Genomic DNA, 72,089 nt, shown 5'->3' with positions numbered 1-72,089 from the left:
CTCTACTCTACTGTACTCTACTTTACTCTACTCTACTCTACTCTACTCTACTCTACTCTACTGTATTCTAACTCTACTCTACTCTACTTTACTCTACTCTACTCTAACTCTACTCTACTCTACTCTACTCTACTCTAACTCTACTCTACTCTACTCTACTCTACTCTAACTCTAACTCTACTCTACTGTATTCTAACTCTACTCTACTCTACTGTATTCTAACTCTACTCTACTGTATTCTAACTCTACTCTACTCTACTGTACTCTACTTTACTCTACTCTACTCTACTCTACTCTACTCTACTCTACTCTACTCTACTGTATTCTAACTCTACTCTACTCTACTTTACTCTACTGTACTCTACTCTACTCTACTCTACTCTAACTCTACTCTACTTTACTCTACTCTAACTCTACTCTATTCTACTCTACTCTACTCTACTGTACTGTACTGTACTGTACTGTACTGTACTGTACTCTACTCTACTCTACTCTACTTTACTCTACTCTACTCTACTCTACTCTACTCTACTCTACTCTACTCTAATTCTACTCTACTCTAACTCTACTCTACTCTATTCTACTCTACTCTACTCTACTCTACTACACTCTACTCTACTCTAACTCTACTCAACTCAACTCTACTCTACTCTAACTCTACCCTACTCTAACTTTACTCTACTCTACTCTAACTCTACTCTACTCTACTCTACTCTAACTCTACTCATCCCTTCTCTAACTCTACTCTAACTCTAACTCTACTCTACTCTATTCTACTCCTCTACTCTACTGCACTCTACTCTACTCTAACTACTCTAACTCTGCTTACTCTACTCTATCCTTATCTATTCGGCTTTACTCTGCCCAGCTCAACTGTACTTTGTTATACTTTTACTTTACCCATTACTTTACTGTACTCCACTGTACTCCATTTGAATTACTCTACCTACTCTCCTCTACTTGACTTTACTCTACCCACTCTACTCTACCCTGCCCTACTCAACTTAACTTTATGTCTCTACTTTATGTACTATATACTTGACTTTACACTACTCTATTCAGCTTGACTCATCTCTGCCCTTCTTTACTTAACTAAACTAAACTAAACTCTCCTGTACTCCATGAACCTGACCTCTACCTCACAAAGTTCCCTCATTTATGCTTCACTGTGTTTCTCCGTGTTCTGCTCACTTTCTGTAGTCTGAGTCTGGCTGTTGGTTTTGATCACAGCCATAACTGCAAACAAGTACCAGGTGCAGTGATGCCATTATAGCCCGAGTTGCCTGTGATTTCACAGTTTGTTGTGATTAGGTGTGTGGGATGAAATCCAAGGAAATGCACTTGTGCATTTAATACACTGTACATCTCCGGCTTATAGTCTCGTAAAAACAGACCGATTCAACAGGAAGGTCAAAGAGTCAGATGCAGAGTAGAATACGGACTGAGTTTCTTGGCCTCCTGATTTTCTGCTCGTAGAACTTTACAGCAAATCACAGTGAGACGGTAAATGTCAGATATGAACCCCATTGGATTTTCTGCTTCACTACATCAGTTTGTCAGATTACAGAGATCAGGTGCTCCTCTCGTCTCACTATTCACAACGAATACCGTCCAATTTTAATCAGCGTCCGAGCGGGGGAAGTTGGGGCGACATCCCAAAGGTCTGCGTTGTACACGAAGTCCTGATTTCGCCTAAGGTTCTTCCCTAGATAGGACTAGTTCCAACTTTTTTTTTTTTCCCCCCTCCTTTACGTCTTTTTTTCATTACAACTAGTCTTGGACCTCATTTTAGCTGTAGGGTCCAACAAGGCTCCAATTAGACGGACGACGGAATTAATGAAGTCTGTCTCTCTCTCACACACTCTTCATCTCCTCCTCCTCCTCCTCCTCCTCCTCCTCCTCGTCTTCCCTTGCTCTATTTATCCCATTGCTCTGGGGGACACTCGGTCTGGATTCAGTCAGTGTGGCGGCGTTTCTCCTCTTACTAAATTAAATATGTGTAATTGATGGTTTCATAAACAGAGATAACCTTGCCGGCGGCGATCTGGATCGGCCGCCGAGAGAAAAAAGAAAATCGGCAAAACTACGCCTCCCCGAGTCCTCGGGTTCCTCGCTCCGAGAGCGGGAGATGCACACAGCGAGGATATTGACTTTTTCCTCGCCGTCTACAGGCATAACACATGACATAACGTCTCTCGCAGACGGATTCGACAGCGACGTTCTTGGCTAAACTCTCACTTACAGGATGTTCTCTTTCTCGCTCTCTCTCACACTGTGTCTGTTCCACGCTCATTGTGGTCTCAGTGTCTTGCATTTCACTGCGCTGTGTGAGAGAGAGAGAGAGATGAAAGACGGTTTGAATTACACAGACAGTGAGAGATAAAGGCCGTTCAACATAAACATCAGGTATACGGTAAATTACGGTGTGAAGAAGGCGCTGGGAAAACACAGTGTCTGATGATGTGTGAGGCTGTGTCACTGTGGCACTGGTTTAAGGTCACTTCCGAACTTGTTTGCTGACCTGAATTGCACAAAAAAAAAAAAGTTGTTTCATTTGCATGGTGCAATGTGACTTTGCTAAATACAGACCTGCGTTTATTCATTTTATGGCTTCTTGGGGCCTGAAAACCACACAATTGACATAAAAAGTTGCATATAACTAGTGCTGGGCACGTTAGCACGTTAATGCGTTAGCGGCAGTTAGCGGCGCTAACGGCGTCAACGTTAATGCACATTAGCGCATGACGCGCTTTCCATGACAACTGACCGGGAAAAGACGCCCGTGACATCAAGTCTACGTGCCAAAGCACACGTTTACCAGTTAGCTTCATTAGCTCCTTTAGCACCGTTAGCGAACTTACAGTCGAACTGGATCGGTCTGTTTATTAATGTTTACGTGACTCCCGATTGTTAAAATGAGTCTCTAAAGTAACGCTAAACTTTAAAAAACAGAGGCACAACTACACACGCTCTTTTCAGTTAATAAACGAACCGCTCCAGTTCGACTGTAGGCGCGCTAACGGCGCGAAATGAGCTAAAGGAGCTAACGTAGCTAATAACTGGTAAACGGTGCCTTGACTCCGGTGCCGCCGCACGTAAACATGATGTCACTTGCGTCCTTTTCGGGACAGTCATCATGGAAACGCGTCAATGTACGCTAACGTTGACACAACGCTAACCGCCATTAACACGCTAACGTGCCCAGCACTAATTTTATGGCTTCTTGGGGCCTGAAATACCCCAAAATTTACCGAAAAAGTTGCATTTAACTGATTTTAACATCACATTCTGCTTCATTCACAGTTAAAAACCAAATCCATGACTAAATAAAGCACTTTGAATTTTCTCTTTTTAGCAGCTCGTGTGGCGTCGATGTACAAATTGAGGCTGTGACACCTTGGAACCTTATGTGTATATATCTTATTCACCTTGTGTACGAAGAAGACTTCCTGACCGACCTGAAACTACGTCTCAGGGTCTGAAAGTGTCGCATACGTCTGTGTTTGAGGCTATTATTTCTCAGAAGTATCTAACACAGAGCGGCGTCAACGCGGATCAGATTCCAGAATATTACGCCATGTTTGCTTCAACACACACACACACTAAAAATCCACGCACAAGGGCAATGAGACATCACCCTATGTGGCAGCAACATAATGAATGCATAAAAAAGGCTTATACACATTTTTTTTCCCCTCCTTTCCTGCAGTCCTACTATCAATAACACAGACATATCCATTAGTGCGAGAGAGGCTAGTATGGGGTAAACTCTCCCTCTAGCATTTAAACAAACCTCCACTGGGACCCATTCTCCCAGACTCCCCAGGGGGGGGCGGGCGGGCGGCGGGGGGCGGGGGGGGGGGGGGGCACGCCGACGACGACGGGCCGGTACTGTATTGCTGGGATCTGTCTCCTTCACGCCTCCAGTGCTCCCAGCAGCACAGAGACAGAAGAGCAAAGACAGAAACAACACACATCAGGGAGCACGCGCTCGTTTCCGCCGCCGCCGCTGTTGTGTTTGTCTAGAATCACTCAGCTGGGGTCGGTATATTCAAATTAATGAACGAGAGTGAGGAAAGTGAAAGATGAAAAATGTGCTCGGAGAGCCTCTGACTTTGAGTAATGCTGGTAATTGGAGGGAAACATATAGAAATGCAGTGGGCATGTATTAGCAAATGAATGTGCAGGAGGAGGGAGGGGGGTGCAGGGGGGGTTAGGGGGGTGCGTGTCTCATTACTTATTGCATCTTTGTAGTCCGGGACGGAGAAAGTTGCAGTGCAAACACAAAAAGAAAAAAAAAAAAAAAAAAAAAAAATTGTCCCCACAATCCGACGCTTTTGGAATTGGGAAAGGAGCCAGCTGCTTATGCCGCCGCTGCTGAATTGTCAATTTATCAAGTGTGTTAAAGCTGCAGTGCAGCTGATATCTTCTGTTAGTGTGTTACGATCTCATAGCCCCGTCTGATTTATCTGCTGTCTGGTTTCCAGCACTCTCCTGTGTGTTAAGGTGCTAATTAGAGTACAACGCAAACACACACACACACAGACAGACACACACAGGAAGGGAAACACACACACACACAGAGAGAGAGAGAGACGATATAGGCCCATGGGTGATATAGACTGTGTTTTATCACAAGAGAAAAGTGGGTGTTGCACCAAAGAGGGCCTTAAATTACTGGTGACATCTGAAATAAGGCTCACCCACACACACACACACACACACACTCATGTAACCACACACACACACAGGGGTGCCTATAGAATACTGTATACACACACACACACACACACAAATAACAAACAATATTCATTTTTCTCTCTTTTTTTTTTTGGAAACCCCACTCCCATCCTCCATCTGTCTTTTCATCCAACACTCCCTTCCCTTCCCTTCCCTTCCTTCAATCTTTCAGCTGCCCCCTCCTGGTGCCCTCCATACACCCCCCCCCACCCCTCCAAACCTCCCCTGCTCACCACACAGCTCAGCATGTGCAGTAATCTCGGATGCCTCGGAGGGAGAGCTGCACCGAATCACTCCATAAATGTATGAGTGTCCAAAATGAAGAGGAGCTGAGAAATGTGTGGGCAGTGGGCTGGGAAGCATGTCCAAGCTTACTAACAGGATGGAGGGGGCCACGGTGTGGGTGGGTGTTGTGGGGACAAAGGGAAATGGAAAGGGGCCGGAGCCTTGAGTATGAAATGTCTATCGACAGAGGATTCTTCCTTGCAGTATTTATTTTTGAGAAGTCGACCTTTGGCCTTCGCCCATATCTTTCTTTTTGTTCCCCTCCTCTTTCTAATTGTATTGGTATAAGCTCTGCACCATATTGTCCTTCAGCAGTGAGCTTCACGCTGTAATTAAGGTGCCCTCCGCTAACATTCAACACTTTAAATGTCAGATTTGTACAATATATTTAGCAGCATTACCTGCAGGGGAAATGTGTAGCATACAGAACTCTTAACTCTTCTTCTGTGGTTGTGATCTCCTGCTCACTTTGACTTATTTTTAATTTGAAAGGAGAGTAGAGGTTCTTTAGTGTCCTTTTACAACTGAAATCACACTTTTCTTTGGAGCAGAACAAGTGTGTGGACAGTTTCTGTTTCTTTTCAGCATTTATCTGATCTAGTGTTTAATTAATGTGCATATACACATGCCTTTAGACACTTTTAAGGTTTGGGAAACATCATGGCAGCGGTTGTGACAAAGATCCTCTAGATCCTCCTCGAGATCCTCCTCTAGACCTCCTTGATCCTCCACTGTGTCCTCTTCAAGATCCTCTTCTCGATCATCTTTTGGATCCTCCTCAAGAACCTCCTCTGGATCATTCTCTAGATCATCATCTGGATCCTCCTCTGTGCCCTCCTCCAGATCCTCCTCTCGATCATCTTCAAAATCCTCTTCTGGGTCCTTCTATACATCATCATCTGGATCCTCCACTGGATCCTCCACTAGATCCTTCTCTGGATCCTCTTCTGGGTCCTCCTCAAGATCCTCCTCTGGGTCCTCCTAAAGATCCTCCTCTAGACCCTCCTCTGTGTCCTCCTCCAGATCCTCCTCTCGATCCTCTTCTGGATCCTCCTCTGGATCCTTTTCTAGATGATCATCTGGATCCTCCACTAGATCCTTCTCATGATCCTCCTCTGCATCCTCTTCTGGATCCTCCTCCAGATCCTCCCCTGGGTCCTCCTCAAAATCCTTCTCTAGATCCTCCTCCAGATCCTCCTCAAAATCCTTCTCTAGATCCTCCTCTGCATCCTCTTCTGGATCCTCCATTAGATCCTACTCTGGATCCCACTCAAGATCCAGAAGAATTATAGATGTAGGGGGTTGTTGTTGTTTATGGTGGTCAACATTTAGCAATGCCAACCTGTTGCCAGATCTCACCTTAAAAACTGACAGAAATGAGAAAAATGAGTGCCAACTTTATTCACATTTTCCTCCAGTGCCTCGAAGTATCTTCCCCTGCTGGTTGCTGTATGTGTGAGGCTGGTGAAGAAGCCGGCACCATGACTTATTTACCTCCAACAACAACCATCATTTCCATATTTCGTCCAGGGATTTGACCCCGGACAACCTCCATCCACTTCTTTGCTTCCACTTTCCACATTTCAGCAGATGAGGTAAATGAGTCGGGTTCACTTGTTCCTATTGAGTTGAGTCTGAATCGATACATATTAATGATAATAGCGCATGTGGGAAATTAGATGAGAACATCTAGAATTTGCAGATCAATAGAGTGTACAGTGCACTGTGAGAAGAGGAGACTTGTAGAGTTACACTTTAATGCCAAATTCTTGAATTATAGAGGGTCAAGCCGAGCAAGAAGGAGAGTCTGAGGACTGTTATATGGAAGGCTTGTGCATTTCCTCCTCACTTGGCATTTCTCTCTCCCACACACACTCTCTCTCTCTCGGCCACTATACTTCTTCTCTCTGTTCATCCCAACCTCTGCCTCTCTCTCCCATTTGGACTGATGCACATGTATTTACTCTGTCACTTTTCTGCCACTCTTCCCTCATTTATTCTCTTCCATAGCCCCCAGACTCCCTCTCGCTCCCTCTCCCTTCCACCTTCTTCTCACTCCCTCGATGACTTTAAATGACTACAGGGAAAGTTATTTGGAGTTCAGGTAGAGTTCAGGCACAGACCTGGTAGCCCCCTCTCTGTTCTCCCTGCCTATAAGATGACATGCCACAGTCTCCTCGGGCTTCCTCTTGACACAGGATCAGCCGCAGAGCTCAAAGCCCCTGAAATGACATCTGTGTTCAGTCTCCTGTGGCTCAGGCTGTTTGATCAAACAAGCTCCAGCACCGATGATTCAGAGTGGGCACACTTTTGGTTTAGTTTGGTTAGTTTAGTTTAGTTGTTTATTAGCATCCCCTTTAGCCACTTTAGCCCATTTGATGGACATCTATCTATCTATCTATCTATCTATCTATCTATCTATCTATCTATCTATCTATCTATCTATCTATCTATCTATCTATCTATCTATCTATCTATCTATCTATCTATCTAGGTAGTGTGCTACCTACCTACCTAGCTATCAACCTACGTAGGAAGTTTTCTACCTATGTACCTACCTACCTAGTGAGCTAGCTATTTACCTACTTAGTTAGTGTGCTACCTACCTAGCTAGCAACCTACTTAGATAGTTTGCTACCTATCTACCTAGTGAGCTAGCTATCTACCTACTTAGCTTGTTCACTACCTACCTACCTACCTACCTACCTACATAGCTATTTACCTACTTAGGTAGTGTGCTACCTACCTACCTACCTGTCTACCTACCTATCAATCTACTTAGAAAGTTCGCTGCCTACCTACCTAGTGAGCTAGCTATCTACCTATCTACCTAGTGAGCTAGCTATCTACCTACTTAGCTTGTTCACTACCTACCTACCTACCTACCTACATAGCTATTTACCTACTTAGGTAGTGTGCTACCTACCTACCTACCTGTCTACCTACCTATCAATCTACTTAGAAAGTTCGCTGCCTACCTACCTAGTGAGCTAGCTATCTACCTAGTGAGCTAGCTATCTACCTACTTAGCTTGTTCACTACCTACCTACCTACCTACCTACCTACCTACCTACCTACCTACCTACCTACCTACCTACCTACCTACCTACCTAGTGAGCTAGCTATCTACCTACTTAGGTAGTGTGCTACCTACCTAGCTACCTAGCTATCAACCTACTTAGATAGTTTGCTACCTACCTACCTAGTGAGCGAGCTATCTACCTACTTAGTTAGTGTGCTACCTACCCACCTACCTATCAACCTACTTGGATAGTTTGCTACCTACCTACCTAGTGAGCTAGCTATCTACCTACTTAGCTTGTTCACTACCTACCTACCTACCTACCTACCTACCTAGTGACCTACCTAGTGCACTACCTACCTACCTAGTGACCTACCTATCTACCTAGGGTTCACAAGCTTAATTTTTTGATGTTTCTTCTGGTGAATTTAGCTTTTAATTTGATTTGAGCTACAATCCTCTTGTTAATGTTACTCACACACACACACAGAGAGAGAGCACACAGACACAGACAGCAGGTCCCAGAGCAGTCGTTCACCACAGTCAGACCCACAGATTGATAGAGATGACCACAAACACTGCAGCCATTTTGTGCCACCTTGGAGTTGTGCTTCGCGTCTTTATGGTCATTCTGTGTCTTGTTGCAGTCGAGGTCTCTGTGTTGTCTTTTGTGTCCCCATACGGTTGTTGTTTTTTAAGTTTTTCTGTTGTTGTTTGTGCTCCTTTTTTAATGGTCATTTAGCATATAATTGTAATCTATGCTCCGTCTCATTTTGCATGTTCCACGGTCGCGTTGCGTGTTTTGTAAGTGACACTGAGCTGCAGGTGATGAGCACAACTCACAGGTGCTGCTGGCATTTTGAAGAATTGCAGCTGCACTTCATTATTTAGTTCACTCTGGAGACCAAAGGCAAGGCTGTCTGACTCCTGTCCAGAGCCTCCTGCTGCAGCACGTCCTCACTACACATATCACACTCTACACACCGTCATAGAAGAGCGTGAATGAAAGCCTTATGCTGCTGTATTTGAATTTATTGTCGTTTTAATTAAACAACATGAGAATCATTCACTCATTTTATGCGGCTGTTTCACTCTGTGCGTTTGTAGCTGTGTACTGACCCCAGGCTCAGTCCACTCAGTCGTATTTTCCTGCCCTCGCTGACTCTAGGACTGCGCTGTTGATGCCGAAATGAAGCCGAGTACAGAGTAGAGAGGTGGGAGTCGCACACAGCTGTTTTCTAAGTGCCTCCCCCTGCTGATTTTGGAGTGCTGTGCTACATTTATGTGCTTATCTGTAAACTAGACTCCGTTTAATGTGCATTTCGCTTTGAAGTAGGAGTCGTCCTACTTGGCCTTTCTGAAGCTATTCCAGGGTTAAATCAATTCATTTTGTTCACTTAAAAAAAAAAAAAAAAGTCCTGGCACATGTTATTTAAAATCCCCTCAATCACTTCATCCTGGTCGAGTCTAAGTCATTATAAGTCACGACATACTTTTACATGACATTATAATCAAGCGGCAACTTTGACCCCCATGACCCCTGTGCGCTACCGGGGTCATTTTCATCGGAAAGAACATAACTCACAGAATTCACATTAGCAGTTAACTTTATTAGAGCAGCGGTGCTTAAAAAACAAGAGCAAATATACATTAAGTTTGCACAACATGATCTGTTGCTCAATATAACATCATGGCAATGTGATAAGTCATGTGTGTAATTGAAGATCTCACATTTTCAAGCCTGTGCTCAAACTCTCTCTCTGTGGCTCTCTGTGTGGTTGATGTCTGACAAAGCTCGCCCTTGCCTCCTAGTGGCCACGGGGGGCGACTGCACTCTCTTGTAGTGAAAGTGAGTTGCTGTCTGTGTGTCAGTGTGTGTGGGTGTGTCACTGCCAAGGGTCTGTCAGTGGAGTCTACAGGGCGTCCTGTAATCTGCCTGACATGTGCAGCCCCCCCCCCCCCCCCAGTGACTCTCTGTTATTAGGCCCATTAGACAGCCTGGGATGAGGCTGAATTTTCATTAGCTGGAGAGAACGTGCGCGCACACACTCCGCACGTGTGTGTGTGTGTGTGTGTGTGTGATGAGTATGTAATCCGTGTGACACCAGCCAGCCAAAGAGCCAGAGACACTCGAGGGCTGATGGGTAATAATAAGTCGGCGTTCGCGGGACAGAAGGAGCTCCTGGAGTGATTGGGGCGGGCAGCGCCGCTCCGCACTTAACTTGCAGGTAAATTGCAAGCGTCGATTGGCGAACGACTGTGAGGCTCGACCTGCGACCGAGGGTTTCCCCGGAACTCTAAAAGCTGCGCAACCCCCCGTTATTTCCTATTCAAGTCAGGCCCCCTAATTCCACCGCGTTCAGCCATATCGTCCCATTCCACACTCATTTGCCGCTCCCCTCTATCATATCACAGTGCATTTCCCAGCCAATAAGCGGAGGCACTCTTCTGTAGAAATGTATTTATCTTTCACATGAACTCCATTCCCGGCTCCGCTGGTCTCTCTCCAGTAGCTCTCGCTGGCACTTAATTTCTATTAATGGTTCTGCAAACCGGCGCTTGCATCCAATCCAGCGGTAGTCAGGGGGAGCAGGGAGCACACATGAGGAAATATGCATAGGCAATTATCCTCTGTAATGTGCGTGGCCCCCGACCACTAAAGCATCTGTGCACACGTGGGTGTGTGTGTGTGTGTGTGTGTGTGGGTGTTGCAGGAAATCGGTGTCTGCGTACGTACGCACACACGTCGTAATGATTGTAATGCAGGAGGCAGGATGTGATGGGTGAGAAGTAGCTCCGTGAGTACGATATTTGTCAGGTCGCATTAGCGTTAGCGCGTGTCGTCGTTTTTCTGCACAGATAAACACAAGGAACAAGGAAGTGTACGTAAACACACACACACACACACACACACACACACACACACACACACACACACACACACACACACACACACACCTGGTATCTGTCAGCAAGTGGCAGCAGCAAATCAGCCCGTGATACAAAGTCATCATCAGCTCTGTCCGCTGAGGAAAACACCTTTGTTGTGGGGACATTTTTTTTCTTGTGGGGACATTGTGTCTGTGTGGGTATAATTGTAATGTAGAGGCCGATGTGATGGGTGAGAAGTAGCTTCATGAGTACGACAATATTTGTCAGGCCACATTAGCGTTAGCGCGTGTAGTCGTTTTCTGCACAGACAAACACAAGAAACCATTGTAGGTAAACACACACCTGGTGTCTGTCTGTGTGTGTGTGTGTGTGTGCTCTTGTTTTTGTAGACTTGTATGGACCCCTTGTGGGGACATTGTGTCTGTGTGTGTATAATTTAGTGCTGGGCGCGTTAATGCGTTAACGACGGTTAATGGCATCAACGTCAACGCACGGAAAAAGACGCACGTGACGTTGTGTTTACGTGACTCCCCGATTGTTAAAATGAGTCTCTAAAGTAACGCTAAACTTTAAAAACAGAGGCACACACTGTATCCACTGTAGGCGTGCTAACGGTGCTAAGCGAGCTAATGCAGCTAACCGGTAAGTGGTGCCTGGACTCTGGTGTCGCAACACGTAAACATGGACGTCGCGCGCGTCTTTTTTCCGGTCATTCGTCATGGAAACGCGCCAATGCGCTAGCGTGCGTTGACCTAGCGCCCAGAACTAGTATAATTGTAACGCACACACCGGTGTGATGGGTGAGAAGTAGCTTCATGAGTATGACAATATTTGTCAGGCCACGTTAGCGTTAGCGCGTGCAGTCATTTTCTGCACAGACAAACACAAGAAACCATTATAGGTAAACACACACCTGGTGTCTGTCTGTGTGTGTGTGTTCTTGTTTTTGTAGACTTGTGTGGACCCCCCCCCCCCCCCCCCCCCCGGCAAAACACCTTTTTTGTGGGGACATTTTTCCTTGTGAGGACATTGTGTCTGTGTATGTATAATTTAGTGCTGGGCGCGTTAATGGCATCAACGTTAACGCACGCCGCGTTTCCATGACGACTGACCGGAAAAATACGCACGTGACTCCCGATTGTTAAAAATGAGTGTCTAAAGTGACGCTAAACTTTATAAACAGAACGCTCTAGTTCCACTGTAGGCGTGCTAACAGCGCTAAACAACAAGCTCATGAAGCTAACAGAGCTAACTGGTAAACGGTGCCTGGACTCCGGTGTCGCGGCACGTAAACATGGACGTTGCGCGCGTCTTTTTTCCGGTCATTCGTCATGGAAACGCGCCAATACGCTAGCGTGCGTTGACCTAGCGCCCAGCACTTGTATAATTGTAACGCAGACACGGGTGTGATGGGTGAGAAGAAGCTTCGTGAGTATGATCACATTAGCATCTGGTCACATTAGCGTTATCGCGTGTAGTCATTTTCTGCACAGACAAACACAAGTAACCATTATAGGTAAACACACACCTGGTGTCTGTCTGTGTGTGTGAGCTCTTAGCTCTAAAGTAACGCTAAACTTTAAAAACAGTGGCACACATATGCAGTACACAGGTACGCTGGTTATTTGTAGCGCTGCTCTTTTCCGTTTAATAAACAGACCGCTCCAGTTCCACTGTAGGCGCGCTAACGGCGCTAAACGAGCTAATGAAGCTAACAGAGCTAACTGGTAAACGGTGCCTGGACTCCGGTGTCGCGGCACGTAAACATTAGCGTTAGCGTGCGTTGACCTAGCGCCCAGCACTAGTAGAATTGTAACGCAGACACGGGTGTGACGGGTGAGAAGTAGCTTCATGAGTACGATATATTTGTCAGGTCGCATTAGCGTTAGCGCGTGTAGTCGTTTTCTGCACAGACAAACACAAGAAACCATTGTAGGTAAACACACACACACACACACACACACACACACCTGGTATATATCAGCGCAGCGCAGCAGCCCATGATACAAAGTCATCATCAGCTTCGTGCGCTGAGTAGCTTGTAAACCCGCCGCCGCCGCCGTCGCCTGATAGCAACAGTGTTTTTTCCCCCCTCTCGCTGTTCCATTGTTGCCGGAGAGTCCGTCTAATATCTGCTCAGCTGTCAGCTGGTTATAGATTTAACACAGCTCACTGGGACAGTGACAGGGGCCAATAACAGAGCTCCTGGGCTTGTAAAGCCTCCATCTGCAGAGGAAACACAGCGCAAATAAACCCAGAGGAGCCGACACACACACACACACACACTCACAACCCTATTAGAGCTGCTGTAATGACACTGTGGAGTGTGTTCACGCACACAAAGGTGTGTTAAAGTTTTATAGCGGGAGGTCAGTGATGAGGTGGACTCAGATCTGATGGGATGAGGCCTAATAGGGTGTTTTATACGTGTGTGTGTGTGTGTGTGTGTGTGTGTGTGTGTGTGTGTCCTCAGTATACTGTAATACCTTGCTGTCATGCTTATCAGCCACCTTCAGATCTCTGCTGTTCACTTACATGTCAAATGTTATGGATGGAGGGCAACCTCCCGCATCACACGCGCCCTCCTCCTCCTCCTGAATATGCTGCCGACAACAACAACAACAACACACACACTCAAACACACACACACTGTACCAAACCCCCTGACACTGTCTGATACGAAGCTTTGCCCGAACTCATCTACCTTGAAAGATGCATTCCTGCCGCACTTCCTTTGCACGATCGCCTTGTGTTTCTGTCATAGCAGACAGTCCGTCGACACCCGGAGAGCCTTTTTTAAAAACACACAACAACTCTCCGTCGCTCTTCACTTTGCAAAGGGAAAAGTGCACCGAGACACAACCGTCAGTCGTTGCCAAAGGCAGACGCAGCCTTCACACAAGGGCACCGAGGGTCGACTTATCTGACAAGCGGACGCCGATGAGAAAGAGAACGAGGCGTCTTTGCTTTTGGTGGAGAGCGACAACAAGTCAGCGTTGTTTGCCGCAGAGGAGTTGTTGGTAAACACTAGGGCTGTAACGATATGCGGGGGTCGTGTCTATGTTCCCCGGGTCCTATGTTCCCCGGGTCCTATGTTCCCCGACATCGGACCTTTTTTTAAAAAAAAAGGGTCCTATGTTCCCCACTTTGTGGAAGCCTGGGTGTGGAGCTCCAGGGTAAGGGTTAGGGTTAGGGTAAGGGTAAGGGTAAGGGGTAGGGTCCTATGTTCCCCGTTCCTTTTGGGTGAACAGCGGGGGAACATAGAACCCTTTTTTATAGAAAGGGTCCTATGTTGCCCGATCGGGGAGCATCCAAACTTTTTTTTAAAAAAAGGGTTAGGGTTAGGGTTACCCAGGCTTCCAAGTGGGAGCCTGGGTGTGGAGCTCCAGGGTAAAGGGTTAGGGTAGGGTTAGGGTTAGGGTAAGGGGTAGGGTCCTATGTTCCCCGTTCCTTTTGGGTGAACAGCGGGGGAACATAGAACCCTTTTTTATAGAAAGGGTCCTATGTTGCCCGATCGGGGAGCATCCAAACTTTTTTTAAAAAAAGGGTTAGGGTTAGGGTTACCCAGGCTTCCAAGTGGGAGCCTGGGTGTGGAGCTCCAGGGTAAAGGGTTAGGGTAGGGTTAGGGTTAGGGTAAGGGGTAGGGTCCTATGTTCCCCGTTCCTTTTGGGTGAACAGCGGGGGAACATAGAACCCTTTTTTATAGAAAGGGTCCTATGTTGCCCGATCGGGGAGCATCCAAACTTTTTTTTAAAAAAGGGTTAGGGTTAGGGTTACCCAGGCTTCCAAGTGGGAGCCTGGGTGTGGAGCTCCAGGGTAAAGGGTTAGGGTAGGGTTAGGGTTAGGGTAAGGGGTAGGGTCCTATGTTCCCCGTTCCTTTTGGGTGAACAGCGGGGGAACATAGAACCCTTTTTTATAGAAAGGGTCCTATGTTCCCCGATCGGGGAGCATCCAAACTTTTTTAAAAAAAAGGGTTAGGGTTAGGGTTACCCAGGCTTCCAAGTGGGAGCCTGGGTGTGGAGCTCCAGGGTAAAGGGTTAGGGTTAGGGTAAGGGGTAGGGTCCTATGTTCCCCGTTCCTTTTGGGTGAACAGCGGGGAACATAGAACCCTTTTTTATAGAAAGGGTCCTATGTTGCCCGATAGGGGAGCATCGGAATTTTTTTTTAAAAAAAGGGTCCTATGTTCCCCACTTTGTGGAAGCCTGGGTGTGGAGCTCCAGGGTAAAGGGTTAGGGTTAGGGTAAGGGTCCTATGTACAATGGTCCTATGTTCTATGGAACATAGAACCTTTTTTTATAGAAAGGGTCCTATGTTCCCCGATCAGGGAACATAGGACCTAAAGAAATGAAATGTGCAAGGTTTCCCAGGGAGTGGGAGACGACGCGTTAATTATTTCCAATATTTGTTTGTGTTATTATTTTTTCTTTATGTGTTTATGTGCACTTGTGTGCAGATGTATTAAAAGCAGGCCTGAGGGGGAGAGGGATTCTTGCCAGCGAGCTCCATCCCAGAGCTAAATTACACAAGGCAGCCATGATTTCATGCTTCACTACATTACTTCTCCTTTTTACTTACTCCCTCCCTCCCTCTCTCCTCCTCCTCCTCCTCCTCCTCCTGTCTCATTTACCTCTTGCTTTAACCCAGCGTGGATCTTATCTGGTTAAAGAGCAAAAAAAGAGGTCAACCACACAGCCACGCAGCATGAATATTTCATCCGTGTTTGGATTACCATTCGCTCCAAACTTTCATCGTCCCATGTATAAAACATGCGGCGTCACACCGACGCGACGCCACCGTGACCTCCTGACCTTCTGATCACAGGTTGGGTTTGCACTCGTCCATCGCCCGCCGTGTGTGTGTGTGTGTGTGTGTGTGTGTGTGTGTGTGTGTGTGTGTGTGTGTGTGTGTGTGTGTGTCAACACATCCATGGTTGTTGACACACACAGGGGCTGGATTTAAATAAAAGTGTATTTTGGAGGAGCTATGCACTCTTAGAAATAAGGCTTCCAAAGGGGTTCTTCTACAAGGGCTGAGGTTCTACCTGGAACCATTTGCTTCTGAAAATGCAAATGGTTCCAGGGTTCTTGGTAACACTAATGGTTCCAGTAAGAACCGTTTTGATCCAGAGAACCCTTTAAAACCCCTTTCTCGAATAAAGGGTTTTAAGGGAGTTCTTGATGGAACCCTCCTAAAGGGTTCCAGGTGGAACCTTTATAAAAAGGTTCTACATGGAGCCAAAAATGGTTCTCCTGTGAGGACAAGCCGAAGAACCATATATGGTTCTACTTAGCACTTTTATTTCTAAGAGTGTACAAGGGCTGAGGTTCCTCCTGGAACCATTTGCTTCTGCTTTTGATGCAGAGAACCCTTTCCTGAATCAAGGGTTTTAAAAGGGTTCTTGGTGGAACCCTCCACAAGGGTTTATAAAGGTTCTACATGGAGCCAAAAAGGGTTCTCTTATGAGGACAAGCTGAAGAACCTTATATGGTTCTACTTCGCACTTTTATTTCTAAGAGTGTACAAGGGCTGAGGTTCTACCTGGAACCATTTGCTTCTGCAAAACCCTTTCCAGAAGAAAGGGTTTTTCAAGGGTTCTTGGTAACACTAATGGTTCCAGCAAGAACCATTTTGATCCAGAGAACCCTTAAAAGCCCTTTCCTGAATCAAGGGTTTTAAAAGGGTTCTTGGTGGAACCCTCCAAAAGGGTTCTCCTATGAGGACAAACCTGGTAACCTGCCGACTGTTTGTGTCCTCGTGTTGTTGCTTCTTGTCTGGCACAATCTTGCGAGGACCAGTCGTCCTCGTGGAGACCAGAACCTGGTCCTAATGAGGTAGGAACCATATTTCTGAGGAACTGGTGGTAAAGTTAGCGGCTAATCTTTGAATTGTGGTTAGTTAAAATTAAAGTTATGGTTAGGCACATGATTATGGTTTTTACAAATGAATGCTAGTCTGTCCCCAGCTGTGTGTGTGTGTGTGTGTGTGCATTGTGAGTCTGGGGTTAGAGCAAGGCTAAGACCAGCTCATCTTTCACGCACGTACACACACACACACACACGCTCTACCCTCCGGCTGGATTAGATGATGTGGTGGGAGACTGAGTGAGATTGGAAAGGAAAGAATAAATGTGTTGGTAGGAGGGAGAGAGCGAGTGAGTAACAGATTAAGAGTGAAATCCAAGTCTTTTGGCTGCTGGCGAAGCTCCAGCTCTGAGTTGCAGCTGTGATATTCTTTCAAAAATAAAAATCCGTCGCTTTTTTCGGATTTGGCCGGCCCACATCATCTTGACTGTGTGACAGCTCTTCTTCTTCCCTTCACCCCCCCCCCCCCCCCCCCCGCCCATCTTTCAATGAGCTAAATGAGCGGTGAATATATTGCGAAAGCAGGGCCGCGTATGGAGTTGAGCGGCTCGGGTGTTTTGATGGCGGGGAAAATGGGTTTTTTTTGCGCTCGTATCTCTTCACAGACTTAGAAATGGGCTCTTTTAAATGTATAGTTTTCTCCCTAAAAAAAAATTACCATACAAGCAATTCCAGAACACTGAGCCACAGGGAGGCGAGGAATATTATTGAGATCACTTGACCTGAGTGTATCTGAAAAATCACAATGCATTTACCTTTGGCACTTGTGTGTGTGTGTGTGTGTGTGAGGACCACCCCCTGGGAAAACACCCTTTTTAGTGGGGACATTTTTCCTTGTAGGGACATTGTATCTGTGTGTGTGTCTGACATAAACACTGACCTTGTCAGGACCAGAAGTCCTCATGGAGACCAAAACCTGGTCCGAATGAAGCTGAACTTCCTGTCTGAGGATCTGGGTAAACCCATTTAAGGTACGACTCAACCATTTTGGTCGAGCACACTTTAAGTCCCTGTATCTCATTGCTAAAATGCATCAATCTGAACTCACTAACACTCAATTAGTGTGACTTGTGATTATTGTGAATGTTGTACTTTACTTTTATTATGAACAGACATCTCAACCGTTTGGTAGAGGCCTGTATCTGAAATACTGTAGGGCAGGGGTGTCAAACTCATGTTCACTGAGGGCCACATCAGCATAATGGTGACCCTCAAAGGGTCAGATGTATCATACAGAATAAATGTAACTAAGTGTAACCAAATATAATGTAAAATAAAGGTAACTACTCCGTAAAATATTGCTAAATAACTTTCTTTATGTAGCACTTATTCAATTTCACTCGTCGCATGATGCATGTACCATGATACACTGCGATCTAGTGGCGGTGCCGTCACTTTGCGGGTCACGCAATCACCATGCATTGTGGGAAATGTAGTTTATGGTCAACGCACGCCTTAAAGCAGCATCACACAGAGTGGTCCTGTTGCTCATATATGTTAGTTATGGAGGTCTACTTACATACATTAACTTGTTTTTATGGTCAAAAACCTCCTAGTTGCTGTAAACGAGCCGATAGAAATCTGTCTTTTCTGACGCTGTTTCCCAGCCGCGATATTTGAGACTCAACTCTCTCACCCAGAAGACAGAGTCTTGTGATTGGCCAGTACCTGGAAGTGACATATTCAGCACACCCCCTCTCAGAAGCACAGCTCCCCCCTCTGGAACGGTGGATGCACTGCTCCTCATTATCAAAACATTGTTTTAACAGTGTTTAAAAATAGCTTCTTCACGACTCCCCGCCGCAGTCCCTTTGACGACCTTTGACCCAGAGTCAGAAGACACTGTCGCTCGTGAAACACCTCCACAACGGACGTTATTCTTCTTCTGCGGTTCAATGTACGCAACCGGACGTGCCCGGACTAGTGCCCGGAGCAGGAGGATCTGCTGTTCAGGAGAACCGATGTTTTTACATAACCGGACCGAGTTTTTTCAGAGATCTCGCTGAGCCCGAGATTACAATAAAACACAGCGTTCTCAGCAGTGGCTGAACTGTTTGTTTAGAACCTTCAGGGCTTCTTAAACAAGGTAATGATGCAGATACACACTGAAAAACAGCGTTAATTGGAACTTCCGGTCTAGGTCCGCTTTAAGGGCTAAGATTTGTATCGATGTTATGGTTAACGCTCATGATAATACGTTGTTTTGACTGTGTGTGTGTGTGTGTGTGTGTGTGTGTGTGTGTGTGTGTGTGTGTGTGTGCATCAAAATATATGATGTCGTTGGAGTCGAGCAAAAGCTCATGAAAGAGGAAATGATTCTCATCTCCAGGAATAGTCTTGTGTTTTCTTGGTGCCAAGGTCTCACACACACACACACACACACACACACACACACACACACACACACACACACACACACACACACACACACACACACACACACACACACTTTGGGTGTGATGGGAGTTGTGATCCCACATCTCATCCTCACGTACCTCTGTCGTGTTTTTTTTTTTTTTTCTTTTTTTTACTACGAATTCTCCAGGGATTCAGAGAGATCTATGCTTGATTTCACTTCTCTGTCACACATAAGGATCTCAAGGTAACGTGTTTAATGGCTTTCACCGCATACTGCGACACAAAATGAAAAGCCGCCGCCGCAGCCACGCGGAGAATTCACATTTTTATTTGTCGAGCTGCAGATGTCACTTTATTTTTAAACAAACAGCAGGTTTTTTTTTGAGTTTTCTTTTTTTCATTGTTGTCAATTAGTGCAATTTATCACTCATGTCAAAGCAAGGGGAAAAAAATACATTTTGGAATTTAAATAGCACGCTGTAACAGCATTTACCTTTTTTTTGCTCATCAAATGCCGACGATGAAGACGCCGCGAGATGAAAGTTCATGTTTTTGTCTTGCTTTGAATTCAGCTGCCGTGTTTGAAGCGACTCCTGTTTGTTTTTGTGAAGCTCGCGGCATTTGTAATCAAACCCCTCGGGAGCACCTGTCTCGGTTTGGCTCGAACACTTCGTCGCAGTCCTTGGTCTCTTTGTGTACATCATCGTGGAGAAAAAACGTCTCAGATTGGGCTGTGACTGTAGTTTTCAGAAAAAAGCTGCTTTTGTGTAGTAGTTTTTTTTTTTTAAAAATGTATTTGAACTCCCAATGGCACAGATGGTGCCAAACTGTGGCAACAGAGAGAACGCATAGACATCGCTTTACTAAAACCTCTGTAATTTCACTCTGCTTCATTTCAACAGCATCAGACTTTGCACAGCTCGTGTCCACATGTTGTGACATGACCTCCATGTTTTTTTTTTTTTTTTTTTTTTAACAAACTGAGAGCTATTGCTGTGCAGTTGAAACTAAGTCATAAAAGGCAAGCAATCCACGTGGGAAATATCCATTTAAAGAGGTAGAATTGTGGTCCTCTAGTGGCCTTAAGTACACCTTCAAGTTTGCTGCTCTTCGTCTCTCTTTGCCGCAAATGTCACGGCGGCGGAATCAATAAAAAAAAAAAAAAAAAAGGGTCCGTCTGTGAAGGAAAATATACTTTATTTTGATTCACGTGGCAGAGAAAGGGATTATTGTTTTTAACCACATCGTACAAAAGTTGTGTGTGTTTGTCACGTTTGCAGTTGGGCAGTGAAACAACCATTAGGTGGACGGTGAGATATCGTAGTGGCTCGTATCTCACTCTGCCTTCATCATCATCATCGTCGTCGTCCTCCTCCTTCCTGTCAGGCTTAAACGTCCCAATGTTTCCTCTCCAGTTATATTTGGACAGAGCGAGGCTGCAGGTGGTTGTTTGCTCATCCTTTTATGTCCGAGCACAACAAGCACAAGTCCTTGTCCTCGTTCTCATCCCTGGATATGTTTTTGAGGAGGAGGAGGAGGAGGAGGTCCTCCCACCTAATCTCCTTCTCCTCTGCAGCCAGACAGGAGAAGACAGAAGACATGTCAGTGGTGTTTGAAACACGCTCGGTGGAATATTTAACCCTCAGCTCAGCTGTTAAGAGTTCATATGCAAAACATCATAGATTTGTTTACCTTAACTAATGCTGAATGAGCCTCTCAGCACCTCCTGTTCTTCTGATACGGAGCTGAAAGGCTCATCTGTTTGAAAATGCCATTTCAAATCGAAAAATGTCCAGTCGTCGTGTGGATGTAAAGACATAAAAACATACAGTATGTTCACGTGAAAGAACAAAAAACAAGACTTTTAACCCTTAGAACACAGCGTTTAGGCTGATTTAGCTGCAGAGGCTCAATGAATGTGCAATATAAAGTGTCTTATATCTTTTTTTCTCAGCACAACCTATACACGCTTAGAAATAAAGGTTCCAAAAGAGTCCTTCTACAAGGGCTGAGGTTCTACCTGGAACCATTAAGGGTTTTTCAAGGGTTCTTGGTAACAGTAATGGTTCCAGTACGAACCATTTTGATCCAGAGAACCCTTTTAAAACCTCTTTCCTGAATAAAGGGTTTTAAAAGGGTTCTTGGTGGAACCCTCCAAAAGAGTTCCAGGTGGAACTTTTATAAAAAGGTTCTGCATACCTGGAGCCAAAAAGGGTTCTCCTATGAGGACAAGCCGAAGAACCTTGTGGTTCTACTTAGCACTTTTATTTCTAAGAGTGTACAAGGGCTGAGGTTCTACCTGGAACCATTTGCTTCTTAAAAACCCTTTTCCCAAAGAAAGGGTTTTTCAAGGATTCTTGGTAACACTAATGGTTCCAGTAAGAACCATTTTGATCCAGAGAACCCTTTAAAACCTATTTCCTGAATAAAGGGTTTTAAAAGGGTTCTTGGTGGAACCCTCCAAAAGAGTTCCAGGTGGAACTTTTACAAAAAGGTGCTGCATACCTGGAGCCAAAAAGGGTTCTCCTATGAGGACAAGCCGAAGAACCTTGTATGGTTCTACTTAGCACTTTTATTTCTAAGAGTGTACAAGGGCTGAGGTTCTACCTGGAACCATTTGCTTCTTAAAAACCCTTTCTTCGTGAAAGGGTTTTTCAAGGGTTCTTGGTAACACTAATGGTTCCTGTGAGAACCACTTTGATCCAGAGAACCCTTTAAAAACTATTTCCTGAATAAAGAGTTTTAAAAGGGTTCTTGGTGGAACCCTCCAAAAGGGTTCCAGGTGGAACTTTTATAAAAAGGTTCTACGTACCTGGAGCCAAAAAGGGTTCTCCTATGAGGACTTAGCACTTTTATTTCTAAGAGTGTTGGCAATCTGATGTGAAATTTGTGAAATTTACTAACGTCAAAAGTTCGCTTCGCTCATTTGTATAAACAAAAAATTCAGAAAAACTATCTATTTTGTGACTTTTGCACAATTATCACTTCTCCTGCAATCACAATTAATCCTAATTTTCGACTCAAAAAACACACAAGAATACGCTAATTTCGTAAAAGCCTGAAGATGTGAGAAGATGTCCAAATATGTATATATATATAAATAGGAAAAGTCTTAAATGTGACTTGTTGAAACCTGCAGAGATCCTGTACATTTTGTTTCGTGTAACTTCCTCGTAAGTCAAACAATAAACACAGTAGTACTAGATCTCTACGTCTTTCACCGAGGGAGAGAAAAGTAGTCTGAAAATAACCACTCATGAAATCTGCTAATTGTCAGACAACGGCAGATATGAAACATTTCAGAATTCCATTCAAAGTGAGAAACGTGGTAATAACAGCTATCACTGTAACACGTGTGTCGCTGACGATTTCCCATTATACAGACTTAACACTTGTATTAATCCCGATAGTCGGTGTCTACATTAATTAATGTATTCTTTTTTTTTTTTACCCTGTAATTCACAGCTACACACGTCGAACGGTATCATCTCGTGATTAATAGGCCCTTTCCTGAACGGATGCACTCCAAATTAAAGGGTGGATGAGGGGCGTCTCTCTCTCGTCTAATAGGTTTAAATTTAAGCCGGGTCGAGTCGGATTTATTCAAAACAACATTAGACACGTGGATAAATATGGATAAATTCCATACGTGTTTTGACATATTGAACCTTTCACGTTCGTCATAACCTCATAACGGGATTTACCTCTCTGATAATGGCTGTAATACACACTCACCCACTCACTCACTCACTCACAGCTTCAAACACTCACCACTTCACCCCCCGTCTGCCACCAATGGTGCGGTCTATCAATCAGAGTAAGCTGACAGCTGTGGCTAATGTCTGCACACAACTGCGTTTCGTAATTTACCGTTAGATTACTGGCTTTAGATCACATGGAGCATATCCTCTGTGCTCTTTTGTTGCCCCTGTTTTAATTCAGATCCATACGTCAACGCCACGCAGAGTACAGATGTATTTCTATGACAGTTCCAGGTATTTATACCAAAACTACACGTTGAGCTACGCAAAAAACACGATGTTGGAAATCTAATTACCCTCCCCACATCCCCACCCTCCCATCCCCCGCCACTGTTTTTTAAAGGTTGAACATAAAGTTAATGAAATCCCCAAAAACACGATGCACGCGCACAGATTTTTTTACTCAGTATCAATATAAGTGATTTGCCACAACATCTGCGTATTGTCATGTTAACAACTTTGACAGTCACACTCCATAATTGGCAGGCGGGGGCCTTGCTTAGATATGCAGTGATAATGAGAATAGCTCACTCTGTCACTCTCTCTCTCACACACACACACACACACACACACACACACACACACACACACACACACACACACACCAGGCTAACAGGCAATAGACTGGTTTTCTACTACTTTTATACAACTAGCGGTGGGGGTAAAAAAAACAATTCACATAAGAATCACAAATCTGAATCGATTCATTCAAACGTCAAAAATGTCAATTTTTTAAAATTTATTTTGAAAAACCAAACAAAACACCAGTTTGTGTTATTTGTGTACGCTTTATTTTTGTAACTTCTGTGAGAAAAAAGGCAGCTAGCCCAAGCTAAGTTATTTTTTTTTGTCCACTAAGTAAGTTTTTAATGAATAAATGTTAACTTAACTTTTGTCTTAAGTTTGCCTTTGTGTGATTACGTCATTAGAATCAGTTTATTTCAAAATCACATCATCATATACGAACATAATTTGCCTTAGTTTTTTCAATCGAGAATCGTTTGAATCGATCCGTGAGACACCCAAAGGTTCACATCTCTACCTACTACTATCTGAAAGACTGTCTGGGGCTGCGCTTGTCTCCAGCCACCAGGGGCACTGCTGAGTATGGGCTCTAACACACAGACTTGCAAGTCCCCACTTTGCTTAAAAATTCACCAGAGCATCTTAGACTTGATTTTAGCTCAATTTAAATCACGACTACCAGGGGACTTGGAAAAATGTCCCCTGTTACACACGGAGTCCCCTGTTTGTTGGTGTGTAACGACACCGAAGTCCCCTGTTCTACTGGTTCACAACTACACACACAGACACACACACACAGCCATATCTTTGACGTTTGACAGAAAACGGTGAATTTAAACCTTGAGCAGACATCAGTGGATTCGTTTTCGCAGGATAACATCTGCGCTGATGGAGAACCCAATTCTGGGAGTGTTGACTTTAAACTGTGAGCGACCTCCGCGCGCGAGCTCAGATCCGTCACGGCACACCGAGGAGATCTGGAGCACACACACACAAACACACACACACACACAAAAACAAATTTTTCTTCGTCTTTCTGGGCACAAATCAAATCCTTGCAACTTTTGCTTTGACTTTTCGCGATCACACACAGAGCATATACTGCAGGGGTTCTCAAAGTTGTGATACGTGAGGGCCAATTTAGGAACCCAACATTGGACTGAGGGCCGCCAAAGGGAAAAAAACGAAAGAAATCCCATTTGTAATAACTATGGCGTCCAAAATTTTACAAAACCGACATACTATACTACGTTGTCCAAAATGTGACATTTTTTTTGAAAAACAAATTTTGCTCCAAAATTTGAAAAAAACATCATACTATACTATGTCGTTAAAAATGTTAAAATTTTGGGGGAAAAAAGTTTTTGGTCCAAAATTTGACAAAAACGTACAATACTGTCGTCCCAAATTTGACATTTAAAAAAAAAAAAAAAATTGGTCCAAAATTTGACAAAAACGTCATACTATACTATGTCTTTCAAAATTTTACAATTTTGGGGGGAAAAAGTTTTTGGTCCAAAATTGGACAAAAACGTTGTACAATACTATGTCGTCCCAAATTTGACAATTTTTTTCCAAAAAAATTTGGTCCAAAATTTGACAAAAACGTCATACTATATTATGTCTTTCAAAATTTTAAAATTTTTTGGGGAAAAAGTTTTTGGTCCAAAATTTGACAAAAACGTTGTACAACGTCGTCCCAAATTTGACAATTTTTTTCCCCAAAAAATTTGGTCCAAAATTTGACAAAAACGTCATACTATACTACGTCGTTCAACATTTTACAGTTTTTGGGGAAAAAATTTAATTGCCAAAATTTGACAAAAAAGTCATACTATACTGTGTCACTATGTCATCCAAAATTTGATGACATAGTAAATACAGTTGTACAGTTTACACTTATTGGTCTGTATCCAGTAATGTCCAATAAACATTTAACAAGCTTAGTAGCTCCTGGATTAAAACTATCAACTGTTTGAGAACCAGTGATATACTGTATATGGAAATGTGCCGTTCCTCGGTAGTGCCCTCTGTTAAACTTCACTTTACATTTTAATGCGTCTCTTCCTGGAGCAGGCCTCTGTTTCTTTGTCCAATCCACCCATGCTCTGCCTGCTCCATCCCGATCCGCACAGAAAGGTTAAACACACCTAAGCAGAGGCAGTGTGACTGATGCCGGGGCTTGTTTCTAAATGTTAATGACACCCTCAGGGCAGCGCGCCGTGCACACCGCGGTATCCTTCACTAGACTTATAGCGTAGCGATGGCGGTTATGCTATAGTGGCTTCACGGATGCACACACACACACACACACACCAGAGACGACCCACTGTACAGCTGGCACGCAGCCTGGAGTCCTTCCACTGAGTGGTCAGGGGGAGAAATCAATCAAACATGGCTTGTCAGAACCCCCTGAATCCATTATGGCAGAGAGAGAGAGAGAGAGAGAGTGGTGAGGCTCGAGTAAACAGGGATGACAAGAAGAGACAATTAGCGAGAATTCAGGCCGTTGTCAGAGGCAAGCTTTTGGGGATTTGGTGCAGTCCTGCGTGGCCAAGTTTGGCCCACCTCGGCTTAGCTCTGTCAACAGGCTTGGCTCGCAGCTTTATTGCTGGTAATTCACTAGCCTTTAGTGTTTTATGCCACCCCCCCCCCCCCCCCGCCCCCCTCTCCTCTCTCTCTTTACAGCCAGATCCATTTAAATAAACACCAGTGCTGCAGAATGATGGCTGAGGTGTTTAAACGCACCGATGCAGGACGAGCGCACATGCACCGCATCACAGCTGGGGCCCATTACGGCATCGCCAGCCGACGCAGCGTACGACGAGTATTAGATCAGACGCCGGAGATCTCGCTGAAACCGAGAGAACTCTTGGAATTTATAGACCATTGGTTCTCAAAGTGCGGCCCGGGGGCCAATGGCGGCCCGCAGAAACATTTCTGGCGGCCCCCGCAGTGAATTACAGTTGATAGTTTTAATCCAGGAGCGACTAAGCTTGTTAAATGTTTATTGGACATTACTGGATACAGACCAATAAGTGTAAACAAAAATACTGGGTATTTACCTGGTTTCTATATGGTGTATTATTGTGTTATAAGCTGGTAATAAGCAGGTAGCTACAGCCCCCAATTACTAGCTATTTACCCAGTAAATATATGGTAACAGGAATAGAGCTGAAAATATTAATCGATGAATTGATTATAAATCAATTACTAAATTAATCGGCAACTATTTTCATAATCGATAATCGGTTTGAAGCTTTTTCCATGATTAAAACAAGATTTCTGACTGTTTTAGCTTCTTAAATGTGAATATTTTCTTAGTTTCTTTGCTCCACATACACAAAGAAATCATTCAAACTGAATCATTTTGTGAACAAAACAAGACTTTCGAGAACATCGTAATTTCCAGGTTTGACAAACACTGACCAACGTTTTGTAACATTTTATGACATTTCATGGACCAACCTATTAATCGATTAATCGAGAAAATAATCGACAGATTAATCGATTACAAAAATAAATTAACCTGTAATTAGAAGGTAAGAACAATGGCCAAAATACTGGGTAATTACCCAGTAAATTAGTAAAAAAAAATTCAAAAAAAAATTGGTCCAAAATTTGACAAAAACGTCATACTATACTACGTTGTCCAAAATGTGACAATTTTTTTGAAAAACAAATTTTGGTCCAAAATTTGAAAAAAACATAATACTATACTATGTTGTTAAAAATTAAAAAAAAAAAAAAAAAAAAATTTGGTCCAAAATTTGACAAAAATTACATATGCCGTCCCAAATTTGGTCCAAAATTTGACAAAAACGTTGTACAATACTATGTCGTCCCAAATTTGACATTTTTTTTCAAAAAAAATTCGGTCCAGGTTCGACAAACACTGATCAACGTTTTGTAACATTTTATGACATTTTATGGACCAACCGATTAATCGATTAATCAATTACAAAAATAACTTAACCTGTAATCAGAAGGTAAGAACAATGGCCAAAATACTGGGTAATTACCCAGTCAATTATAAAGCGTTAAATTACATTATATTAACGCTTATATAGCTTAACGCTAAACTGTAGAACTGCAATCTGGTCATTAAGATGATTACAAATGGGATTTCTTTTTGTCTTTTTTGGCCCTCAGTCCAATGTTGGGTTCCTAAATTGGCCCTCAGGTATCAACACTTTGAGAACCCCTGTTATATACGGTACAGTAGTACATGCTGTACATGCATTGCATTTATTGTGCTGCATGCGTGGTTCGCACCAAGCTTGTTTTTATTTGCTGGAAAACCTGTGAAATTAATTGCAAGATTTGTTTGCAGCGTGAGTCAGGAGTTTTTTTTGCGGCGTTGTGTGCAGCGACGCTACTTGTGCGAGTAACTCGGCGGCCATTACTCATACGCAAAGTCATTACATCGGTCTAATGGCTCTGTCTCCATGACTCCATGCCTGTGCCTGCCTATGTGGAAAGAGCATTAGCGTTGGGGCCTATGTATAGACGGGAACACGGCGTCGCGGGTTCGTTCGTTCGTCCGTTCGTTCATTCATTCATTCGTTCTCCATGGTATGGATCAGACAGATAATTAACTGCAGAGACACGGAGTCATTGTTCAGTTAGCGATACGGGCCGCGGCTCTAATGAGAGCTCACACTGCGGCGCGGTGAGATAACAGGGCAAATAACGGGGAAACAACACTGCGAACGTCTGACCAACGACCTGCACCGTCTCTCTCTGCGCTGCATCTGTACCTGCTTCACGTGCCACGGAAATTCATTTTTCAGGTGCCTCTCGGCCATTAACTGTGTTTTGTTTACTATTTATCTGCCGACGGGACATTTATCTGCACGCTAACGTGTGTACGCGCGATCACGGCCGCTTAGAAAAAGGTGCAGCGTGTAACTTTTTTATCGATTAAAGCAGATCAATCAGCTGAACGCGTCACTCGCTCTCGGTGTTCGGGGTCTCGTCGGCGTCGTTTTTTTTTCCGTCCGTCGTTTGCGTCGAGACGGAAGGAGGCGACGGCGACGTCCTGATAGTAAAAGGCTGGAGCGTGAGTCAATTATCCTGCCGGTCTGTCAGCGGGTTTGATGGGTTAAACACTTTGTTGTAATGTCTGATAGTATTGCTTGACAGATAAAGAGAGGGGTGAAACAGAGGCAGAATAACACGAAAAAAAAAATCACCAAAAGTTACAGCATCATAGAAAAAGAAGACGATAAGACGTAGAAATCCAGAAGAAAAGAAGAATTGTTGTTTCATTTGACCATAAATGATTAGATAGATAGATAGATAGATAGATAGATAGATAGATAGATAGATAGATAGATAGATAGATAGATAGATAGATAGATAGATGTTCAGCAGCTCCATAAAAACATTAAAAAAACAACATCCACACTTCCACTCAGGTCAACACTAGTACAATAATATTATTAAACAGACTGTTAATTGGGTTCAAAGTAGTTCCAATGGTTAAAGGCGCCATATGTAAGAATGTGGCCAAAAACGGTTACTACATTCAAATTCAAAACACCGAGGTCTTTAAGGTTTCGTTTTCTGACGTAACTGGCAACCCGTGGTTGCTCGGCAGCAGAGACTCTACTGACTGCAATGATTGGTAGACGGCGGTAGGTGGCGCCACATGACGCCAAAACATGATTTAAAAAAAATAAATAAACACGATTTGCAGTCTGCAAAATATTTTTTTCAATGCAAATATTTTTTGTCTGTACTGTTGTTGTTGGTGAGTTCAGTTTGTTATATGAACATTATTCCTGAGTCTCTGTGACATATTAGGAGGATTTTATGGCCGGTTGCTTTAGATTTATTACATAATGCACCTTTAAAATGAGTGCACAAAAAAGCAGTTTTCACGTTAAAAATCCGAAATACAAATTCAAAATTGTCCAGGGTTATATGTGTAATGTAATGTCATGTGCGTGTGTGTACTTACTCTGTGTGAAGTTAATGTTCTACAACTCATCTGGCTTCTATGCTCCGTGAAAACTACAGTACAGTACAGTTAGTGTTGGTAAATTAATGTGATAGCGAGTAAAAGTCAGGATCCGACCGTGTATCGGCTTAAATGGATATTCCCTTTTTTTAGGGGCCTTTTTTTCTTTTTTTCTTTTTTTTTTAAGTTCCCCTCATAAAGTCAAATTTATGTGCCCCATTCGGGTTGTGTTGTCTGGGGCTCCCACACACAAGGGCCGGCCTGTGTGCTGGGACCGAGCCATAAATTCTAACCTTTGAGTCTCTGAATGGACCTCTGTCTTGGAGTCGGGGGGCCCACTCTGCTGACGGGGGGGGAACCCCAAAATACAGAAACTGAACAACTGTGGGGAATCCCAATATATAGTATATATATATATATACACTATCATTCAAAAGTGAATATAACATTAAATGAATCAGAAATACACTCTATACATTGTTCGTGTGGTAAACTATTCTATTATTCAAGCTGCAAATAGCCATTTTTTTAGGGTATATGTACATATACAGTGCGTATAAAGGCCCATTTCCAGTGTTCTAATGGTACATTGTGTTTGCTAATCACGTTAGAAGGCTATTGGATGATTATAAAACCCTTGAAAACCCTTGTGCGATGATGTTAGCACAGCTGAAAACAGTTTTGCTGGTTCTTGGACAAAAGCAAAGTTATTATTATTCTGAATAAACGCCATTATTGCTAACCTTGTGTGAGTTCTAAGGGAAAACACACACAAAATAGTATCGGTGACCCCAAACTTGAATGGTAGTGTGTTTATATATATATATATATATATATGTGTATATGTGTGCATATATGCCATTGCGTGTCTCAGAGTGCAGTCTCCCTCTACATTTGATCCGTCCCTGTGGGATATCATGCATGTGTAGGGGTAGCTTAGCGGAGGGAGCTAATGCATTGTGCTTATACATGTCATCTGTGGGCCGCGCTAGAATATTTATCAAAGGACAACTGCGCGCGCTAAAAGCCTCCGATAAGCAAACCCTGCAGACTCTCGCGCCGCACTCGCCGCGCCGCGTACGCGTAAATAAGCCCCGGTGATTCCCAGATCTCTTCTCCACGCTCGAGACCGAGCCAATAAGATCATTCAAGAACCAACACATACGGTCGTTCTCTGTAAAGTGAGTGACGGCGTCGGAGCAAAATCGCGATGAAACGGCTGCAATCGCGCGATTCCGACCGCCGCCGCCGCCGCCGCCGCCGCCGTCCTATACGCCGGCATCCTCCTCTCTCCTCGCACATGTATGATTCATACGGATGCACATGGAAGAGGTCTTCAGAAGCTCTCACATGTTTATGAGTCCATAACATCTGACACATTTATGTTTATGCTCCCCGAGCCACATTTGACATTTTCTGGATGATGATGATGAATCATTAATGATGACCTCAATAGGCTTTCACATCTTTGGCCCGCAGATCAATAAAGTGGTTCGGGGAGTAGGTCAGCGGCTTTTACAGAAGTGTCTGTCAGTGTGGGCGAATATGTGTGTGTGTGTGTGTGTGTGTCTTTGACTGAAGCTCTAAACAGTCGCCGCACTCAGCGAGCGGCTGTAAGATGTCGGCGCTAATTGGCGGGCCGCGTCCCCGGCGCCCTGCGCTGGCAGGACCGCGGTCGGGTTTTTTTTTTTTTCCCCGAGTTCCCTCCGAGCGCTCGCCTGCCCCGCGAGGCTGTGGGAGTTCCATCCATTATTGATCAGATCCAAGGATGAAAGGCGGCAACGCACAGTTGGGGACTGAGCATCTTTGGCCCTCACACAGGAAAAAAGAACTCTGTGTGTAAACCATTGGTTCTCAAAGTGCGGCCCGGGGGCCAATGGCGGCCCGCAGAAACATTTCTGGCGGCCCCCGCAGTGAATTACAGTTGATAGATTTAATCCAGGAGCTACTAAGCTTGTTAAATGTTTATTGGACATTACTGGATACAGACCAATAAGTGTAAAAAAAAATACTGGGTATTTACCTGGTTTCTATATGGTTAATTTTAGTGTATTATTGGGTTATAAGCTGGTAATAAGCAGGTAGCTACAGCCCCCAATTACTAGCTATTTACCCAGTAAATATATGGTAACAGAAATGTGTTACTTGGTATTAACCTGTAATTAGAAGGTAAGAACAATGGCCAAAATACTGGGTAATTACCCAGTAAATTATAATATATTATAATAACTTAAATTACATTATATTAAAGGGATAGTTCGGAATTTTGAACATAAGACCTATTTTCCAACTCAGCCGGTGTGATGGAGACGTCTGGAGACGTTTTCAAGAAATTTAATTCAGTTCTTCTAGTTGCCGAGTTCGCTGATGCTATGGCTAGCGCAAGTCAATGATACAAGTTAGCATGGCATTAAAAACACTCATACCGACTCCACAGTGCACCTGAGGCAAATCCATTGTAACGGCAGACTATCGATGTACATATCTGTGTTGATAGAATAATATTTGAAACAAAACTAACGTCGCATCGCATGGATTTTTGAGGGACTACTTTCTCAGCACTATACTTCCGGCAGCGGAATCAGTCCGCCGCTGCCGGAAGTATGACGCGCTGCTGCTGCTGCTGCTGAGACATAAATCCTTCAAATTGCAAGGTTGGTTTTATTTCAAACATTCTATCAACACAGATATGTACATCTATAGTCTGCCGTTACAATCGATTTGCCTCGGGTGCACTGTGGAGTCGCTATGAGTGTTTTTAATGCCATGCTAACTTGTATCATTGACTTGCGCTAGCCATAGCACCAGCGAACTCGGCAACTAGAAGAACTGAATGAAATTTCTTGAAAACGTCTCCAGGCGTCTCCATCACACCGGCTGAGTTGGAAAATAGGTCTTATGTCCAAAATTCCGAACTATCACTTTAACGCTTAAATTACTTAACGCTAAACTGTAGAACTGCAATCTGGTCATTAAAATGATAACAAATGGGATTTCTTTCTGGTTTTTTTCCTTTGGCGGCCCTCAGTCCAATGTTGTGTTCCTAAATTGGCCCTCAGGTATCAAAACTTTGAGAACCCCTGGTGTAAACCAACAAGGAAATATCTCATTTAATCCATATCAAACTAAGTAAGAAAGTAAACACACCCCATTTTTCGATAAAAGTGACTAAAACGCATCATCGTACGCTGTGGATATTTACTCACCGCTAACGTTTTGCAAGCACACAGTGCAAGCCGCTGACTTTTTTACGCGCCCAGATGATGACATCGTATCATGCACCGCTTTGCCAACGTTGGTGGCGGCGGCGGCGGCTCAGCTCCGTCGCTTGTTCAATGATTCAGCTGTGGTTGGAATTGACCTCCACCTCACCTTGGCAACGCTCTCCGAACCAAATGGACGTTTGGCAGCCGCGACGCACTCTGGATACAGAAGTGATAACACACACACACACACACAGAAAATTACTGAAACGCGCTCTATCTGGGAAAGGTTGCAATGCTGTTTTCAACAAAGGGGCAGATGGCCGTCGACGAGACGGTGCCAAGGCGGTTAAAAGGTGCGTTTTTCTTGTCACTCGACGCCTCTCGGAGGTCGTTTTTTTTTTTAAACGTCTGACGTCGGACTAAACTTCTGCGGGAGCTCCGTTTGTTAGTTTTGGCCCGAGTCGCCTCTCAAGTCCCACGGCAAACAGAGAAGCGAGCCTCGCCAAAAGTTGGCGGGTAATATACGTGCTTTTGACGTTTTTTTTTTTTTTACGACGAGCCGTAAAATCTCAACCACCAGGCGGTTTTGAATCGTCGTTTAAGAAAATAAGAGGAGGCCAGCTTCGTCTCTGATGTGGTGTTTTTTTTGGGGGGGGGAAATCAGGACACACTACACTACAACTTCCAAACGGTCACCTGCAAGTGATTGATGTGCTGTAATCGTACAAATCGCAAGACGCGTGGGACCAAAACAACCTCGATTTGGCAGGAAGCCACGCTATTCAGACACATGTATATGGCAGCATATTGTACTGTATACCAGGACAAAATATCAAGCAAATCCGTCTCTTCCGTTGAATTAGTGCTGGCCGGTATGACCAGAACGGTATTTTTCAAAATTCTAACGTTTTCACGGTTTAAGACGGTTTTTTTTCATGCATATAATCAGATGTTCAAAGCATTTTCTACTGGTTGAGAAGAGAATTACTGCAGCAGATTAACTTAGGATGGTCTATTTTACTGTCATGAATACTGTAGAACATTGGTTCTCAAAGTGCGGCCCGGGGGCCAATGGCGGCCCGCAGAAACATTTCTGGCGGCCCCCCACAATGAATTACAGTTGATAGTTTTAATCCAGGAGGTACTAACCTTGTTTAATGTTTATTGGACATTACTGGATACAGACCAATAAGTGTAAACAAAAATACTGTGTATTTACCTGGTTTCTATATAGTGAATTTTAGTGTATTATTGTGTTATAAGCTGGTAATAAGCAGGTAGCTACAGCCCCCAATTACTAGCTATTTACCCAGTAAATATATGGTAACAGTAATGTGTTACTTGGTATTAACCTGTAATTAGAAGGTAAGAACAATGGCCAAAATACTGGGTAATTACCCAGTAAATTATAAAGCGTTAAAATTAAATTACATTATATTAACGCTTATATTACTTAACGCTAAACTGTAGAACTGCAATCTGGTCATTAAAATTATTACAAATGGGATTTATTTCAGTTTTTTTTTTCCTTTGGCGGCCCTCAGTCCAATGTTGGGTTCCTAAATTGGCCCTCAGGTATCAACACTTTGAGAACCCCTGGTTTAAGTGTTCTCCGGAGTAGGAACGATGGAGAAAGTTGTCGGGAACAGAACGGCGTTTGGTCGGTTCTGTCAGGTTCTGCGATATATTGCTCAATCTCCATAGACGTCGTAAAGCGAGCGCGGTGAGTCACGGGCCGACGTTCGCTTCCTCTGTTCCCAATAAAGCAGCCGCTGAGAGACCGCGTCGCATCGAAAAGGAGTCGTTCGATTCCGCGATTCACTTTTCCGATCGTTACCATTTGCTGGCTCAGGCTTATTTCCCTCCGCTCTCCTCGCGTGACTCCACATTTGCATGCAGCGAGACTCCGCCCGTTCAGTGTCGCTGGCGAATTCCGTGGCCGTCCGCTCTCATCCATCGCGGGTCATTAGCGCTTGTCTTCGCGGCTAATCATCATCTCCTCTGGCCTCAAGTTGAGTCAAAGAGCTGAGCGTCGAGCAGAATGAGACGGTTAAATATTCATGTCCCGCCGCGGTGTAATATCCTCCTCGGTGATGTTTGAACCTTTTCGACCCTCGAGGTAATCACACAGTCACACTCGCCGGTGATAAATCTGATCCGTAGACGCTTGATTCTGATGAGCGTTTGACACCAATGAGCGCCACCTACACATAAACACACACACACACACATTCTTTATGAGGACAATCAGTAAGAATTAACCCCTTTGTTTTGATTGTGATGATCTCCAGACTGTGTGTGTGGTTAGATTTTCATTTAAAGGTGCATTATGTAATAAATCTACAGCAACTGGCCGTAAAATCCTCCTAATATGTCACAGAGACTCAGGAATAATGTTCATATAACAAACTGAACTCACCAACAACAACAGTACAGACAAAATATTTGCATTAAGAAATATATTTTGCAGACTGCAAATCATCGGCGCCTCCTATCGCCGTCTACCAATCACTGCAGTCAGTAGAGCCTCAGCTGCCGAGCAACCACGGGTTGCCAGTTACGCCTGAAAACGAAACCTAAAAGACCTCGGTATTTTGAATTTGAACGTAGTAACCGTTTTTGGCCACATTCTTACATATGGCGCCTTTAACCGATCGTCGGGACTGGTACGCCTCGTCAGTGAGCGTCTATAAACTTAGCATTGCTAGTGTTTCAAAACAAGAATGAACGGCACGTGAATAATTGTATAGTTTTATCTGCGGGTTTGTGTTTGCTAACTATCTCACTAACTAATTAAGATTGTCAGTAGGCTAGTATAGCTGTGACAGTCAAGCTAACAAGTGTGAGTGTGAATATGTATTGTGTAAAGAGACTTGAGTTGTATCCGCCGTACTTGTTCTTGTTCTGGGAGCTTATTATGCTAAAGTAGGTCGTTTAGTCAAGGTCTGGACTAGCAAATGTGTTTTTGTGCTGTTCAAATTTCAAATGTAACACTCAAAATCTGTGTTTTTCTTCCTCTCAAATTGTCAAAACAGTATTTTAACATTCAGTAAATCGTTAAAGCGCTTACTCGCAGGACATTTTCTGCTCCTTTTGTTGTTAAAATAAGCAAAACATTAACCGTCAACTGATCCTAAACTGAACCCAAGTCTAACCCTAACACTAAAACCAAGTCCTTAACCTTCAAAAAAAAAAAAAAAATGTGTCCTCACAACCCACTCCAGACACACAGACACACACAGACACACACAGACACACACACCTGATCCTCACAGGCTTCGCTCCCAGTGACAGACAATTAATTTCACCCGCAGGCATGTAGGTATGACATCACTCTATTAATAATGGAGCAATTAATTATGACCTATTAGTCGGATGAATTCGATTAGATAGAGAAGAGAAATGTAGCCGTGTGATAATATTACACCGGGATACATTAATGACTTCTTGGGGAGCGAGGAGGTGGTGGAGGTGGAGGTGGTGGTGGTGGTGGGGGGAGCTTTAGGATAGAATTTATACGTGCCGCTTTGAAAGCGACGTGCCGAAGTCGAGCGCTCTAATTCCGTCGGTGATAAACGATGTTATTGATATGATAACGATTCCTTATCCCCGACGCAGTCACGCGCCACTGTTGTAATGCGATTACGCTCGAGCTCGCGGATCTGTGCGCCGCGCCGCGCCGCGCCGCGCCGCGCCGCGCCGCGCCGTGATGTTTCCTGACAGCAGACGCCGTCTTAAATGAAATATATTTCATATTGATGAAATTGTCGGAGCAGCTGTATTTGATGCGTAAAGAAGTGAAATGAATACGTACAGAGCACGCAAGAAGACCCCGGGTTCGAGTCCCGGTTGGAACACGGGCCTTTCTAGAGTTAGCATGTTCTAGGCATGTGTGCGTGGTTAGGGTTAGGCTTAGGGTTGGGGTTGGGGTTAGAGGTTAGGAGGTTAAAACTCTGTTGCACAGGCCTACTGATCCAGCGTGTGGTGATGATGGTTCAGTCCAGGTCTGTCAGCCAGAAGGCCAGGGTTAGGGTTAAGCCCAATTTATACTCCTGCGTAAAGTGCTCTGCATAGGCTACGCAGAGTCCTCTGCGTCGACGCAGAACCTGTCGTAGAGCCTCTGCGTCGTCTCCGGCTGCACGGAATATTTTTTAAGTGTCCGTCACTCCGTCAAGGGACAACGGAGACGGCATGAGCTGCGATTGGTCCTCAGGACAGGCCGAGCGAAGCTGCTCTGTGCCGGCTCACAGTGAGCACCGAGCGTCCACAGAGGGCAGAGCTGAACACTGCCGACTTCGTCGCTGCCAAACTATAAATACGTCATATCTTAACACACACAGCACATGTTTAGACTCTAAATGGCCAATTTCTCGCCTCAAATTATCTTAAAACTGCGTTCCGGGACACAGAAAAGTGACAAACGGCCGCTGTTTCAACAACAGCAGTCTTTTTCCCTCGGACGCCATTGCTCACTGTAGCCAAAAGCACAACAACCTTGCGCAGCGACCCCTAGTGATCGGGCGGGAAATTGCAGCGCCTATCTGTCACCACGACGCAGAAGTATAAAGGCTCGAGTGGTCTACGTGGTGACGCAGACGGATAACGCATACGCAGTCGGAGAAGCATAATGTGGCCTTAAGGGTTGGGGTTGGGGTTGGGGTTAGATTTTAGGAGGTTAAAACTCTGTTGAACAGGCCTACCGATCCGGCGTGTGGTGATGGTGGTTCAGCCAGAAGGTTAGGGTTAGGGTTAGGGTTAGGGTTAGGGCCTGCGATGGACTGGCGATCTGTCCAGGGTGTGACCCCGCACCTATCGCCCTACGTCATGCTGAGATTGGCACAGCGACCCCTCACAACCCTCAAGTGGAAGATAAAGCGGTGCATAATAGGATGGACGAACGATGTATGCAGTTGTTCCATCGCGCAGTTGTAAAGATTTAACTTTGATCGGTGGCGTCGCAAATGAATTTCTTGACCTTTTAGCACTCGTGGCTCAAATCACTCCACGGCGTTTACGGCCTCGTATTAAAACAATAAAATTGATTCTTAACCTTAACCTCAGCGAAGCGGCTGCACGTGTAGATGTGTGAGAAAACAAACACATTGCGCGTATTCAAATGTGCATGCTTGTCATTCCCTCTGTGTTGTGAAGACGCCGAGGAAACAAAGGAACTCATCGCGCTCATCAACTTGCAGCTACGTTCCACTGACATCTAGTGTGAGATCCAGGAACTGAGATAACACACTGTGTGTGACCCTGTGTGTGCACACCTGCACCGCTACCACTCCACCCCCCCCCCCCCCCCCCCCCCCGGACACAAATATGTTATCCACTTCCCCCATACATCAGCGTAGCCTTATTGATCTGCGTGATATGACCTTGAATGATCAGACAAGTGGAAGCGCCGCGGCTGGAATGAGAGCCATCCATCCCCTCTGTCTGCTCTCTGCTGCTGTAATGACTTGAGGGAAGACGGGCGAAGGCGAAGGAGCCCCCCCCCCCCCCCCCCGTCGAGATTGAACCCTTGAACCAGTCAGCTCTGCAGTGGCCTTATGTCGTGGCCAGCCTCGCCTACAGGCTCCAGTCTGTTCTTGGGTTGAGTCGTAGCAGGGGAGAGTGGGTCAGTCCGTCTGACATGCCAGAGATCGGATCAGACGTGAGTTGGGTTTTTACCCAAAACTGTAGATATAGATGGACGGATAGATTGATATGAGATGAAACGTTACAGAGGTATAATAAGAGACAAGCTGAGCTTAATCCTTTGCAGGGTTACGCGAGTGGATTTGTTCCCAGCGTAACTCCCACATCTGCATAGTGTATTAAAATGATAATCAGTCAATGAATGATGAGGTTTTTTTTCCCCCTCTGGGGGCGAAAGATGAAGAGGAGCCATGCTTCAGGGACTTATAGAAGAGGGTCGGCGTTATTGTGTGTGTGTGTGTGTGTGTGTGTGTTTCATCCTCAAACCTGCAGAACCCTAACAGGATATGTAAAACATATTTCCCTGCAGCTCAAACACGTCGAGAACAGTTAATGATAATAATGATGATGATTTGGCCCCAATTTCAAGTCACTTTCATGACTGCTGGAGATCACTGTTAGTGTGTGAAATGTCACTTTGTTCTTGTGTCTGTCAACACTCACCACTTAAAGGTGCATTATGTGATAAATCTAAAGCTAAACTGGCCGTAAAATCCTCCTAATATGTCACAGAGACTCAGGAATAATGTTCATATAACAAACTGAGCTCACCAACAACAACAGTACGGACAAAATATTTGCATTAAATTTTTTTTTTTTGCAGACTGCAAATCACGTTTATGTTTTGAAATCACATTTTGGCATGTGGCGCCACCTACTGCCGAGTGTCAGCTGCCGAGCAACTACGGGTTGCCAGTTACGTCAGAAAACGAAACCTAAAAATGTTTTGAATTTGAACGTAGTAACCGTTTTTGGCCACATTCTTACATATGGCACCTTTAATTTATTTATATATTAATAGGTAACATAGAAACATTAGCATATAACGGTGCTTAGTTATAGTTGTTGTATTTAACCAGGTCATAAATGGCAGCATCAATACACTTAAGAGTTGCATCATCAGAACATGAGACAATACTGAAAAAAAACCACCGCAACACGAGCAAACAGGTCACTAATTAGGTCTCAAACCCACGAAATGTACATTTCCACTTGCCAGAAAGTGAGTCCAGCTCCAGCCTGAAGGTATTTTCTGCCTCAAGAGATTGTTAAAAAGGTAAAAAATGGTGTTTGTTGGCAGACCGGTTCATGTATTTGCAGCATTTACACACTCCCTTTTACAGTATTTACGATAAGCTATATTAAATTGTCTCTCTCTCTCTCTCTCTCTCAATAATAAGAAGATCTTTCGGCTTACAAAAACCTCCAAATCATTCTTTAATTCCGCCTCAAATGGAAGCAGACGTTGTCTTTTAATTGCACGACAGCCTTGTTAATTCAAAGTCCTTCAGCTTCTCTCGACCCCTCGTCCCTCTTACATTAATTTCAGACAGTCGGGACGCGTCACTTCATCTTAAACACAACGGCGTGCCTTTTTTTAATTACATTATTAAAAAAAAAGGCCGGGTTAAACTCACCCTCGTTCTTAAAACGCGCGCGTTTATAGGCGCACTCGCGTAAGCGCACGTTTTTAATTGCACAATAAAGCCACCGTGTGAAGCGCAAATGTCCCTCTTCCGTCGGGTCCATTACACGGAAAGCGGCGCCGCGGGGCTGAGCACGGCGGCGGCGGCGGCGCAGGTCAAGAGGTCACCGGATGCGTTTTTGCGGCCCAGCGAATGGCTGCGTTACATCACGCAGAGCGTCAGATAATGGCGCAGGAACATGAATAATGCAATGCCGTGTTGACAAGCGGAGTGAAACGCACAGGAGTCTAAATATTCTATAAGGAGAGGAATTCATAGAATAGAATAGCACTTTGGGAACTAATGGGCCGTCAGGTGTCACATTCTATGATGAAGAGGTAAAAGAGTGTGTGAGCGTGCGCGGTGTATATGTGTGTGTGTGTGTGTGTGTGTGTGTGTGTGCGGCGCGCCTGCATGACCGCGCTGCTCGTTATTGTTCAATATGGGCTATAAAACTCGAAACCCCCTTTTAAATGTATTCTCATTTTGGGCTTCGCGCTCCTCACTCGCTTGTCAGGACGTCTCTTTGTGGAAATATTGTAAGCGGTGCATGTGCCGTCTTCACTATAATTAGATTTTCAGATGGCGGAGAGAGAGGGGGGGGGGGGGGTGGGGCGAACGGAGCAGACACACTGTAAGGCAAAAATAAAGCTGTCAAAATATGTTTCCGACTTTTTCCGCGAGACTCAGACAGGTAGATCAATTGAATAATACTCTGACAGCGACTCTGATTGATTTGTTTTCTATGGTAATTGGTGGGAATTTAAACTTTTTACTTAAGGGCTCCGTTACGAGTGGAGTTGAGGTTTTTTAAAAGTTAGAGAATCGGCAAAGAATGTAAAATTAAAGTTATATTTCAGAGTATTATACCGCGTATGATAATGTAGGTTCGTTATTAATGACACGTGCCGACTATTTCCATGCACAGGAGCATTTGAAAGGATGAACATCTGATATAACAACCAGCGTCAAACCAAATTGTTGCTACTGCAAACGTCACTTACACGGGGGACTATTTTCTTATGTTTAATGACGTTTAATAAATAGTGCTGGGCTACGTTAACGCACGACAGGTTTCCATGACGACTGACCGTAAAAAAGACGCGCGTGACGTCATGTTTACGGGACTCTGGATTGTTAAAATGAGTCTCTAACCCATTGGTTCTCAAAGTGCGGCCCGGGGCCCAATGGCGGCCCGCAGAAACATTTCTGGCAAAAAAATATTTTGCAGACTGCAAATCATGTTTATGTTTTGAAATCACGTTTTTGGCATCATGTGGCGCCACCTACCGCCGTCTACCGGTCATTGCAGCCAGTAGAGTCTCCGCTGCCGAGCAACCACAGGTTGCCAGTTACGTCAGAAAACTAAAAAACCTAAAAGACCTCAGTGTTTTGAATTTGAACGTAGTTACCGTTTTTGGCCACATTCTTACATATGGCGTCTTTAATTTATTTATATATTATTAGGTAACATAGAAACATTAGCATATAACGGTGCTTAGTTATAGTTGTTGTTGAATTTAACCAGGTCAGAAATGGCAGCATCAATACACTTAAGAGTTGCATCATCAGAACATAAGACAATACCAAAAAATAACCACCACAACACGAGCAAACAAGTCACTAATTAGATCTCAAACCCACGAAATTTACATTTCCACTTAAAATGAGTCTCTAACCCATTGGTTCTCAAAGTGCGGCCCGGGGCCCAATGGCGGCCCGCAGAAACATTTCTGGCGGCCCTCAGTCCAATGTTGGGTTCCTAAATAGGAACCCAACATACCCTCAGGTATCAAAACTTTGAGAACTTTGAGAACACTAAACTTTAAAAACAGAGGCACTCATACGCACTACACAGTCACGCTGGTTATTTTTAGCGCTGCTCTTTTCGTTTCATAAACAAACCGCTCCAGTTCGACTGTAGGTGTGCTAACTGCGCTAAAGGAGCTAACGCAGCTAACGGAGCTAACTGGTAAACGGTGCCCGCGGCACGTAAACATGACGTCATGCGCATCTTTTTCCGGTCAGTCGTCATGGCAAGCGTCGCGCTTTTAGTGGTGAAAATGCCTCGGCTGTGCCCCCCAAAGGTGGATCCCGGTAGGACAAAGCCGGGACTCGAGTTGCACCAAATTTCACGAAACTTGGTGGTGACGTGTCTCGGACAAAGACGAACAAAAAAGTCAATAGGGACCACAGCGTCAACTCAACAAGAAGTTGGGTCATTTTGGAATTTGGCGTCCATCTTGGCGAATTCGTAAAATGAACAAACTCGTCTATGCATCCATCATGGAGTAGGAAAGACGCGTTCAAGGGATTTATTCTCAATAATATACGGTGCCTGTTGTCGGTGTTCATGTAATTAGTGTAGTTATGTGTGATAATCTTTATATCATTGTCTGTTTTGCCAATTTTTATATCTTTTATTGTGTCGTATATTCTTTAACAGCCAAACCTGGCACAGTGATGAAACAACAAATGTTTCCCAGACAAGATTTTACCGTTTGTTTGTGAGCTGCAGAGGTGGATTTCATTTTTAAAAAAGTCTTAATATATTATGTAAAACACATTTTTATATAAATATATTTATTACTCCCATAGGTTGTGATGCTAACACTGTGCTGTGTTAGTCGCTACTACCCTTTCTAAAAGTGGAAAATTATATGTTATTATAGGCAGGTAGAGAAAATGAGTCTGTCAGACATCAAACCTTCAGAAAACAACGTTAGCCCGTTTTATTTGTCGAGCTTTTCACAGCTAATTAACGCCACGGCTCAGATGTTCCGTGTTATTGACAGTGGCTTTATGGATGGCTGCGGTGTTGCTGCAAAGGCTATTTATTTATTTTATTTATTTTTTTTTTACCAGAAACCATGCAGACAAAACACACTGCATAATTTATGACACCGCACACGCACGCAGGCACGGATAACGGTGAATCAAGACAGTAATAAGGGCAGCGGAGCGCGAGGCTGAAGTGACTGATAGTGCTTTACAGCGGCTTCTAAAAGAGAGTGGGGGAAAGAAAGAAAAAAAAAATTGTGTTTGCACATCATCTTAACGGGAAGTGTAATTATCTATCAGCCAATCAACACCAGGCGGACACTTCCTGTGTATGACCTCGCTGGACTCGTCACCATGGAAATTTATCTCTGATAGAGCACATGCAAAAGCCTCAGTGTGTGTGTGTGTGTGTGTGTGTACTTGATTTATTACCTCTTTAGGACTCATGGGTAAAAAAGTGTGGACTTATTTAGGCAGAGCTTAATTTTATTTTAAGTTAAGATTAAAATGTGAGGTTTGGGGTAAGGTGTTGGTTGGACTGTCCAAATCAGGGGTGTGAAACTCAAATGACCTACGGGCGAATGAGCATCTAGCCTGGTCAAAAGGGGGCGGGATTATAGGAAAACCACTATTCAGTAGCAGAAGAGCAATCTGAGGTTAAATTGAATGAATTTCAAATATTCATTAAAATTATTTCTTAAGAGGTTTGCAAATATTTTCAACACATCCTTGTTCAGGGTGATGCCGACTATTATGATGGTAAATTTCAAGTCATTCCGAGATACTTTTTGTTTTTGTGACTAAAGTCAGTTTACTGTCAAAGTGCATCAGGGCAAATGGATCATTTCCTGATTTTCAAGTATTCATTAAAATTATTCCTTAAGAGGTTTGCAAATATTTTCAACACATCCTTGTTCAGGGTGATGCCGACTACTTTGATGGTAAATTTCAAGTCATTCCGAGATACTTTTCGTTTTTGAGAAGAAACTCAGTTCACTGTCAAAGTGCATCAGGACAAATGGATAATATCCTGTTTTTCAAATATTCATTAAAATTATTCCTTAAGAGCTTTGCAAATATTTTCAACGCATCCTTGTCCAGGGTGATGCCGACTATTATGATGGTAAATTTCAAGTCATTCCGAGATACTTTTTGTTTCTTTGAAGAAAGTCAGCTCACTGTCAAAATGCATTGGGGCAAATGGATAATTTCCTGAATTTCAAAAATTCATTAAAATTATTCCTTAAGAGGTTTGCAAATATTTCCAACAGATCCTTGTTCAGGGTGATGCCGACTATTATGATGGTAAATTTCAAGTCATTTTGAGAAACTTTTAGTTTTTGAGAAGAAACTCAGCTCACTGTCAAAGTGCATCAGGGCAAATGGATCATTTCTTGAATTTCAAAAATTCATTAACATTATTCTTTAAGAGGTTATGTAATATGAATCAATAAAATAAAGTTGCTAGTCACCAAATAATTAGTCAGATGGAGATGGATCAGGAATGGCTTCACATGTGCAGCTCAGGCAATGCTCTTTACAGAATGCCAAAAATAATGCATGATACTGTTATCTAATACACTTTAACGGTAAAGTGCTGTAAAATAGGAATACATTGGAGTTGTATAGAATGAGCTGTAATTTCACTGGTGTTCTGTAATATTAACAGTAAAGCACTGTTTATTATTAAAAAAAACACCTTAATATTGTTGAAATTCTGCCGTAAATTTCCAGAAATGATTTACAGTGCATGTGTTTTGCTCAAGACACCTTGAAAACAGCCCTGCCTTTTTATGGCTGACCTCACTCTTTCCCCACACACACACCCACACACACACACACACACACACACACACTGCCTCATGTTCTTTTCACCGATTTGGATAAAAATGACAGTTTTTGTGTTCTTTTCGTTCGGTGTCTGCTTTAACTGAATAAATAATTCAGATTCAGGAATCAATGAAATATTTACACAACACATATTGGCAGAATCAGACTGTGTTATGACTGTGTGTGTGTGTGTGTGTGTGTGTGTGTGTGTGTGTGTGTGTGTGTGTGTGTGTGTGTGTGTGTGTGTGTGTGTGTGTGTGTGTGTGTGTGTGTGTGTGTGTGTGTGTGTGTGTGTGTGTGCGCAGGGGTGGTTGTGAAGTTTCTTTTAACATTATTTTAGTTACTGTGAGTCTCTGTTTAATGAGAGCTTCTGTTGCAGATGCAGCAGAACTTCTGAAGTGTGTGTGTGTGTGTGCGCGTGTGTGCACAAGTGCGCGTGTGCGTGTGTGTGCGTGTGTGTGTGTGTCACTGACAGCTGCTCGAATGTAACTCTCGATTGGAGTAGACTCTCAGATCCAGTCAGATGAAGTGTTTCATGGACAGTTTAGAGACTTTCATAGCGGCAACAAAAACTTACTTTACACATTTTGATCTCGTCGCTGGTGAAGAAGTCAAAAGAAATCAACCACAAAACGGAAGCAATTTTTTGTCAACGTACTATTTTTTTGTCTCCTGCACTGAATTTAGAAGTTATATTATACTTTTTTTTGTCCAATAGTGTTAATGCAGTATTCTTTTGGAGTGTTTCACTCACTTTGTAAGACTTGTAAGACTCAGTAATAGTAATTAATAATATAATACTATTCTACCATTATTGTACTTATACAATAACTACTTGTACAGTAATTGTATTAATATTAGTATTATATTAGACTTCGTGTCAAATTGTTGAAATTCGCCAAAATTCCGATGGTTGCCGTGGCCACGCCCCTTTGAATCTGCGAGTCCTTTTGATAACTCTACATCTTCGATGATATGTTGGTACGATTAACGTGCTTCGACGAGTTTGTTCAATTTACAAAATCGCCAAGATTGACGCCAAATTCCAAAATGGCCGACTGCCCGTTGAGTTGACACCATGGTCACGATGGACTTATTTGTTCGTCTTTGTCTGAGACACGTTTCCACCAAGTTTAGTGAAATTTGAAACTTAAGTTTCGGCTTTGTCTTACCGGGTTCCACCTTTGGGGGGCGCTGCTGAGTCATTTTGGACCACTTTTGGTACAAAGGCTGCCGTGGCCACACCCCTTTGAATCTGTGAGACAAACTCATTGGTTTGTGTATTTGTTATGTTAGTGCGATTGACGTGCTTCGACGAGTTTGTTCAATTTACGAAATCGACAAGATTGACGCCAAATTCAAAAATGGCCGACTGCTCCTTGAGTTGACGGCATGGTCCCAATTGACTTTTTTGTTCGCCTTTGTCTGAGACACGTTTCCACCAAGTTTAGTGAAATTTGATGCAACTTAGAGTCCACCTCTGGGGGGCGCTGCTGAGCCATTTTGCACCACTTTTTCCCTTATTTTATTTAAAAAAAATAATAATTGAAGTTTTTTTCCCTCTCACCAGCTGTGTGAGAGATCAAGCCCTAATAATGATAACAATAACGATAACAATAATACATCATTTGTTGTTGTAAACATATCACTCACGCATGCGCACACGGTCACAGCTGATCCACATCAGCAGCAGCAGCAGCCTCGCGCATCCAGCGGTCCCCGCAGCAGCGCATGGAACCGCAGTGAGAAGAGCGCGCGCTCCGGCAGGAGGTAAACACCGACCGCGTCAGAGAAGCTGAGCACATCATTTATGTATTTATATATGTATATATATATAGATATATAGGTATACATATATTTAATAAACAATAAAGACACAAACACGGAGCCGCTGTGTAGACAGAGAGGCTGCGCGCGTGTCCGCGATGACTCACTGTGTTCGTTTATCTCTCATTCTTCTCATTCTTCTCATTCTTCTGTTTCCTGCGAGGATTTTCACGTCAGAATGAATGAAAAATGTCGCATTCGATTTGTTTTGTTTTTGGTTAAACTGTGACAATGATCAACCACGCTGGTGGCGCGTGACCGTCAATAATAATAATAATAAAAAACCTGTTGCGTTCAAACGATAAATCCATTCAAATCCATTAAATCAACATTATTATTTAAGGCGACAGCGCCAGTGTCACCTGACACTGAGTTTGTTTGTTGTTATAAAATCACATTTAAGTGGATTCTCACTGTAAAATATACATAAATAATGAGTAAATTCAAATCAGAATGAGGGTTAGAGGGTTATAAATATGCTTATGATATAACATTGATATATTATTGAATAACACGTCTGATGTATAAGTAAACCAGAGCTGCAACTAACGATTATTTTCGTAATCGATTAATCTGTCGATTATTTTCTCGATTAAACGACGAATCGTTTGGTCATAAAATGTCATAAAATGTTAAAACCTGGAAATGATGATGTTCTTGAATGTCTTATTTTGTTCACAAACCAAAATTATTCGGTTATAATGATTTCTTTGTTTATGTGGAGCAAAGAAACCAAGAAAATATTAACATTTAAGAAGCTAAAACGATCAGAAATCTGCTTTCAATAACGAAAAAAGCTTCAAACCAATTATCGATTATCAAATTAGTTGGCGATTAATTTAGTAATCGATTAATAATCGATTAATAATCAATTAATCGTTTCAGCTCTAAAGTAAACATTGGGGCGAAAATGTCATTCGTTTGTTTGTGTTTTTAACACTTTTTCAGAGCGTCATTGACTTTAATGTCTCTGTTCTAATAGTCTGGAGCTAATAATTATCTATACTGACTCATTTAAAGCGTGTTTTTTGGCCATATCGCATTATTTATCTATATTATGAAACATGACTGGACGAGAAACCAGGCGTTCAAATCCAAAATACTTACTACACTAACTCCTATATATGACGTATAGTCTTATGTTGAGCTGGTTTGACTTTATATACTGTGACTGTAATACTTCATATACAGTTAGGTGTTTTTGGCCGTCCTGTGAGACGTAAAATATGCGAGGAAGAAGGAAAAGAAGAAGAAAACTTATATTATAGTCAACGGAGACATTTAATAGAGTCACTTTCTCTTTTTTTAAGGTGTCAAAGGCCAAAGCGTCCATTGGTTTAAGCATTTTTAGTGATTTTTTGTCATTAATTCTACAAAAAATATGAAGAAATAAGTCAGTGTGTTGTGTCTTAGTAAGGCAACATACTATGAAAGTATGTTTTTTAAAAAGTATGGTAAAACAAATCAGTATAAATGTATATAAATATAAAGTATTGACCTCTAAACTCAGAGGAAAAACAAGTTAAAGCGTATAATAGACAGTTAAGTGATTGAATTGATTGTGTAATCACTTGTTACTGCAGTTTAAAAGACTTTTACATCTTGTTATTATTATTTTATTCATCTTTTTCCTGGTTGCTGTTGACTTTCTCGCGTTTGTGCATTAAATGTGTTCTCACACTGTGTGAATTCACGAGTTTACAGTTTGTTTCTTGAACAGTTCGGTGTCAGGATGGTCTCCTTGTTGTGATTACTGATTCGTTTTGGAATCGGGAATGTGTTCCAGATTATATTATATTCTCTATTCGGGTTAACGCTAATGACGTGTCACACACTGTGTGGTGGCCACGGCGACGCAGCGAAGCAAAAAGAATGAAAGAAATCAGTCAGATCGCCTCGGTGTGTGTGTGCGCATACGAGCAGGAACGACGACGTCCAAGTGTGATTCATCTGCGGGAGGGTAACAGAAGCTCCTCAGGGCCACGGCGGCCGTCAATCGTTCACACGCGGGCGGCGGCGACGACGACGACGGCGGCGGCAACAATAACCGGGGCGACCTGACGACACGGCGAGCAGATTTATGACGGGTCTCTGGGAAGGAAAAGGCTTTTTATTGAGAGCGGGAAATCCATATTCAGCAGATAAACAGTGGTTGGTGTTGTTACAGCGTGGAGACGGGCAGCTGACGTGTACACACATCAATCACACACACACACACACACACACACACACACACACACACACACACACACACACACACACACACACACACACTGAGTAAATAAATGTGGATTCTTCCTGCAGGTGATACAAAGGTGTGTGAGCTGCGATGGCGTCCTGCTCCGAGGCCTGTGTCTCCGGCTCGGCGGGAGAATCCTCTGGAAGCGAGGTGAGTTTTTATTTGTTTTTAATAGAGTCACTTTTGCGCCGTCCCAATATTTCCTCCCCCTTAAAATTTCCACTTGGTTTGGACTGCCCTCGACCGTAAAATTCGTGCAAATTAGCGTAGCGAACGTAGCGATCGCGCTAACCTACGTCACAGGCCTGTTGACAATTCTACCGGTGGAGCGTGCTACTGTTTTCATTCAGGAAATACGCCGGCGGATCCAGCTGTTGTGTTGCCCGTTGTGTTTGTTGTTTCTCCGACAATGCCAGTTTTTTTTTTTCTCCGTCCTCGTTTAACGCTATATCGCGAATGTGATTGAAATCTGACAAGTCCGGGGATCTTCGTGTTCACGTGAGCGCCGGCACACACGCATCCAAAACACTGACGAAACTACCCAGGTGTAGCACTGTAGCTAGCTAGCGGCTATTTGGGCATACTCTCTCGACGCACTCGGCAAATAGCCGCTAGCTAGCTAGCTAGCTAGCTGCGTTCATAAATGGTCAGTTACTTTCTGACATTAGTGTTCAAAGCTCAACGGTCCTTTGGACGTACATCAAACCAACATATTCCAACACATTTCGACACTGTAACGTGCTTATTTGCGAAAATGTTGTTCCTCGGCAGATGTTGTTGAAAAAAAAATCAGCCGGCTCGCCGAATTCGCAAAGCATCGTGGGTAATTTCATCTTCCACTTAATTTTAAGCCCGCATCAGAGGTCACAAAATCATCGCACTCCCCCTTGCTCCCGGCTTCACGTGAAAATGTAGGGTTAGGGGAAGTATTGGGACGTGGCCTATGTGTTACATGAGTCCGTTTTTGCTTATTTTAACCATAAAAGGGCGAGAAAATTGTGCTTTTTGCCCATTTTTCCAGAATAACTTTAACTATCTGGCAGTTATTTACAATGTACTGCTGTGTATTAGCAATTTAAAATGGAGAAAAAACAACATAGTTTTTGCGTGTTAAATTTGAAATGTGAACAATACAAAACATATTTAAAGTAACGTGTCTTTGAGTCTTAAAGGCGCCATATGTAAGAATGTGGCCAAAAACGGTTACTACACTCAAATTCAAAATGCAGAGGTCTTTTAGGTTTCGTTTTTTCTCCGCCATTGTAGCTCAGACGTAACTGGCAACCCATGTTTGCTCAGCAGCTGAGACTGCACTACTGACTGCAATGATTGGTAGACGGCGGTAGGTGGCGCCACATGTGAATATTTTGGCTGTACTGTTGTTGTTGGTGAGTTCAGTATGTCATATGAATATTATTCCTGAGTCTCTGTGACAAATTAGGAGGATTTTATGGTCAGTTGCTTTAGATTTATTACATAATGCACCTTTAAGTGCAAAAACAATCCCCCAAAAAAATGCAAGAATGAAATTACCGGCAAATAACCACACGTTGGCTTTGACGTGCAACCTCTCAGCTTTCAGAAACAGTCGGAATGTTTGATAGCACAAACCGCTGCATGTCTTTAAGAAGCCTAAATCTGATCATCTCGAGGTGTTCTTCTGCACAGGCAGGTTCCAGCTGTCTTCAGTTCGGCGTGCGTTCCTATCTGCACCAGTTCTACGAGGAGTGTTCGTCCTCCATGTGGGAGAGAGACCCTCAGGACCGAGGCTTCGTCCAGAGCCAGAGATCAGCCCTGTGGTGGAACTCAGCAGTCTGGAAGGTAAAGCACATCACACATCTGTCACCTTTCACTCGGAGCACGACGTCACACGTTACATCACGAAGTACTGAATACATTTAAAAGTGAAGTTTGGCAGTTTTTTATTTGTCCTTTGACTAAATCAGTGCTTCCAGCCACTAATATGTTGCACCTGAATGACAGAATTGACACAAGTATCAACACTCAAGTCCATTTATTTCCCTTTACAAACACCTTATTGTCCATTTTCGCTAACCCACATATGTACTGTAATCCCACGAGACTCATACCATATATAAAACCAGTCTATCACTCAGATTTGCACATTACATACAGATTAACGTGACTTAAAGTGCTTTACAGGATATAACAAAGCCCTTGCCTTCCTTTAGTAACAGTAAAAATTCACAACAGATGTAATAAAAACAAATAAAATCACAAGAAAACTCGAGAACAAGTTGGTTCAAATATTGGTACAAAATCGCCCAAATATGGCCTTTCAGTCCAAGATGGCGGCCTTCCTGTAGGATTTACAGCAAAGTCCTCATTGACTTTTTGGACCATCCTGACATGATAAACATGTGTACCAACTTTCGTTCATGTACATTAAACTTTTTTTTTTTTTTTTTCAATCACCTGATGAAAGTGTTTTTGTGTATTTTCATAAGCCCCTCCCACGCCCAAATCCCCTCTGTCCCACCTACCTGTTGCCTACGCTTACTAACAATTAAAATGCATGATAGATGTAATAAAAACAAATAAAATAACAAGAAATCTCAAGAACAAGTTCATTCAAATACCATAGGTGCGAAATCGCCAAAATCGCCCCAAAAATGGCTGTTCAGTCCAAGATGGCGGCCTTCCTGTAGGATTTACAGCAAAGTCCTCATTGACTTTTTGGACCGTCCTGACGTGATAAACATGTGTACCAACTTTTGTTCATGTACGTGAGACTTTAAAAAAAAAAAAAAATCTCCTGATGAATGTGTTCTTTCCATTTTCATAAGCCCCTCCCACTTCCAATTTTCCAACGCCCCTCTGTCCCACCTACCTGTTGCCTACACTTACTAACAATTAAAATACATAACAGATCTAATAAAAAGAAATAAAATCACAAGAAAACTCGAGTTCGTTCAAATACCATTGGTGCAAAATCGCAAAAATCGTCCAAAAAAATGGCCTTTCAGTCCAAGATGGCGGCCTTCCTGTAGGTCTTACAGCAAAGTCCTCATTGACTTTTTGGACCGTCCTGACATGAGTAACATGTGTACCAACTTTCGTTCATGTACGTGAAACTTTGAAAAAAAAAAAATCACCTGATGAAAGTGTTCTTTCCATTTTCATAAGCCCCTCCCACTTCCAATTTTCCACGCTTTTTCACCAACATTTTTCGCCACTTTTCGCTCTCAACAATTAGCAACGAGACAAAAAGGGGATAAATGAGGAGTGAATGAGTAAATGAGTAATGGTAATACATCAATACATAATTCAGCTCATTATATGTATGAAAAATAAGGTAAAGCTCATCAACACCAGAAGCAGTTGTTACCTCAGTTTCCTGAGGTGTGACAGTCATCGTAGGAAGCAGCGTGTTTACGCACATCGTGCATCATATACTGTCGTGATTTAGAACATTTTTAATAAAAAAAAAAAATGCACATTTGCTCTTCACGCATCACACATTTTCTTGCTGAATGTGCGGATCAGTTTTACAACAAGAGGCCAACGAGTGCATTTACTATTCGAACAACTGTGCGAGTCTGAAACCTGCAAAGACATCATGTGGCGCATGGTACAGTCCATTGTGTACTTGCCCATAATCACTGCCGCTCTGATATTTCACATAAATAGATTACAAGTTACTGGTTGATATAAGAGCTTCCGCCCACAGTGCGCGTGTCTCGTTATGTCCCACGAGAACATAACGAGGTAGATGGAGGAAATGATGTATAATGACATGTAAGCGTAATTCCCCGGAGCCTCATTGTTCGGCGGAAAAAGATAATTGTTCCTCTTTACACTATTACGCTGTTCACTGGAGTCGTCAGCGGCTGACGTTTATGTCATTTTTATGCTATGCTATTCTATAGCTGTGTGGTTTAATGGATTAAGGATGAAATAAGAGCACATTATTTTAAGTTTCCTCTTCTGTCTTTGACAAACAATTCTCTGATTGTCAGTCACACTAAGTGTTTTGTTTCTTCTTCTTGTGTTCTGATTTTTCGGGGGTTTTGATGCTAACTGAATGTTTCCAATCAGGGTACAGTACGATTTGGTACAATACGGCAAAGAATTGGAAACGGGTAAAGTCCTCGGTAGTACCTGTATTTGGTAAATCGTATCATATACCGCTGTCTGTCCTGTTCTTTCTGTACTTTTACAATAACGTTTGTTTCAAAACACAACAAAAACATCACAGCAGACTACAAAGGAGGACTTCCAGCAGCTCGTTGTTTTCTGCCTGGCACCAGTTGCCGTACCGTTACTGTTACTCTGGAACCCAACGTAAAGGGTACTGGAAAAATGGAACTGTTGGGTATATTTTGTGGGGCTGTAACGATATGTGCGTATCGAATTCGAAATCGCGATACTCAGGGCCACGAACCTGTCTCGTGGCGTGAGAAAACAGAATAGCGAAACGCCCTTTTCTAACCCAGTTATTTTTCCAGTCAGCCACATGATATGAGCTGTTAGTGCTACCAAACTTATTTTTATTAGGGGTTTCAAATCATCGCGTTAATTGTGATTAATTAATTACAGTCATCATTAACGCGTTATGTTTTTTAATCACGTTAATCTCTTCTTTACTGATGTCCTCAGTGACGTGGGCAGCGTCAGACGCAGCGACAAAAGCGTCATAAAACCATGTCTGACTTTAACAAACACACACACGTGCTGCATACCCACAGAAAGGTCAGAAACTCAGCTAAAAGCTCATATAAACCATTCTTATGTTCACCAAACACAGTTAAAACACCGGTGGATCAAACCCGGAGGAGCGGAAAAAACCCGTTACATCGCACACGTTTAAAATAGGCACTGGAGCGTCAGCGTGATTATGTAAACATCGGAGAATTCAGCCCCAAAATAAAGGCAAAACAACAACTGACTTTCAAGAAATACAAGCGGAAATGTTGTCTTACCTTTGCTGTTTATCAAAACAAGTTATTTCCACTGGAACAAAACTGCTTCTAATGAAGAACTACACTTCCCAGCATGCTTTGGGGACAGATCCCAGTCTGATTGATCATTCACTCTGTATTTTTCAACAGTGTTATTTTGTTACAGAAAAGAGAGAAATCTTTGGTTATTTATTTATTTATTTATGTTCAAATCTGTTCACAGTGTTCCAAAAATATTGTTGTAAAATGTTACATTAAGTTGCTATATAAGTAAATGTTTGTTTAGATAAAATGTTTTTTTAAATTAAAAAAAAAATCGTGGAATGTATCGAATCATGGGTCAAAAATTGTGTATCGTTACAGCACCTAATATTTTGGTCTAATATATGTGATGGAATCGCAAAAAAAAGAATACATACAGAACTGTTCCACTCGTTGCTAAATTTGTTACGGACTGTCCCCGTCCCCCGAGGTCCTCACTGTTGTGACGAGTGTCACCATGTTGTAGTGTAATCATAAATATAACCAAACTCTCCCGCTGGTGAACTCATGTGCGATACTGCACACACTGCACTGTCTGTGCATGATGAACTACAGGCAGCGGTGGAGTGGTATTTGTAAAGGTGAAGGATTACATTGGGAACCCCCCCCTCAATTTGGTAATTTGGATTTTTCTGCATCACAAACAACAAAATGACCTTTCCTAACAAGAACGTGGAAGAGCGCTGAACAAAAAAAAACTTCAGCGCAACACAAAATTACCACAATCGGGTTTGTGTCTCTCGTCCCTTCAGGTGTCCTTGGCCGTGGGTCTCCTGATCCTCACCGCGGGCGTCGCCAGCCTCTCGGTCGGTTACTCCACGCCCCATAAAATCGAGTCGTTCGGCGAGGGCGACCTGTTCTTTGTGGACGCGCAGGCCGTCGGCTTCAACCGGGGGCTGCACCTTAGCGCCGCGGCCGGGATCGGGCTCTCGTGTCTGGGCTCGGCGCTGGCCGTGACGGGGGTCGTCGTGTGGATTTTCCCCCGAGCCGACGTGAAAGCGAGGTCGCTCCGCGGCAGGCCGGGGGAGAGGGACGGAGGAGGAGGAGGAGGAGGAGGAGGAGGAGGAGAGTCGTGGTCCATGTGGAGGGGGTTTAGGGATCGTGGGGATGTGGTCACTCAGCCTCCAGGTATTGAAGAGGGGAAGATACCGGTCACGCTGTCAAAGGTGGAAAATGTGCAGCCCACTTCTTAAAGAAAAAGAGGCTTTCTGTTGTCGCTCGAGGGCCCTAGTTTAGTTACAAGGTCTTATTATCGTTGTTCTTTAGACTTTAAAGGTGCATTCTGTAATAAATCTAAAGCAACTGGCCGTAAAAATCCTCCTAATATGTCACAGAGACTCAGGAATAATGTTCATATAACAAACTGAACTCACCAACAACAACAGTACAGACAAAATATTTGGATTAAAAAAAAATATTTTGCAGACTGCAAATCACGTTTATGTTTTGAAATCACGTTTTAGGATGTGGCGCCACCTACCGCCGTCTACCAGTCAGTGCAGTCAGTAGAGTCTCCGCTGCCGAGCGACCACGGGTTGCCAGTTACGTCAGAAAAACGAATCCTAAAAGACCTCGGTGTTTTGAATTTGAATGTAGTAACCGTTTTTGGCCACATTCTTACATATGGCGCCTTTAACTTTATAGTTTGACATAAACAGTGATGGTAAATTTGATTTATTTATCTTCTCATTAAGTGTTAAACGTTATTAGATCGTATCGTATCAAAGTCAAAACAAATGTCTTTGCGCTCCCTGATTTGTTCTTTGTGTCGTGGTCTTTAGTTCACGGTTCGGACCATGGGCGGGGCTTAGGAAGCTGCCTGCTGATTGGCTACTGAGCAACGTTTATAATCTGATAAATGTTGGATACTTGCAATTATGAGTTCCAGACAGACAGCGACTCCAAAACCCAACAAACAAACAAAATACACAATATTTTTTGAATGATTAAATCAATATTTTATTTGCTTCTTAGAAACACACATCTTAACACATTGACTGTATAACAAAGCTTCCATTTACCAAAGCACAATTTAAAACTTCATCCAAAACAAAGAAAATAGCACAAAAAAGAGATGATTTTACTAAAAAAGAAGACCCTGATATGTCCTTGTAAATTAACCTCTTACTCACTGTTATTACTAAGCTATTACTTAGTAGTTATTGCAGAAATAAAACGGTATTACCACACATTATTATTATTATTATTATTACACCATTACCATATTCGTTTTGTTACTGGGTAAAGTAATATCACAGTAATATAACACATTAATGAACATAATATGTAGACAAGGGACTTAAAATACTACTCATTCATCTCATGTATATGTTGTTTTCAGGTAATAATAAAATCATTTAAATTCAGCTCAAAATAATTCAATAAAAGCACATAAATGAGGCTCCAAGACTTCAGCCAGAGACCTTTGTGAAGCTCTTTGTTCAACACCTTTGTAAATACAGTAGAGTAGTTGTTGTCTGTGCGGTGCAATCGTCCCATATTTAAAAAAAAAAAAAAAAAAATACTGTTACACACCGACACTCAGAGAGAGCAGGAGGGATTTTTACCGCTCACTTGATAACATTGTTTTTGTACATTCGCACAAAGTAATTGATCGTATTGCAGCACTCAACATCACAAACAATGCATTATATCGTACACAACACGTAACGATCACATGCAGAGGTGGTCAGAGATTCATTTTCCCCAAGTTAATAATTCCGTTTGTACATTTTCACACATCCACACTAATGCACACTCTGCTGCTGTGGTTGGGGGGAAAAAAAAAACAGCACAAACACAGTCACTCAGCCTTCACCCACACACACACACACACACACACACACACAAATCCGTGCTTCATTGACAATATCACCTATTTCCGCTCCTCTGTAATCTGGCTCCATAATTGCCTGCAATATGTGTCTCCAGGCAACAGCTGGGTTTTAAAGTTGTTCTATTTTCACCTCTGAACAAAGACTCTTTTCTCATTGGTCCCCTCAAACCCCCCCTCCCCCCCTCTTTATGTTTCACATCCAGTCAGATGTTTTGTTTACAGTCGTAGTAGGAAAAATCACGGAGGTGAGAGGAATGTGCACCGACACCTGTTGTTTGATTGGCTCCTCTTGGTTTAGTTAAAATTAGAAATATGTAAAAGTACAACGTAAACACACTTTGTTTGACTGCACTGATTCCACTGGATGTTTCGTGTTTTACTGTGTTGTTATTGATGATGATGAAGATTGAGGAGTAAAAGGAGGGTTAAAAAAAAAAAAAAAAAAAATCCATAAAAACAATAAACTTGTGATCTGCATACCAAACGTCTGCTGTTAAATGTTATTTGACCTAAATCATCTCAAACTGTTCCATGTCGTGCTAATCTAAGGAAAAAGTCAAAGGAGTTGATTAAAGATGGGGATAATGAGCGGAGGTCTATGTCAAAAAATGTGTAATTGTGATCCTCAATGCAATAAACTATCATTAGTTTGTATATAGTACATCTGTATAATAACTTATATGCGATATTATCTTAATTTTATGTTATTTTGCGGCTCCAGATTAGTTTTATTTAGTTGGAGAAGCGACAAAAATGGCTCTTTACATATTAATAAAGGTTCTTTTTTTTGTCATTAAGCCATTGTAGAGATGACTGCTGAGTCGTAATCGCGAGCTAGCATTAGCAAACTAGCTAGCTCTGAATGAGTTTTTTCTTGTGTTTAATTACCATACAAACTGCAAGCTAGCTAGGTTATTAAGTAAAAAAATCTCCAATTGAGTTTGGAGCTAGCTAGCTTTTGAACTCGTGAACTTTAGAAACAAACCCTATGACTGCTGACGTAATCGTGAGCTAGCCTGCATTAGCAAACTAGCTAGCTCTGAATTAGCTTGTCCTGATTATTTGATCGGTATTTTCTTGCGTTTAATTACCATACAAACTGCAAGCTAGCTAGGTTATTAAGTAAAAACCTTCAATTCAGTTTGGAGCTAGCTAGCTTTTGAACTTGTGAACTTTATAAACAAACCCCATGACTGCTGACGTAATCGTGAGCTAGCCTGCATTAGCAAACTAGCTAGCTCTGAATTAGCTTGTCCTGATTATTTGATCGGTATTTTCTTGCGTTTAATTACCATACAAACTGCAAGCTAGCTAGGTTATTAAGTAAAAAAATCTCCAATTGAGTTTGGAGCTAGCTAGCTTTTGAACTCGTGAACTTTAGAAACAAACCCCATGACTGCTGACGTAATCGCGAGCTAGCCTGCATTAGCATACTAGCTAGCTCTGAATTAGCTTGTCCTGATTATTTGATCGGTATTTTCTTGCGTTTAATTACCATACAAACAGTAAGCAAGCAAGGTTATTTAGCCTAAAAAAATCTTTAAAATATGGATTCTGTGAAACCTAATCTCTATAAAAGTACAGACTAAACAACATCATTTGTGTGTGTGTGTGTGTGTGTGTGAGCTGTATTATGTCTGTGTGATTGTGTAGCTCTGGTGATGCTCTATGATGAGTCACAGCTGTGTGTGTGTGTGTGTGTGTGTTTGTGTGTCACCACTCGCACACTCACAGGAGTGTCACCTAACTCTCACTAATCCAAACACAGACGCGTAGACTACATCGTATTCCAGGTCACAACTTGTTGTTATTTTTTTTAACAGTACAGTTGTGTTTCACTCACTCACTGGAGCCCAATCCCAGCTGACAGAGGGCGAAAGGCGGATCAAACCATTCACTCTCACATTCCAGGGTCCAATTAACCTCTGCTCTCACTGGACTCGTACGCTGATATCGCGTGACCTTTTTGTAAAATATTACACTTTCTTTTTGAGCAGCGTTATAACGAACCCCCCTTTTGTATTGTAAATAATAACCACCGACATCGTTATTTTAAAGGTCATAGACACAGAAAATAACAATAGCAGACGACGACAGAGCGAGAGAATTCCTGCAGAGATTGTTTTGGTGCATCATATTTTAAGTCTGAGTCATTAACACATCACGTCTGCATGTGTGCTATAGTGTCAGCGGCATCACAGGAAGTGTGTGTTTCTTTGTCGTCAGCTCCTCACACACGTTTGCTTGGCTGATTTGAGCGCGCCGGGTTTATTAGCAAGTGTATGTTAGTGTATAATGAGATATGAAAGTGGGGTAGTGTGTGTGTGTGTGTGTTCTTACACTTGCAGCATAAGAAGGACCGGTGAGGGTTTTAAACCAACAAAGTGAGGTCATTTTTACAAAGTGAGGACATTTTGGTCGGTCCTCACTTTGTTTTCATTGAAATCACTTCCTCAGGTTGCTATAACATGCTATACTCAATTTGTCAAAAAAAAAAATTGGACCAAAAATTTTGGGTCAAATTGTTTTTTTCAAATTTTGGACGACATAGTATAGTATGACGTTTTTGTAAAATTTTGGACCAAAAAATAAATAAATAAATAAATCGCAAAAGTTTTCCAGCACTTTTTGCTCTGGGGCTCCACCTGCGGACATTGTGTGGTACTGCAACCAGTAGTTCTTTGTAGATGTCATTCATAAAATAGATATTTGTAATTGTGTTGATTTATAAAGTGGAAATGCTGGTCCTCACTTTGTCAGCAACCCAGTCCTCAGTATGCAGCAAGTACAAGAGTGTGTGTGTGTGTGTGTGTGTGTGTGTGTGTGTGTGTGTGTGTGTGTGTGTGTGTGTGTGTGTGTGTGTGAAGCAAAGTCCAGAGTGAGACAAAATCAATGATTATACAAGATATAGTTCACTTATGTTTAAAGATTTTGTTCAGTTTTAAAGTGTTAAATATAGTCTTTAAAACTGTTTTAAGACGAGATTTGAGGAATTTAAAGATAAAACAGAGGAAAGAACAGATTTTTTGTTGTTATTGTCGTCGTTTCACTGAGAGCAGAGAAGTTAAAGATTTAAACTCAGAGTTTAACTCACTGATGCTGAAAGAACTCCAGACTATTTGAGTTTACACAACTCAGCTGTGGATCCAGGTGGATTAAAAACACTGACTCCAGCATAGAGAGGCTGAGAAAACGTGGTGTGGACTCTGTGGATCAGAGTCATGGTGTCAGAGACTCTGTAGAAGGACAGAAGACCTGCTCTGTGGTCCAGGTAAACTCCCACTCTGGAGACGACAACATCTGAGACTTTAGTGCAGATGTTGTTGTGACGAAACTCACAACTGTTTTGGTCACAATCTAAAGCCCAAGATTTGTCATTGGATCCAAATTCACATTCATCTGAACCTGATCTTATGATGTTCTTGTACATCACTGCTACATAAACTCTTCCTCCTCTCCACTCCACCTCCCAGTAACAACGTCCACTCAGACTCTCTTCACTCAGGACCTGAAGATAATCAGTGAATCTGTCTGTGTGATCAGGATAAGACTGATCTTTATTCATCAATGTCACTTTTCTGTTTCCCTCAGATAAAAACAGCTGTGTGTTTACTGTGTTTGGATCCAGTTTGATTTCCTTTGAATATCTGAGGAACTCAGCTCTAGTCTTTGGTTCAGGTCCAGGTTCAGGTTCTGGTTCTGGTTCTGATTCAGGTCCAGGTTCAGGTTCAGGTTCTGTCAGTAAAACATCTGCTTCAGCCACAGCCAGTGAGATGTTTGTCCACGTCTGGGTCAGGACGTCCTTCAGTTGTCCTCTGAGCTTCACCACAGCTGCCGTCACGTCCTCAAAGTGTCTCAGAGGACGGACGTTGATGGTGGACGAGTGTGTAGATGGACTGAGTGCTGACAGTGAGCCGTAGTTGAGGAGAAACTGGTTGTGGTCGTGTGTGAGTGAGAGCTGCTTCAGTTCAGCTTCTCTCTTCTTCAGCTCAGTCTTCTCCTGCTGAAGCTTCTTCTCAGCGTCTCTGACTCGACTCACTTCCGTTTGCTGCTTGGATCTGATCTGCTGCTTCACCTCAGAGCTTCTTTCCTGCAGGAGATTCATCATCTCAGTCAAGTTCTCCTCTGTGTCGTCCACAGCTTTATCAGCGGAGAGATTCAGAGCCTCCACCTCCTGTTGAAGCACCTTCACGTCTCTGTCTATGTCCTGGACTCTCTGCTGGACTTCTTCTTGACTCAGATCCAGCTCTCTCTGCTTCTGCTTCCTCTCTGCTGCAGCTGAGACTGTGTCGTGGTCTTTGTGTTCATCCACAGAGCAGAGATAACAGATACACTGCTGATCAGTGCGGCAGAACATCTTCATCACCTCGTCGTGAAGAGGGCAGATGTTCTCCTGGAGGTTCTTGGAGGGCTCCACCAGCTTGTGTTTCTTAAACGCAGGTGATAGATGATGAGGCTGGAGATGTTCCTCACAGAAAGAGGCCAAACAAACCAAACAGGACTTGAGAGCTTTCAGTTTCCTGCCAGTGCAGGAATCACAGGCCACATCTTCAGCTCCAGCATAGCAGTGATGAGCAGGAGCAGCGTGGAGTCCAGTCTTCTTCAGCTCCTCCACTAACTCTGCTAACATGACGTTCTTTAAGAGTTTAGGCCTCGGTGTGAAGGCCTCTCTACACTGAGGGCAGCTGTAGATCCTCTTCACGTCCTCTGAGTCCCAGTGGTCTTTAACACAGTTCTTACAGAAGCTGTGTCCACAGTTCAGAGTCACCGGATCCTTCAGAAGATCCAAACAGATGGAACAAGAGAGAGTTTCTCTCTGCAGCTGAACTCCTGCCATTTCACCGCCGTCTGAGTTTCTCTTCCTCATAAATGGAACAGGTTTGATCTCTGATCTCAACAACATGTGATGCAGAAGTGGGCGGAGCCTGTGGGCTCTGGCTCTTCTCCACCTGTTGGCTCCTCCTCCTCCCGTTGTCAAACAGCAGGTGTGTGTGTAGGAGGGGAGGGAACCAGGAAATAGATGTGAGCTCAGTGTGGGCGGAGCCACTCCTACTCTGACATGGAGTGACCTCTGTTCTTAGTGACACTCCCTCTGTGTGTGTGTGTGTGTGTGTGTGTGTGTGTGTGTGTGTGTGTGTGTGTGTGTGTGTGTGTGTGTGTGTGTGTGTGTGTGTGTGTGTGTGTGTGTGTGTGTGTGTGTGTGTGTGTGTGAGACAAAATCAATGATTATAGAAGCTAAAGTTCACTTATGATTAATCACTTTGTTCAGTTTTAAAGTGTTAAATAAAGTCTTTAAAACTGTTTTAAGACTCAGGAACAAGAGATTTGAGGAATTTAAACATAAAATAGAGGAAAGAACAGATTTTTTGTCGTTGTTATTGTCGTCGTTTCACTGAGAGCAGAGAAGTTAAAGATTTAAACACAGAGTTTAACTCACTGATGCTGAAAGAACTCCAGACTATTTGAGTTTACACAACTCAGCTGTGGATCCAGGTGGATTAAAAACACGGACTCCAGCATAGAGAGGCTGAGAAAACGTGGTGTGGACTCTGTGGATCAGAGTCATGGTGTCAGAGACTCTGTAGAAGGACAGAAGACCTGCTCTGTGGTCCAGGTAAACTCCCACTCTGGAGACGACAACATCTGAGACTTTAGTGCAGATGTTGTTGTGACGAAACTCACAACTGTTTTGGTCACAATATAAAGACCAAGATTTGTCATTGGATCCAAATTCACATTCATCTGAACTCCCTGATCTTCTGATGTTCTTGTACGTCACTGCTACATAAACTCCTTCTCCTCTCCACTCCACCTCCCAGTAACAACGTCCACTCAGACTCTCTTCACTCAGGACCTGATAATAATAAGTGAATCTGTCTGTGTGATCAGGATAAGACTGATCTTTATTCATCAATGTCACTTTTCTGTTTCCCTCAGATAAAAACAGCCATTTGTTTGCTGTGTTTGGATCCAGTTTGATTTCCTTTGAATATCTGAGGAACCCACCTCTGGTCTTTGGTTCTGGTCCTGGTTCTGTCAGTAAAACATCTGCTTCAGCCACAGCCAGTGAGATGTTTGTCCACGTCTGGGTCAGGACGTCCTTCAGTTGTCCTCTGAGCTTCACCACAGCTGCTGTCACGTCCTCAAAGTGTCTCAGAGGACGGACGTTGATGGTGGACGAGTGTGTAGATGGACTGAGTGCTGACAGTGAGCCGTAGTTGAGGAGAAACTGGTTGTGGTCGTGTGTGAGTGAGAGCTGCTTCAGTTCAGCTTCTCTCTTCTTCAGCTCAGTCTTCTCCTGCTGAAGCTTCTTCTCAGCGTCTCTGACTCGACTCACTTCCGTTTGCTGCTTGGATCTGATCTGCTGCTTCACCTCAGAGCTTCTTTCCTGCAGGAGATTCATCATCTCAGTCAAGTTCTCCTCTGTGTCGTCCACAGCTTTATCAGCGGAGAGATTCAGAGCCTCCACCTCCTGTTGAAGCACCTTCACGTCTCTGTCTATGTCCTGGACTCTCTGCTGGACTTCTTCTTGACTCAGATCCAGCTCTCTCTGCTTCTGCTTCCTCTCTGCTGCAGCCGAGACTGTGTCGTGGTCTTTGTGTTGGTCCACAGAGCAGAGATAACAGATACACTGATGATCAGTGCGGCAGAACAAGTCCATCATCTTATCATGAAGAGGGCAGATGTTCTCCTGGAGGTTCTTGGAGGGCTCCACCAGCTTGTGTTTCTTAAACGCAGGTGATAGATGATGAGGCTGGAGATGTTCCTCACAGAAAGAGGCCAAACAAAACAAACAGGACTTGAGAGCTTTCAGTTTCCTGCCAGTGCAGGAATCACAGGCCACATCTTCAGCTCCAGCATAGCAGTGATGAGCAGGAGCAGCGTGGAGTCCAGTCTTCTTCAGCTCCTCCACTAACTCTGCTAACATGACGTTCTTTAAGAGTTTAGGCCTCGGTGTGAAGGCCTCTCTACACTGAGGGCAGCTGTAGATCCTCTTCACGTCCTCTGAGTCCCAGTGGTCTTTAATACAGTTCTTACAGAAGCTGTGTCCACAGTTCAGAGCCACCGGATCCTTCAGAAGATCCAAACAGATGGAACAAGAGAGAGTTTCTCTCTGCAGCTGAACTCCTGCCATTTTACCACCGTCTGACTTTCTCTTCCTCAGAAATGCAACCAGGAAATACATGTGAGCTCAGTGTGGGCGGAGCCACTCCCACTCTGACATGGAGTGAACTCTGTTCTTAGTGACACTCCCTGTGTGTGTGTGTGTGTGTGTGTGTGTGTGTGTGTGTGTGTGTGTGTGTGTGTGAAGCAAAGTCCAGAGTGAGAAAAAATCAATGATTATACAAGCTATAGTTCACTTATGTTTCAGCATTTTGTGCTGTTTTAAAACAGTTTTAAAGACTATATTTAACACTTTAAGACGAGATTTGAGGAATTTAAACATAAAACAGAGGAAAGAGCAGATTTTTTGAAGTGTTGTTATTGTCGTCGTTTCACTGAGAGCAGAGAAGTTAAAGATTTAAACACAGAGTTTAACTCACTGATCCTGAAAGAATTCCAGACTATTTGAGTTTACACAACTCAGCTGTGGATCCAGGTGGATTAAAAACACGGACTCCAGCATAGAGAGGCTGAGAAAACGTGGTGTGGACTCTGTGGATCAGAGTCATGGTGTCAGAGACTCTGTAGAAGGACAGAAGACCTGCTCTGTGGTCCAGGTAAACTCCCACTCTGGAGACGACAACATCTGAGACTTCAGTCTCGATGCTGTTGTGAAGAAAGTCACATCTGTTTTGGTAACAATCTAAAGCCCAAGATTTGTCATTGGATCCAAATTCACATTCATCTGAACCCGATCTTCTGATGTTCTTGTACATCACTGCTACACTAACTCCTCCTCCTGTCAACTCCACCTCCCAGTAACAACGTCCACTCAGACTCTCTTCACTCAGGACCTGAGGATAATCAGTGAATCTGTCTGTGTGATCAGGATAAGACTGAGCTTTCTTCATCTTTGTCACTTTTCTGTTTCCCACAGATAAAAACAGACGTTTGTTTACTGTGTTTGGATCCAGTTTGATTTCCTTTGAATATCTGAGGAACTCAGCTCTGGTCTTTGGTTCTGGTCCAGGTTCAGGTTCAGGTTCAGGTTCAGGTTCTGTCAGTAAAACATCTGCTTCAGCCACAGCCAGTGAGATGTTTGTCCACGTCTGGGTCAGGACGTCCTTCAGTTGTCCTCTGAGCTTCACCACAGCTGCTGTCACGTCCTCAAAGTGTCTCAGAGGACGGACGTTGATGGTGGACGAGTGTGTAGATGGACTGAGTGCTGACAGTGAGCCGTAGTTGAGGAGAAACTGGTTGTGGTCGTGTGTGAGTGAGAGCTGCTTCAGTTCAGCTTCTCTCTTCTTCAGCTCAGTCTTCTCCTGCTGAAGCTTCTTCTCAGCGTCTCTGACTCGACTCACTTCAGTTTGCTGCTTGGATCTGATCTGCTGCTTCACCTCAGAGCTTCTTTCCTGCAGGAGATTCATCATCTCAGTCAAGTTCTCCTCTGTGTCGTCCACAGCTTTATCAGCAGAGAGATTCAGAGCCTCCACCTCCTGTTGAAGCACCTTCACGTCTCTGTCTATGTCCTGGACTCTCTGCTGGACTTCTTCTTGACTCAGATCCAGCTCTCTCTGCTTCTGCTTCCTCTCTGCTGCAGCTGAGACTGTGTCGTGGTCTTTGTGTTCATCCACAGAGCAGAGATAACAGATACACTGCTGATCAGTGCGGCAGAACATCTTCATCACCTCGTCGTGAAGAGGGCAGATGTTCTCCTGGAGGTTCTTGGAGGGCTCCACCAGCTTGTGTTTCTTAAACGCAGGTGATAGATGATGAGGCTGGAGATGTTCCTCACAGAAAGAGGCCAAACAAACCAAACAGGACTTGAGAGCTTTCAGTTTCCTGCCAGTGCAGAAATCACAGGCCACATCTTCAGCTCCAGCATAGCAGTGATGAGCAGGAGCAGCGTGGAGTCCAGTCTTCTTCAGCTCCTCCACTAACTCTGCTAACATGACGTTCTTTAAGAGTTTAGGCCTCGGTGTGAAGGCCTCTCTACACTGAGGGCAGCTGTAGATCATCTTCACGTCCTCTGAGTCCCAGTGGTCTTTAATACAGTTCTTACAGAAGCTGTGTCCACAGTTCAGAGCCACCGGATCCTTCAGAAGATCCAAACAGATGGAACAAGAGAGAGTTTCTCTCTGCAGCTGAACTCCTGCCATTTCACCGCCGTCTGACTTTCTCTTCCTCATAAATGGAACAGGTTTGATCTCTGATCTCAACAACATGTGATGCAGAAGTGGGCGGAGCCTGTGGGCTCTGGCTCTTCTCCACCTGTTGGCTCCTCCTCCTCCCATTGTCAAACAGCAGGTGTGTGTGTAGGAGGGGAGGGAACCAGGAAATAGATGTGAGCTCAGTGTGGGCGGAGCCACTCCTACTCTGACATGGAGTGACCTCTGTTCTTACTGACACTCCCTGTGTGTGTGTGTGTGTGTGTGTGTGTGTGTGTGTGTGTGTGTGTGTGTGTGTGTGTGTGTGTGTGTGTGTGTGTGTGAGACAAAATCAATGATTATAGAAGCTAAAGTTCACTTATGATTAATCACTTTGTTCAGTTTTAAAGTGTTAAATAAAGTCTTTAAAACTGTTTTAAGACTCAGGAACAAGAGATTTGAGGAATTTAAAGATAAAACAGAGGCAAGAACAGATGTTTTGTTGTTGTTGTTATTGTCGTCGTTTCACTGAGAGCAGAGAAGTTAAAGATTTAAACTCAGAGTTTAACTCACTGATCCTGAAAGAACTCCAGACTATTTGAGTTTACAGAACTCAGCTGTGGATCCAGGTGGATGAAAAACATATACTCCAGCATAGAGAGGCTGAGAAAACGTGGTGTGGACTCTGTGGATCAGAGTCATGGTGTTAGAGACTCTGTAGATGATCCAGCTAGCATGCTGTGCGCGCGCCGCGGTGTGTTACAGCTTAGCATAGCAGCGGAGAAAACTTCACGAAAGCCCACAGCTAAGCCGAATTGCTTGCATAAGATGAGTAAGTGCAAGTTCACCGATTTGTGGCGCTAAATTTCTTTCTTTTGTACTTTTTTTGCCAAATGGGTCTTAAATTGAATTCATTATGGTCTTAAAAAAGTCTTAAAATTGACTTGTTGAAACCTGCAGAGACCCTGTAGCTAGCTAGCTAATATTGACTTATCTCCGCTAACGTAATGACCAACTACGTTAGCATGTTAGCATCGCAGCTTCGTTTCAAAAAAGAAAGCGTCGTGACCTAATTCACAACATGAATTGCTTGAACTATAACATTTTATATACTTATAATACTATTTCTACATTATTATTGTTATGAACCACTATCATTTTAAATAAATAAACTGACTGTTTTACATGATTTATTCGCCTTATTTCGAAAATCGTGAAGTAAAATGCTTTTAAAAAATTCATCTGTTTGTTTTACTGTGCTAATGATGTACCTTATGGCTAGTTTTTGCCGCGTTAAAAGCGCATTAACGCGTCTATGACACGTCTGTCAGGGTCCAAATCGACACCTTTTTTGAAAACAGAGTCACTGTTGAAACATAACAAAGGAAGGAATTGATTAACAGCTTTCTTGACTTAATTTGTGGAGCGATTGTTGTTGTTGTTGTTGTTGTTGTTGTTGTAGGTTTTTTAGCACTTAGCGATGTTGTCGCGACACCATGCCGTCGCACAGCTTTGTTTCTGCTGCTGTTAACAGAGGAGAGCGGAGCCGCTAATAAGAAGAAGCATTTACAAAAAATGTAGACATGTCATTGGACCTTATTGTCAGGACACAACGCCGGCCATGAAGAATAAAATAACAATTGTAAGAAACATTTGTTTTCGTCCTTTTGCACCACCCCCGGTTGGCAAAAACGCCAAATAATGCAATATTTTACACTTTTGAAATACCTAAAATGTACTGCATGTATGATGTCATGTACAGAAATGCTGCTCCGATGCAATAACGGGGAGACCAAGTGAAACATTTGGACCAATCGCGGCTCCGCTCTGAGCGCCGTGTGTCCACAGAAACATGACAATCCAGAGTATTTATAGCAACGCAATCAGATTCCGTGCAATCACACCAATCACAGCGGCTCCTCAGAGTCGGTGAGGTAATGTTTATCGTGCGGAGTCATTCATTCATGCAGCTGCTGCTGTTTACACTGTCTGCCTCCTCCTCCTCCTCCTCCTCGTCCTCCTCCTCCTCCTCGTAGTACCACACTTCACGGTCGCATCTGTTGCTTTGTACGTCCTCGGTATCTCGTTCATCTCTATCTGCTTCCCTCTGCTTTTATTCCACGGACGCCACAATCGGGCAGATATAGAAGTTACACAAGGACGTGACTCACAGATATGACCGTGAGCTCCATTTGTCACAACCCGGTGCTGAAAATAAAACAAAATGTGACGTCTGTGCAGAGTACAAACAACACGCACTCTCTCCGGGGGGGGGGTTCTGGGAACGGTGAGGTTTGGACCGCGCTTATGTTTCACACATCTCAACATGAAGAAATGTTGTTTTCCCTCTGCAAGCGCAACTCATTCCCAGGCATGTGCGATGGCCAAAGTCTTATCTTTTCACACTGACATCAGCGTGAAAAATCTCCGCTGCAGGCCAGGATTCAGAGAGAGAAGAGGCGACTTCGCTCGTGGAGAAAGTCACGCAAAGGGCTGCTAAATCTGCTCCTTTGACCTGTTTAAGTTCACGCTTGGCTCTCAAAGCTATAACATCGCGATAGCCGTTATAAAAAGCAACGCAAAGGTACGATTAAAATGATACGGTAAAAGTGGCTCGTACAGTATCGCACTGAGCAGACGGCTGTTCCGCGCACACACATAACTGAAAATGTGGTCACATCAGCTGATCTCACAGAGCTGCCTGGATCGTCTGCAGTTATTAAAACTAATGAGGAACTGTTGCAGACGAGAGAAGAGTTCTCTGCATCGAGTTAAAAGCTCTGTGCTGCAGAGTTTTGAATTAATTGTAATTGTATCACGTTGCGTAGTGGTTTGCGCTCTTGCCTTTGCAGCATTAGGACTCAGAACAAGGGTCTTTCTGCATGGACTTTCTGCATGTTCTCCCCCTGTTTTCTACGGGTTCCTTCTCCCGCAGTCCAAAAAACATGCAATATAGGCTAATTACGTAAATAGAACACTCTAAATTGGCCGTGAGTGTGAGAGCGGATGGTTGTTTGTCTCTATATGTGTCCCTGTGATGGACTGGTCCATCTGTCCAGGGTGTCTGTCCTGGGTTATCCAGGTTCTCCGTGTTCTCTGGATTCTCCAGGTTCTCTGGGTTCTCTGGATTCTCCAGGGTCTCTGGATTATCCGGGTTCTCCAAGTTCTCTGGGTTACCTGGATTCTCCAGGTTCTCTGGATTCTCCAGGGTCTCTGGATTATCCGGGTTCTCCAAGTTCTCTGGGTTACCTGGATTCTCCAGGTTCTCTGGGTTCTCTGGATTCTCCACATTCTCTGGGTTCTCTGGATTCTCCAGGTTGTCTGGATCATCCAGGTTCTCCAGGTTCTCTGGGTTTTCTGGGTTCTCCAGGTTCTCTGGGTTCTCTAGGTACTCTGGCTTCTCCCGGTTCTCTGGATTCTCCACTTTCTCTGAGTTACCTGGGTTTTCCAGGTTGTCTAAATCACCCAGGTTCTCTCTGACTTATCTGGATCATCCAGGTTCTCTGGGTTTTCTGGATTCTCCAGGTTCCCCAGGTTCTCCATGCTTTATGGTTTCCTCCCACAGTCCAAAAACTGAACTGAATGTGAATGAGTGAATGGTCGTTTGTCTCTGTGATGGACTGGTGACCTCTCCAGGATGTCCCTGACCTTTGACCCTATGTCACCTTAAAGACCCTCATGCGGAGGATAAAGCAGTAGAAGATGGTCTGTGATGGTCTGTGATGGTCTGTGATGGTCTGTGATGGTCTGTGACCTCATCTGATTTTAAAGTACATTTTCCCTTTGTTTCATTTTCCGGTTTCTGCTTTTCCTTTTGTGCGATAAAAGTGATGTTTGTCATTACTGTAGGTTCACGCTTTTTTTTTTGTAAAACTTAAAGCAGACAAACGTAAGCGTACTGATTATTAAATATTTACAGCTCGTCCTCTTAAAACCTTCAAGCCGTCTTATGAAATCCTGTATTTCCCCTTGTGACTCGTGATATTAATACACTCATATGCCCACATGTGATTGAAGCAACAACTCACTGCGCCGCCGCTGATTGTCAAAAGACATTTGTGCAAAAAGCAGGAAATAAGGAGGGAAAAATACTACAGAGAAGTGACTGTGAGCGGTAAAAAGTAAATTAAAACACTTCATCACACAATAATACATAAAACATTTGATACTAATGACGTATAACAATGTAAGACAATCTAAGGTGGATATTAATGCTAATTTTAATAACTTAATGGCTAAAAAAAAACGTTTTATCTCTCGTATTGATCCATCTTTGTTAAGTATTCATGAAAGAAAGGCGATAAAAGGAGATTTCATTCACGTCTGCAGGTGAATTCATAGACAGATTAATAAAATGGTGATCATTATTTCCTAGGTCTGTCATAATAATATGTAATCTTGAATTAAAGATGCAGTATGCGACATTCTGCCTCACAAGGTAGCCGCAAAAAGTAGCGTGAATTAGCTTGAAAGTTTTGGAAAATGAACAGATTTGAAAGCGCTTGAATTTTGTGCAAAAACAGAAGTTAAGTTGATATTTAGTTGCGCGTTTTTTCTCGTTTGTTGCGACGCCACCTACTGTCTCATACCCTGCATTGCTCGACGTACGCAGACTAGCGTTGTTGTGGACGCTGTCCACTGCCCTCACGTGCAGAACAATGAGCGAGTAAAGTTAGGCAAAGAGAGCTCAAGTCAGGTCCTTAAAGAGATGGTTTGGAATTTTGGACATGATGTCAGCCGATGTGATGGAGACGTCTGGAGATGTTTTCAAGAAATGTCATTCAGTTCTTCTAGTTGCCGAGTTCGCTGGTGCTATGGCTAGCGCAAGCTAGCATGACATTAAAAACACTCATACCGATTCCACAGTGCACCCGAGGCAAATCAATTGTAACGGCAGACTATCGATGTACAAATCTGTGTTGATAGAATGTTTGAAATAAAACCAACCTTGCAATTTGAAGGATTTATGTCTCAGCAGCAGCGCGTCATACTTCCGGCAGCGGCGGACTGATTCCGCTGCTGCTGAGAAAGTAGTCCCTCAAAAATGTGTGCTATGCGAGGTTAGTTTTGTTTTCGAATATTGTTCTATCAACACAGATATGTACGTCGATAGTCTGCCGTTACAATCGATTTGCCTCGGGTGCACTGTGGAGTCGGTATGAGTGTTTCTAATGCCATGCTAGCAGGTACCATTGACCTGCGCTAGCCATAGCACCAGCGAACTTTGGCAACTAGAAGAACTGAATGAAATTTCTTGAAAACGTCTCCAGACGTCTCCATCACACCGGCTGAGTTGGAAAATAGGTCTTATGTCCAAAATTCCAAAATTTCCATTTGTTGCATTTGAGTGTCGCAGGGAACGCCGGCTGCTCTTTAGTGGCAATAAAGTGTCCGACAGAAGGCGTCTCTTTAGATCAGGGGTTCTCAAGGTGTTGATACCTGAGGGCCAATTTAGGAACCCAACATTGGACTGAGGGCCGCCAAAGAAAAAAAAACGGAAAAAAACCAGAAAGAAATCCCCTTTGTAATCATTTTAATGACCAGATTGCAGTTCTACAGTTTAGCCTTAAGTAAAGCGTTAATATAATGTAATTTAAGCGTTAATATAATAACGCTTTATAATTTACTGGGTAATTACCCAGTATTTTGGCCATTGTTCTTACCTTCTAATTACAGGTTAATACCAAGTAACACATTTCTGTTACCATATATTTACTGGGTAAATAGCTAGTAATTGGGGGCTGTAGCTACCTGCTTATTACCAGCTTATAACACAATAATACACTAAAATTCACCATGTAGAAACCAGGTAAATACCCAGTGTTTTTGTTTACACTTATTGGTCTGTATCCAGTAATGTCCAATAAACATTTAACAAGCTTAGTAGCTCCTGGATTAAAACTATCAACTGTAATTCACTGCGGGGGGCCGCCAGAAATGTTTCTGCGGGCCGCCATTGGCCCCCGGGCCGCACTTTGAGAACCAATGCTTTAGATGAACTATCAGAGAAATCTTGTTCTTTGGATAAAAAAGGCTTCAGAGATAGCATCATTGATGTAGCGTTTTCCACAATGACGAGCTAACGCTGTCGCTTCTTTGTGTTTGTATGACGCGAATAACTCGACTGTGACAAGTCGTGCTGCTCAAGTACTCAATATTGGACGTTCAGTGTCAAATTAAAGAGGGTATATGTAAGATTAGCGGTGACGGCAGACGGTGCCTGTCATCGCTGATAAAAGTCAAAACGAGAGTTGTTCTTTGTTATGAGGCGTACGGTGTTTATTATTAACAAAGTCACCTGACAACAGCGTCATAAAAAGTTTGAATTCTGCCTCTCCCTTTTGTCTGGAACCCCATCAGAAGATCTGCCGTCGTCAAACACCTCTGCATATTTGCAGTCACCGCTGGTTTGTTGAGCATTAAAAACGTTAATTGGAATTTTTTTTCCCAAAAAAAAAAAGGCAAGAAAATATCGCATTACCGTCCCCACGTCCTCCTCCAGTCACAGGCTGTCAAAATGCAATATTCCAAATTAGATTGTATTTGGATAATCTTTTGAACTGTAATAGGTTTCCAGCCC

The 72,089-nt window shown here is 43.3% G+C and overlaps 3 protein-coding genes across 3 annotated transcripts; 1 reads left to right on the top strand and 2 right to left on the bottom strand.

Annotated features, from left to right (window-relative positions):
• Positions 1-48,548: 48,548 nt before the first annotated feature.
• On the top strand, positions 48,549-54,615 carry LOC310935990 (neurensin-1-like; the record flags this gene model as incomplete). The annotated part of the gene is made up of 3 exons (XM_083900006.1): positions 48,549-48,608; positions 50,127-50,279; positions 54,175-54,615. The coding sequence occupies 3 exons, from the start codon at positions 48,549-48,551 to the stop codon at positions 54,613-54,615; spliced, it is 654 nt and encodes a 217-aa protein (XP_083756132.1).
• A 4,758-nt stretch (positions 54,616-59,373) lies between these two features.
• Positions 59,374-61,095, bottom strand: LOC310935775 (tripartite motif-containing protein 16-like; the record flags this gene model as incomplete). Its single annotated transcript, XM_083899723.1, has 1 exon — positions 59,374-61,095. One exon carries the CDS (start codon positions 61,093-61,095, stop codon positions 59,374-59,376), a length of 1,722 nt encoding a protein of 573 aa, XP_083755849.1.
• A 621-nt stretch (positions 61,096-61,716) lies between these two features.
• LOC310935668 (uncharacterized protein) lies at positions 61,717-65,521 on the bottom strand (the record flags this gene model as incomplete). The annotated part of the gene is made up of 3 exons (XM_083899602.1): positions 61,717-63,418; positions 63,704-63,757; positions 63,825-65,521. The coding sequence occupies 3 exons, from the start codon at positions 65,519-65,521 to the stop codon at positions 61,717-61,719; spliced, it is 3,453 nt and encodes a 1,150-aa protein (XP_083755728.1).
• Between the last annotated feature and the right edge of the window lie 6,568 nt (positions 65,522-72,089).

This window comes from Microchirus variegatus (assembly GCF_963457635.1).
Source record: "Microchirus variegatus genome assembly, chromosome: 13".
Lineage (NCBI taxonomy): Eukaryota > Metazoa > Chordata > Actinopteri > Pleuronectiformes > Soleidae > Microchirus > Microchirus variegatus.
The sequence above is the reverse complement of the archived record's forward strand: the minus strand, read 5'-3'. Positions and strand labels throughout refer to the sequence as shown.